The sequence below is a fragment of the Triticum urartu genome, chromosome 4A (genome assembly GCF_056163025.1).
Source record: "Triticum urartu cultivar PI428250 chromosome 4A, HENAU_Tu73, whole genome shotgun sequence".
NCBI classification, from domain to species: Eukaryota; Viridiplantae; Streptophyta; class Magnoliopsida; order Poales; family Poaceae; genus Triticum; species Triticum urartu.
In genome coordinates, this window is record NC_141876.1 from 569,904,334 (window position 1) to 569,976,422 (window position 72,089).

The window sequence follows — 72,089 nt, forward strand, 5'->3', positions numbered from 1 at the left end:
GGGTGATGTAGCAGAGCAGCGTAAGTATTTCCCTCAGTTTTTGAAAACCAATGTATCAATCCAGTAGGAGGCCACGCACGAGTCCCTCGCACCTACACAAACAAATAAACTCCTCGCAACCAACACGATAAAGGTGTTGTCAATCCCTTCACGGTCACCTACGAGAGTGAGATCTGATAGATATGATAAGATAACATTTTTGGTATTTTTATGATAAAGAGAAATAAAGATGCAAGTAAAAAATGGTAAAGGAAATAACAAAGTATTGGAAGATTAATATGATGGAAAATAGACCCGGGGGCCATAGGTTTCACTAGAGGCTTCTCTCGAGAGCATAAGTATTACGGTGGGTGAATAAATTACTGTTGAGCAATTGACAGAATTGAGCATAGTTATGAGAATATCTAGGTATGATCATGTATATAGGCATCACATCTGAGACAAGTAGACCGACTCCTGCCTGCATCTACTACTATTACTCCACACATGGACCGTTGTCCAACATGCATCTAGAGTATTAAGTTCAAGAGAACAGAGTAACGCTTTAAGCAAGATGACATGATGTAGAGGGATAAACTCATGCAATATGATATAAACCCCATCTTGTTATCCTCGATGGCAACAATACAATACGTGCCTTGCTTCCCCTGCTGTCACTAGGAAAGGACACCGCAAGATTGAACCCAAAGCTAAGCACTTCTCCCATTGCAAGAAAGATCAATCTAGTAGGCCAAACCAAACTGATAATTCGAAGAGACTTGCAAAGATAACCAATCATACATAAAAGAATTCAGAGAAGATTCAAATATTGTTCATAGATAAACTTGATCATAAACTCACAATTCATCGGTCTCAACAAACACACCGCAAAAGAAGATTACATCGAATAGATCTCCACAAGAGAGGGGGAGAACTTTGTATTGAGATCCAAAAAGAGAGAAGAAGCTATCTAGCTAATAACTATGGACCCATAGGTCTGAAGTAAACTACTCACACTTCATCGAAGAGGCTATGGTGTTGATGTAGAAGCCCTCCATGATTGATATCCCCTCCGGCGGAGCTCCGCAAAAGGCCCCAAGATGGGATCTTGTGGATATAGAAAGTTACGGCGGTGGAATTAGAGTTTTGGCTTCGTATCTGGTAGTTTGGGGGTACGTAGGTATATATAGGAGGAAGGAGTACGTCGGTGGAGCAACGTGGGCCCCATGAGGGTGGAGGGCGCGCCTAGGGGGGGGGGGGGTAGGCGCGCCCCCCTACCTCGTTCCTTCCTGGTTGATTGCTTGATGTAGGGTCCAAGTCATCTGGATCATGTTCGTTCCAAAAATCACGTTCCCGAAGGTTTCATTCCGTTTGGACTCCGTTTGATATTCTTTTTCTACGAAACTCTGAAATAGGCAAAAAACAGCAATTCTGGGTTGGGCCTCCGGTTAATAGGTTAGTCCCAAAAATAGTATAAAAGTGTATAATAAAGCCCAATAATGTCCAAAACAGGATATAATATAACATGGAACAATCAAAAATTATAGATACGTTGGAGACGTATCAAGCATCCCCAAGCTTAATTCCTGCTCGTCCTCGAGTAGGTAAATGATAAAAATAGAATTTTTGATGTGGAATGCTACTTGGCATAATTTCAATGTAATTCTCTTAATTGTGGTATGAATATTCAGATACGAAAGATTCAAGACAAAAGTTCAATATTGACATAGAAATAATAATACTTCAAGCATACTAACTAAGAAATTATGTCTCTTCAAAATTACGTGACCAAAGAAAGTTATCCCTACAAAATCATATACTCTGGCTATGCTCCATCTTCACCACACAAAGTATTTAAATCATGCACAACCCCGATGACAAGCCAAGCAACTGGTTCATACTTTTGGTGTTCTCAAACTTTTTCAATCTTCACGCAATACATGAGCGTGAGCCATGGACATAGCACTATAGGTGGAATAGAATGGTGGTTGTGGAGAAGACAAAAAGGGAAGATAGTCTGACATCAACTAGGCGTATCAACGGGCTATGGAGATGCCCATTAATAGATATCAATGTGAGTGAGTAGGGATTGCCATGCAACGGATGCACTAGAGCTATAAGTATATGAAAGCTCAACAAAAAGAACTAAGTGGGTGTGCATCCAACTCGCTTGCTCACGAAGACCTAGGGCATTTTAAGGAAGCCCATCATTGGAATATACAAGCCAAGTTCTATAATGAAAAATTCCCACTAGTATATGAAAGTGATAACATAGGAGACTCTCTATGAAGATCTTGGTGCTACTTTGAAGCACAAGTGTGGTAAAAGGATAGTAGCATTGTCCCTTCTCTCTTTTTCTCTCATTTTTTTATTTGGGCCTTTTCTCTCTTTTTTTATGGCCTATTTTTTGTTTATTTATTTAGTCCGGAGTCTCATCCCGACTTGTGGGGGAATCATAGTATCCATCATCCTTCCTCACTTGGGACAATGCTCTAAAAATGATGATCATCACACTTTTTTATTTACTTACAACTTCAACAATTACAACTCAATACTTAGAACAAAATATGACTCTATGTGGATGCCTCCGGCGGTGTACCGGGATATGCAATGAATCAAGAGTGACATGTATGAAAGAATTATGAACGGTGGCTTTGCCACGAATACAATGTCAACTACATGATCACGCAAAGCAATATGACAATGATGGACCGTGTCATGGTAAATGGAATGGTGGTAAGTTGCATGGCAATATATCTCGGAATGGCTATGGAAATGCCATGATAGGTAGGTATGGTGGCTATTTTGAGGAAGGTATATGGTGGGTGTATGATACCGGCGAAAGGTGCGCGGTATTAGAGAGGCTAGCAATGGTGGAAGGGTGAGAGTGCGTATGATCCATGGACTCAACATTAGTCCTAAAGAACTCATATACTTATTGCAAAAATCTACAAGTTATCAAAGCAAAGTATTACGCGCATGATCCTAGGGGGATGTATTGGTAGGAAAAGACCATCGCTCGTCCCTGACCGCCACTCATAAGGAAGACAATCAATAAATAAATCATGCTCCGACTTCATCATATAACGGTTCACCATACGTACATGCTACGGGAATCATAAACTTTAACACAAGTATTTCTAAAATTCACAACTACTCAACTAGCATGACTCTAATATCACCATCTCCATATCTTAAAACAATTATCAAGTTTCAAACTTCTCATAGTATTCAACACACTCATAAGAAAATTTTATTATTAATCTTGAATGCCTAACATAATTAAAGCAAATTACCATGCTGTTTTGTAGGACTCTCAAAATAATCTAAGTGAAGCATGAGAGAACAATGGTTTCTATAAAAGAAATCTACCAATGTGCTCTAAAAGATATAAGTGAAGCACTAGAGCAAAAACTATATAACTCAAAAGATATAAGTGAAGCACATAGAGTATTCTAACAATTTCCGAATCATGAGTGTCTCTCAAAAAGGTGTGTGCAGCAAAGATGATTGTGTAAAACTAACAAATAAAGACTCAAATAATACAAGACGCTCCAAGCAAAACACATATCATGTGGTAAATAAAAATATAGCTCCAAGCAAAGTTACCGATAGAAGTAGACGAAAGAGGGGATGCCTTCCGGGGCATCCCCAAGCTTTGGCTTTTAGGTGTCCTTAGATTATCTTGGGGTGCCATGGGCATCCCCAAGCTTAGGCTCTTTCCACTCCTTGTTCCATAATCCATCAAATCTTTACCCAAAACTTGAAAACTTCACAACACAAAACTTAAAGTAGAAAATCTCATGAGCTCCGTTAGCGAAAGAAAACAAAACACCATTTCAAGGTACTGTAATGAACTCATTCTTTATTTATATTGGTGTTAAACCTACTGTATTCCAACTTCTATATGGTTTGTAAACTATTTTACTAGCCATGGATTCATTAAAATAAGCAAATAACACAGGAAAAACAGAATCTGTCAAAAACAGAATAGTCTGTAGTAATCTGTAGCTAATGCAATATCTGGAACCCCAAAAATTCTAAAATAAATTGCTTGACGTGAGGAATTTATCTATTAATTATCTCCAAAAATAATTAACTAAATAGCACTTTCCAAATAAAAATGGCAGCAGTTCTCGTGAGCGCTAAAGTTTCTGTTTTTTCCAGCAAGATTAAAAAGACTTTCCCCAAGTCTTCCCAACGGTTCTACTTGGCACAAACACTAATTAAACACAAAAAACACAACCAAAACAGAAGCTAGATAAATTATTTATTACTAAACAGGAGCAAAAATCAAGGAATAAAAATAAAATTGGGTTGCCTCCCAACAAGCGCTATCGTTTAACGCCCTTAGCTAGGCATAAAAGGGAAGATAGATCTAGGTATTGCCATCTTTGGTAGGCAATCCATAAGTGGCTCTCATAATAGATTCGTATGGTAATTTAATTTTATTTCTAGGGAAGTGTTCCATGCCTTTCCTTAACGGAAATTGGAATCTAATATTCCCTTCCTTCATATCAATAATTGCACCAATCGTACTAAGGAAAGGTCTACCAAGAATAATAGGACATGAAGGATTGCAATCTATGTCAAGAACAATAAAATATACAGGCACATAATTCCTATTTGCAACAATAAGAACATCATTAATTCTTCCCATAGGCTTCTTAGTAGTGGAATCCGCAAGGTGCAAGTTTAAAGAGCAATCATCAAAATCACGGAAACCTAGCAAATCACACAAAGTCTTTGGAATCGTGGAAACACTAGCACCCAAATCACACAAAGCATAGCACTCATGATCTTTAGTTTTAATTTTAATAGTAGGTTCCCACTCATCATAAAGTTTTCTAGGGATAGAAACTTCCAACTCAAGTTTTTCTTCATAAGATTGCATCAAAGCATCAACGATATGTTTGGTAAAGGCTTTATTTTGACTATAAGCATGAGGAGAATTTAGCACCGATTGCAACAAGGAAATACAATCTATCAAAGAGCAATTATCATAATTAAATTCCTTGAAATCCAAAATAGTGGGTTCATCGATATTTAAAGTTTTGACTTCTTCAATCCCACTTTTAAAATTTTTAGCATCAAGATCTAAAGACTCCGAATTTTTGGAACGCCTTCTAGGTAAAGGTGGATCATATTCAGTCCCATCATTATCAAGATTCATATTGCAAAACAAAGATTTAATAGGGGACACATCAATAACTTTTAGATCTTCATCTTTATTATCATGGAAACTAGAAGAACACGCTTTTATAAAGCAATCTTTCTTAGCACGCATCCTAACGGTTCTTTCTTTGCACTCATCAATGGAAATTCTCATGGCTTTGAGAGACTCATTGATATCATGCTTAGGAGGAATAGATCTAAGTTTTAAAGAATCAACATCAAGAGAAATTCTATCAACGTTCCTAGCCAACTCATCAATCTTAAACAATTTTTCTTCAATCAAAGCATTGAAATTCTTTTGCGAGGTAATAAATTCTTTAATATTAGATTCAAAATCAGAGGGCATCTTATTAAAATTTTCATAAGAATTGTTGTAGGATTTACCATAATTATTAGAGAATTACTAGGATACGACCTAGGATTAAAGTTTCCTCTATACGCGTTGTTACCAAAATTATTCCTACCAACAAAATTCACATCCAAAGATTCATTATTATTCTCAATCAAAGTAGACAAAGGCATATCATTAGGATCAGAAGAAACACTTTTATTAGCAAATAATTTCATAAGTTCATCCATCTTACCACTCAAAACATTAATTTCTTCTATCGCATACACTTTCTTATTAGTGATCTTTCAGTGTGCCATTGAGAATAATTAACCATAATATTATCTAGGAGTTTAGTAGCTTCTCCTAAAGTGATTTACATAAAAGTGCCTCCCGCGGCCGAATCTAAAAGGTTTCTAGAAGCAAAATTCAATACGGCATAATTTTTTTGTATAATCACCCATAAATTCAAACCATGTGTAGGGCAATTATGTATCATTAATTTCATCCTCTCCCAAGCTTGTGCAACATGTTCATGATCAAGTTGCTTAAAATTCATAATATCGTTTCTAAGAGAGATGATCTTAGCGGGAGGAAAATACTTAGAGATAAAAGCATCTTTGCACTTATTCCAGGAATCAATACTATTTTTAGGCAAAAACGAAAACCAAGCTTTAGCACGATCTCTAAGAGAAAAAGGAAATAGCTTCAATTTAACAATATCATTGTCCACATATTTCTTCTTTTGCATATCACACAAATCAACAAAGTTGTTTAGATGGGTAGCGGCATCTTCACTAGGAAGGTCGGAAAACGGATCTTTCATGACAAGATTCAGCAAAGCAACATTAATTTCACAAGATTCAACATTGGTAAGAGGAGCAATCGGAGTGCTAATAAAATCATTGTTGTTGGTATTGGTAAAGTCACACAATTTGGTATTATCTTGAGCCATCGTGACAAGCAAGCAATCTGACACACAAGCAAACAAGAAACGAGCAAAAATAGGCGAATAGAAAAGAGAGGGAGGATGGAGAGAGAGAGAGAGGGGGGGCGAATAAAACAGCAAGGGTGAAGTGGGGGAGAGGAAAACGAGAGGCAAATGGTAAATAATGTAATGCGGGAGATAAGGGTTTGTGATGGGTACTTGGTATGTTGACTTTTGCGTAGACTCCCCAGCAATGGCGCCAGAAATCCTTCTTGCTACCTCTTGAGCACTGCGTTGGTTTTCCCTTGAAGAGGAAAGGGTGATGTAGTAGAGCAGCGTAAGTATTTCCCTCAGTTTTTGAGAACCAAGGTATCAATCCAGTAGGAGGCCACGCACGAGTCCCTCGCACCTACACAAACAAATAAACTCCTCGCAACCAACACGATAAAGGTGTTGTCAATCCCTTCACGGTCACCTACGAGAGTGAGATCTGATAGATATGATAAGATAACATTTTTGGTATTTTTATGATAAAGAGAAATAAAGATGCAAGTAAAAAATGGTAAAGGAAGAATACGAAGAAGGGGGGCTCTCTCTCCCCCTCTCTCCTGGTGGCGCCGGAACGCCGCCGGGGCCATCATCGCGACAACGATCTACACCAACAACTTCACCGTCGTCATCACCAACTCTTCCCCCCTCTATGCAGCGGTGTAACCCCTCTTTTACCCGCTGTAATCTCTACTTAAACATGGTGCTTAACGCTATATATTATTTCCCAATGATGTATGACTATCCTATGATGTTTGAGTAGATCCGTTTTGTCCTATGGGTTAATTGATGATCGTGATTGGTTTGAGTTGCATGTTTTATTATTGGTTTGAGTTGCTCTCCGTGTCGCGCAAGCGTGAGGGATCCCTGCTATAGGGTTTTCAATATGTTTATGATTTGCTTATGGTGGGTGGCGTGAGTGACAGAAGCACATACCCGAGTAAGTAGGTTGTTTGCGTATGGGAGTAAAAGAGGACTTGATGCCTTATAATGCTATGGTTGGGTTTTACCTTAATGATCTTTAGTAGTTGCGGATACTTGCTAGAGTTCCAATCATAAGTGCATATGATCCAAGAAGAGAAAGTATGTTAGTTTATGCCTCTCCCTCAAATACAATTGCAATAATGATTACCGGTCTAGTTATCGATTGTCTAGGGACAAATAACTTTCTCGTGACAAAAAGCTCTCTACCGAAACTAACTTAGTTGTGTCTTCATCTAAACAACCCCTAGATTTTATTTGCGTGCTCTTTATTATCTTGCAAACCTATCCAACAACACCTACAAAGTACTTCTAGTTTCATACTGGTTCTAGGTAAAGCAAACGTTAAGCGTGCGTAGTGTTGTATCGGTGGTCGATAAAACTTGATGGAATATTTGTTCTACCTTTAGCTCCTCGTTGGGTTCGACACTCCTACTTATCGAAAGAGGCTACAATTGATCCCCTATACTTGTGGGTTATCAGGTGTGAAAGGTGAGATACATGATTTTTTGTTGAGCAAATGTGAAGTGAAATGAAAGGGAACAAATGAATCATGTTGACTTCATTTAATCATGAGAAGAATGAGCGGAAGTTGCGGTAAATAAGTAACACAAGCTAGCATGAAAATAGGAGAGGCGAGAACGCGAGAGAAGATGCTAGGAATTGTCAAATAAGTAAGTTCATTTTATTTGGCAAGAAAACATGCTACAAATAAGCTAAATTTTATTTAACAAGAATGCATGCTAGGCGAGTTGGTTGTTGGGCCAAACTCGAGGCTTGGACCCGTTCCCTGTCGATGAGGGTCGATCCCTCGCAAATGCAAGTTATTTTTATACTTCACATGAATGCATAAGCCATCCACCAGTTCAGCCAACTCCCGTTTTCCCCGGTTTGCGCAAAAATGGCTTGTTCGCCTGGTATCTCTAGTCTATTGGCGGGGCAATCCCTAGATATCATGTATGTCGCCTATTCCCCTTTTTGTCCCATGGCGTAAAACTATGGGTGAGGTACAACTGGTAGCGTAGAGAGAACGCATACTCATAAGCTAGCACATTAAATGCTCAATAGATATCCCGCTTGGATGTGGTGATCCTAACATTACATAATAGTTTTTGTTGAGTATACATGTATTATTTGTTGCTTGAGTTGGGATTTGCATGCCACATATATTCATGGACTAAATAGTCATATGAACTTAAAAAAATTCAACATTCTTTTTCCAAACAAGAGAACCAACCATCACCTTTAATCCCCTAAGTGACTTACCAGGATTATCGACCAACAAATGTGCAAAAGAAGCGAAAGGGGGATAGCTAGGCACTCAATCTTCATCAAGAGATAGAAAACCGAAGTGAATAATCAATAAACAACAAAAGTGGGCTGGTAATATGGAGAGAGGAGGTGAAACGGGTAGGTAGCTATGAGCTGTAAACAGTGGGGTGACATAAACGAGAACGTCGCAACGTGGGCATAGGCAAATGCCAGTGCATTGAACGCTTAGAGCATGTTATATTGATTTGTCCGCCAAAAGTTGTTGTTGATGATGTTGTTGTTTGAACTAGATTTGCACATAGTTACACAAATATTGAAAGGGCTAATTTTTTATAAAAGGTCTAAATAGCCATCTGAATTTCAAAAACCAAAAAAAGTGTTTTCCCTTCCCTTTTTGGGGAAACATGATTGTGTTTTTTTTCACCAGACCAACCAACGCCTCTCCCAATTTTTATTCTGCCCCTCCCACTTCAATCGACTCCTATTTTTCTCCCAATTAGGGTAGAACTGTCCTACGCTCCCGGTTCTCTCGGGCCTGTTTGCGGGGTGGTCCATAGAAACTGTCTCACTGACGTCCAATTTGGCTTTTAAAACTAGGGTGAGGCACAACTGGTCGCGCAGAGAAGACGCGTACTCATAAGCTAGTATATTAAATGCTCAATAGATATCCCGCTTGGATGTGGTGATCTCCTAACATTACATAATAGTTTTTGTTGTTCATAAAATATTTGATTTGTTGCTTGAGTTGGGATTTGCAGCCACATATATTGATGGACTAAATAGTCATTTGAACTTTCAAATTTACAAAAATCTTTTCCAAACAAGAGAACCAATCATCACCTTATATATTTCTTTGTCTCCAAATTTATGTCCTCCTCTCTCTCCCTCTCATCTCCTCAGCCCTTCCTTTCCTTTTTACCCATCTTCTTTTTACCCCCTTAAAATTCCATGGTTACAAAGTGAACCCTCGCCCGCCGCATGCACTATTTTTCATGATCAGTTATTGCTTCGATTACATTGACTTTCATCTTATCTAAGCCTCCACGCAATGTCTCCTCTCGTATGGATTCATTTTAAAATGCATCATTGTGATGTAAAAAGAGACTTATCTGAATTTTTGTTCAACAAATGTGCAAAAGTAGCGAAAATGGGATATGTATGCAATCAATTCCTCATCAAGCGGTAGAAACCGAAGTGAATAATGATCAATAAACCACACAGTAGGCGGGAAATGCGGACAAGATGAGGTGAAACGGCTTGGTGGCTATGAGTTGTAAACAGCGAGGCTGACGCAACCGAGAACGTCGCGACGCGAGCATACGCAATCGCCAGTGCATTGAACGCTTAGAGCATCTTATCTTATCTTGATTGACCACCGAAAGTTTCTTATTTACAAAATAGTTTCCCCTTTTTTGTTAGAAAGAACTGTTTGAGAACATTTATATTTGTTGTTGGTGATGATGATGTTGTTTGGACTAGATTTGTAGCACGCAAACACTGAAAGGGCTAAAAGTTTCAAAAAATATGCACTGAAAGGGCTAAATAGTCATGTGAACTTCAATCAAAAACCACAAAATGGGGTTTCCCCTTCCTTTTGGGGGTGGGACATGAATGTGTTTTCTTCACCGGGACCAACCAACCCCTCCCTCCAATTTTTATTTTGTTTCCCTCCCACTTCTTTTTATTTCCTGTCCACCTCCGTCCCTGTCCGTCTCTCCCCCCCCCCCCCCCCCCCCCTCCCCTCCTTTTTATTTCCTTTTTCTTTTCATTTTCCCGTCGATTCCTATGGTCACCACAACACTAAAGTCTCGCCCGCCGCATGCCCTCTCCGCCATGACCACCCGCCGCCGCCGCCGCCGCCGCTCTTCGCCAGCGGCTCCATCCATTCCCCTCGCCCCCCTGCGCTCCGCTTCCTCCCCTGCTCGGTGAGTTCCCCGTTAACTCCGCTGCTCCGCCCTCCTTGCTTTCTTGCCTCCAGCCATCTTGAAGCGACCAAGAAACTGCTGCTCGCCTCTCGCTGGCCGGCGCTCTCGAGTTCTGGAGTGATCCATGCTTATGCTGCCGAAGATACCAAGTTTTTTTGGGGGTTCGCGTGACTATTTTCTTGGGGTTTCTGTTTGGGGGATGCTTTGGTGTTCGGTAGCGCTCTGCCTTTTTGACGAACAACCGCGGCCAGCCGGCGAGTTCTTGACCTCTTTTGTGGTGTTTTCGCCTTCTTGCAGGGCTTCCTTGGCTGCTCTGTGCTGCGTGTTCTTGGCCTTCGCGCTGTCCGTCTCGGCGGCGGCGGCGGCGGCGGATTCCGCGGAGGAGAGCCATGAGGACGGTCGCTGCCTCGGCTTCCGGGATGTGTGCGCGGACGGGGGTTCCTTCTGCTTCTCGTCCTCGGAGGTCCAGACGCTGCTCAACGAGCCTGATTTGGGGGTTTCAAGGGACTGGGGGCCATCCCGGTCAATGTGCTTCCCGATGTCCGGGGGAGGCATGGTAACTTGCTCCTCTGCCGATGCAATCGTCGCAGGGGCGCGCGATGCGTTGGGGAGAGAGGGCAAGGATGTTGCGAGGTATGATGCTGGGTCGTGCCAGGCGCCGCTTGTGCCTGACAATTGGATGCAGGCATCGCATGGGGTGCCACTGGAACTGGATGGCGCGACCTCAGATGTCAGCCCAAATGCCCTCTACAGTTCTTCCTCCATGAATGTGGAGATAAGTCCGCCAGTCTTGGATTGGGGCAGGAGTAACCTGTATGCAGCCTCTGTGGCCTCCCTGACTGTGGTGAACTTGAACAATGACAGTGTCTTGCGTGTCTATGAGCCATTCAGCACTGATCCACAGTTCTATGTGTATGGTTATGAGGACCTGGTTCTGCAGCCCGGCGAAAATGCGTCGGTCACCTTCATGTTCCTGCCAAAGTTGTTGGGCTCTTCTTCAGCACATTTGGTTTTGCAGACCAATTTTGGTGGGTTCATCATACAAGCTAAGGGCATGGCTGTCGGGTCGCCTTACCAGATACTTCCATTGACCAGGATGGATGTTGTAATAGGTGGACACCTGGAGAAGAATTTGTCCATATACAACCCTTTTGATGATTCTCTCTATGTCGAGGAAGTGGCCGTTTGGATGTCTGCTTCTGAAAGCACAAAACAATCTTCTCATGTAGTTTGTCAGTTAGGCCCTTTGGATGAGGCAGTGGAGTTAACTTCTTTGAGCAGCAACTGGCATACAGCAAGCAGTACTGAATTTGGATGGCCAGTGATCCATATTAGGCCTAGTGAGCAATGGGAGGTGCTTCCTTCAGAAAGCAGCACTGTCATAGAGTTGAAATTGCAACCTATTTCAGAAGGCAAGGTGTTTGGTGCTATCTACATGAAACTGCGCAATCACACAACTGATAAGGTGGACATTGTTGTTATACCTATTGAACTAGAGGTACACACGCGCACCTACTATGATTCCACAAACTTGGTTTCTGTCACGTTTGAGCGAATATCATCTTGTGCTGGAAATGGGTCAATATATTCCCTTTCTTTACGGAATGATGCAACAGAGTTACTGAAGGTTGTGAGTATAACTGGGGATAACAGGGATGGCCCGATGATCTTTCAGTTGAAGTACTTGAATGGCTTGATACTCTTCCCTGACACTGTAACAGATATAGCTTTGATAAGATATACTGCTTCAGTTCCAAAGGGTATTTCATTTGACAACTGCAATATAGTGGTCGAAACAAACAGTTCCCTTGGTAGTTCAATTGTGATACCCTGCCAAGATATAATGCGTGCACCTATTTCTCATACAACCAATGCCGTTGTTGGTGATTCTGATGAGCCATTTGCTGAATCACATTCTGAAGAGACCTCTGCTAACTCAAGGACAGGATCTTTGGGCAGCATCATAGAAACAGAAGGCCCGCATAACATGAAGGTAATATAAAACCTTGTGCTGTTTCAGTTGGTCTTACGTGTTGTTCTCCTAGCTGGACTAGGACCTGTTTTGAAGCATTCAATGCTTACAACATAATCTATGCTATGAACCCAGTAATGAATAATGATATCACTCTGTCATGTGTTACCCTGTTCATTAATTTCATCAGCCCAGCATATCATTTTCTCTTTAAACCGGTAAAGTTAATCTCATGCAGGCTGTAAATTCATATTGGTATGTTAACCTTACTGCTTTAATGTTTTCTGTAACACATGCCATTATCGCGTTAAAGAAAGTTTGTAAGGCCTTTATTGTGGTTGTCATTAGTCTTAACCATCTGTTTGGAAGAATAAGCGGGGGAATAGAGAAAAGCAGGCACATTATGCAATCTTGCTCTCGTTATATATTTTATGATAGTTTAGTATTGATCTCGTATTCGACTGTCATAGATATCAATAGTTGGTAACTCTTTGCAAACTGCTAAATTGTATCAAGTATTTTCCACCTGTATGCATTTAAATATTTTTGCTTTGTAATATTCTCATACAATTTTGTAATATAATTTGCAGCCAACAATCGGGGGAGCAATCAGAGCAGATGACATGGTACTTAGGAATTGGAGATCTCATGGAACAATGACTGGGATTTCTGTTCTCACAAATCATGAGTTGGTGTTTCCTGTCGTGCAAATTGGATCACAGTTTTCTGAATGGATAACTGTCCATAACCCAAGCCAGCAACATGTGTCCATGCAGCTGGTACTGAACTCTGAGGAAATCATTGGCCAGTGCAGAACTGTAAACGACGAATGTGAACACACTTTCTCAAGCAGATCTCCAGAAATTGACTCAACAGAGACCAGATTTGGCTTCTCATTAGGTAGCAAAGCAATTACTGAGACCTATCTTGGTCCTTTGACAAGCGCTGTACTTGGTCCCATTGTTTTCCGCCCTTCAAATCGGTGCATGTGGTCAAGCATGGCTTTGATTAGAAACAATCTGTCAGGCTTGGAATGGTTACCTCTTCTAGCACCTGGTGGCTGGCAATCTATTGCCCTTTTAGAGGGACCTGAGGCTGTTTGGAAGTTAGAGTTTAACCTTGGTTCTAATCTTGACGACAACTCAACACTGTCCAAATCCGAGATCCCCAGCCCTTCGTGCAGTCAGCAGTTGTCCAAGGAGATACATGTTAAAAATAGTGGTGACCTTCCTCTTCGAGTCACAAAGGTGAAAGTTTCTGGAGTTGATTGTGGTTTGGATGGATTTACGGTGAACAACTGCAAGGGGTTTAGCTTAGCGCCAAGTGAATCAATAAGAATGCTCATTTCTTTTAAAGCTGACTTCTCTTCAGTTAAGGTTCAGCGAGATCTTGAGCTAGCTATGACTACTGGCATCTTCGTAATCCCTATGACTGCAAATATTCCTGTCTGTATGCTTAAGCAGTGCAAAAGGTCTTACTTCAGATCAATCCATTGGAAAGCATTGATACTCTTTTTGGGAACTGTGTCCTTGTTTGTTGTGGTCATTGTTCGTGGTGCCCCGTATTCTTTGTCAGCGAACTCTCAAGACTACTATGCCAAGATTGCTGACAGGAAAGATACCATCAGTAAGACTGTTAAGCCCTCTTTTCCTCAGGGTAGTAACAAAACTTCCAGGTAAAAATTTGATCAATATCGTCCTTTTATCACATTTTTCCAGTATCAGATGATTTATGTTTGACCAATTATGCATTGTTGACAGGCCGATAAGGGAACACAGAAAAGCTGAAGAAGCTCCTCCTGAGAAATGCCCTCCTAGTACTCTTGATAGCCCCCGAAAGAAAGATGACAAGAGCAATGCAGATAAACAACAGAGTACAACTTCAGCTATATCTGTGTCCCCAACTAATCCTGTGGAAGACAAGGTATCAACGGAAGTTACAGAAACTAGCGGGAACCTTACTATCAGAGTTGCTAGAGAAAAAGGGAGGCGAAGGAAGCGAAAAGTTGGCGGCGCAGGACTGGCAGCAAAATTTGAGGTTTCTAGCAGCCACAGCGGGAATTCAACACCATCTTCACCGTTGTCACCGAGTTTGACCCCTAAACAAGGCTGGTCCTTTTCTGGAGCATCATCTGAACCGAAGCACAGAAACAAACTCGAGAGTAGACTTGATGTCGAAGCAAGGGCACCATTAACTGGGAATAACAAAGTGAAGAATGGCTGGTCCCAAACTGCCAAGCAGCAGCCACCCGCACCTCCAGCGACATCTGTAAACCCATTGGCTTCATCCACTGCACTGACCACAGCATGGCGCTCGCCATTGTTGGCCTCATCTTCCCCAATTGCCCCGCATGCTCGTGCTCCCGGCTCCAACCTGATGAAAGACAAGGCTGTGAAGAGAGATGAGGGTGTCACTGCACTGAAGAAAGAGTTCACTTATGACATATGGGGTGATCATTTCTCTGGACATCTGCTGGGGAAAGCAAGGGAGGTCGCACCGGGCAAGGTGTTTACTGCTTCTGAAGGGTCCTCCTACAGTTTCTTTGCAAGAGAGCCTCAGGCCCTCATGATGAAGCAGCCGTCTGCGCCACCTGACTCTCGTGGCCGCAGATCGCTGCCGTCTGATGTAGCTTCTGGTTATGCAATAAATTAAGAAGTTGAAAGTTGAACCATTTGGACTCTCGCGTCTCTCCTCTGCATCTTGCATTCCTGGGCTCTGCCTTTCTACTAACTGCACTAACTGCACTACCATTCCGGGGCTTTAGAGGCTTAATTACTCTAATTAGGGCAATATAAAATGGAGAGCAGACCAAAAAATGATTCATTTCTCACCACAAACAATATTTCTTAATTGTCAGCTAATGAAAATTAATCTGAACGAAAATCTACCCATAAACTTTTTAAAGTTCAGCTGTCCAATCTTCTTTTACTATGTTTGTCTGGGTATATTATGCAAGATCTAGCTGCAGTTTTGCTTGGTCGCAAATGCAATTCAGAGAATCAGGAACCATTCCAGTGCCACTGAACAAACTTGATCTGCCATTCTAACATTCTGATCTGAAGCTAATAAAGCTAGTTGATGTCTGATCTAAAGTTGAAGATACTAAAGCTGATATCTCACTTTACTGCCGCCGAATCAAAGACATTAGGTACTGGACATATATGCCTGTCTAAAGCAGGAGAGGTGATTGATGCTAACTAATCCTGTTTAACACGTGCAAAGGCAAAGGGCATACATTTTTTCTTGCAATCTCCACTTCTAATCATGTTCTATTTGTTCCCATTAGTCACTAGCACGGAAGTTCTCCCCCCCCAGAAAGGATGATCGACAGGTGCTTCTTGAAGAACATCATAACATACATTTTTTCCCCCTTCTTATGTTGAAATCAATATGCCACTGTGCCAGTGGCTGATTTACTTGCAAGGAGTGATTGAAGCAACTCAGAGTTCTGCTGGATACTCAGGGGTCTACTAAAGCTTTACAGCACAGGACAAGGACGGGGAAAAACAGCACTCGCAGGTAATATCAAAAGAACCTGTTCTCTTATTATGCCACACTATACTATATATAACAGAAGCCAGTCTTCTTTTAGATTACACACATCATCCAGCGCACTCAAACTGTTTATTCGATGCAGCGCGCGGTTCGATTCAGGAGCTTGTTGCGACCAACCATCACTTTGCTTCGGATAATTTCCAGCCAATCACTTCGAGTTGTAGAGTGGTAATCTGCAGCACACACAAGTCATATGATGAATGCAATTTTCTCAGCTCAATACCGAATTTTTACTCAGCAGTAATTCATATGGCATTTCAGACTGGACATGGCTTCTGGTACAGATGGCTGCCTTTGGCAATAACTCACCCGAGCCTGAGAGAGGTATCGGAGCTGTCCTCGGTGTCGAGGGGAGGGCGCGGATACGACGTGTTGGTGACGGACTCAGACGACTGTCCTTCCTCGTACACCACCGGTGAATCAGCGGCGACTTGCATCTCCATCTTGGACGCCTGCAGCTTCAGACCATTGCTCCATCACAAACGGAATGTCCAGAAATGGAAACAACACGCAGGAGAGGGGGGAATAATATTTGCAGGGACTCACTTGCTCCTTTAGCCTTGCGTTTTCCTCTATCAGCTGCACCCTCTGTTCAACAACACAGAGCGGCATGTTAGCGAAACAAACATCGAAAACCGGTGAGTTTGAGCTACAATTTCTCTGAAGTTCCACACACGAATATTCAGGTCCTGGAGGCACAAAGCTCTTACCTTTCTTTCTAGCTCGCTGATCTGGTCCATGATCTTTTGGCTCTGCATTACGGAAATCATCGTCAAGGTGTGGAAAACTAAGACCATAGCTAGATAGGTTGATGTTGTCACGCACGCCTACCTTGGTTTTCAGAACAGAGCCGAGCCCGGACTCGAGGCTCTTCTCTAGAGCCTGAAGCTGCTGGACGTTCAGGCTCTGGAGCTCCTCTCCTCTCATCTGCCTGCAGGAATGAGATAGCACATATCAAACGACTACAACAGCTGAACTAGTTGAGGATGCATAAGTCTTCACGTAAAGTTAGTGAACTATATAATTTATATTGGAGTAAAAATCCATCAAGGACACTCATATTGGAGCATATGTTATTCTGAGATTCCTATTCCTCCCTCGTGGCTACCCGCACGACAACCAACTAGGGGGGTACCCGAAAAAAAACTAACTCAGGGGAAGGGAGGGGGGGGGGGGGGGGGGGGGTTCACCCTTTGTCTCTTTTCCCATGCGGGCCCACACATGTGTGCCCTCTCTCTCGCTCTCTTTGTGTGGGGTCCATGTCGGTCTGGTTTTTTTTCTTTGTATGAAGATTCAAGAATTTTTGGAAGTTCAAAATCTCTGCGATTTAAATTCTAAAAGTTGAAAATTTTGGATCTTCATTTTGGAATTCATATTTTGAAAGGTCAAATTGAATGTTTCCCAAATTGGAAATATTTCTTAAATTTGCCAAAAAAGGAAACTTTCCTAAAAGGGAAGTGTGGGCGTGACTTTCCAAAATTGGGAAGTTTGTCATGTCCGATTTTTTCCTGCATAGGGTTGCTACACTTTGGATTGCCGATTTACAACCACTAAGGTGGTTTAAGTGACAACTAAGCTTTTCCTTCTTTGCGTAACGTGGCATGCGGTTGACTGGTTTGACCAAGTGTTGTCATGTCGATGCAAAGCATACACACCAGGAAACAAGATTCACGGTTCCACCATCTCCGTCCATTAGAGCGGAGAAGGCAAGGGGAATCAATAGACTCACCGACAGGGGTTGAGGGTGATTTTTTTTGTTGTGTGTGTGTGTGTGTTGGGGGGGGGGGGGGGGTCGAGGGGGGAGGAGATACGGTACGTTGCAATGGACTGGTGCAGCAATCGGTTGGTAGTCACCAAGAGGAAGAGGGTCACCTGCCCGTCGCGGCCCCGATGCACAACGTCCATGGATGAGGGTGTTTCCACATCCATGTTTCATATGGCATGGAGCCATGGACTACCCTGAGCCAACACAATTGCCTGTGATGTCATTGAGACATAAACATTGACTTGGCAAGGTCACATGGAGCACCATCATCGATGGATGCTGCAATGATGCCAACAACGAGAGAGGGAGGACAATGACATACAAGAAGTAGGGATCCTCTTCATGGCAGATGGATTAGGTGGGAGGGTTGCGGTAGGTGGAGGGGTTAGTGGTGCTTTTTTGGGAGGAGTTGGCACTTCAGCAATATAGTTATATTCTCACTCTTCTTCCTTTCATCTTGTAGCGCTCCCCATTTTGTGTTCCAATGCCATGTTAGCGTGCTCAATCCCCGATCAAGGCGGTCAACCTTATGCCACATTGGGCAAATTGGTTTGGCTGCATTTGAGTGGCTTCATTCTGAAGATTGACTTCTAGAAGGCCTATGAAAATTCATATGGCCTTTCTACATAGACCCTAACAATGAAGGACTTGCCGAATAAATTGTGTGCATAGGTGAATAACTTTGTGTGTGGAGGTAGTGGAGCCATATAAATCATGGCAATACTGGTCAGTACTTCAGACACAAAGGCTATCTGACAGGGGGATCCCCTATCCCAAATGTTATGTAAGATCATGGCATGGACCTTGAAAAGAATGCAAGGCAGATGGTCAAGGTGCCACCACTAGTGGAAGGTGGACTTCTCATCTTACAATACATTGATGGTACAATTCTCTTAATGGAACACACTCTTCAAGGATAAAAAAAATCCCAAGCTTGTGTTTTGTGATTTCGAGCAAACTTTCGGTTGTTAAATTCAGTTTTCATAATAGTTTGTTGTTCTGCTTCGGGGAAGCCCAAGATTGCACATCTTAGTACACCAAATTTTTTAGACGTGAGCGTGCTCAGTTTCCCATCAAGTATTTGGGAATCCCGATTCATTACCAGAAATTCTCAAATACAGACTTGAGACATGTGGATGAATGAATTTTAACTCGACTCAACAATTGGAAAAAAGCTTTTGTCATCCGGAGACGGCTCACCATTAGCAACATGGTACTTTACATGATGCCATTCTTACAAATTCTAAAAGGGATGTAGCATATAATAGACTATTTCCGGTCGGGTTTTCCTTGCAGAGTGATGATGAAAAAATAGATATTTCTCGGACAAAGATCATGGTGGTTTAGGAATCCAAGATCTTTAAGCAAAAACTCAACGCTTCTCAGTAAATGGCTCTTCAAGCTTCTTACGAGGATGGTGCATGTCAAGATCTTGAGGAAAAAATACGTTGCTCAAAAGAAATCTCCTGATTTCAATGGACACTGAGAGGCTCTTAGGCTTGGCCTGATGAAACTCAAGTGTTACTACTTATGGTTTGGTGCATTTAACATGAGTGATGTTCAAATAATTATATTCTTGGAGGATAAGTGGTCGGAAAATGCACCACTAAGCGGTTTGACAACCCACCACTCTGAGACCAGTATCCAACATATGTGCAATTTGTGCATACAAATGTGACATAATCGAACAAGTTTTGAATTCCTTGTCTCTTAACATAGCTTTTTGGAGGGACTTGCTTGGCCCTACACTTTGTGGCATGGAATACACATCTGGGTAGATGGTGGATGTCTAATTTCACAAGGCCACACCGAGTTCTACTATGATTTGCACCAAAGTAGACAGTTCCACTACTAGGAAAAACATGCATTAGAAGTGGGCCCTACAAGCGGCTATGTCCGTTAGTTACAAAGCGGTTGTAACAATCCAGAGGTGGTGGTTATTTCTGTTTTTGAACCACCTGCAGTAAGTGTCGAAGGAAATTTGAAACCACTTATAGCTGGTACGTACTCGAGGCGGTTTCATAGGTAGAAGTGTCTGTGGGATTTCAACACCTATGTATTCAGCCTTGCCCTGTTCCTCAGCCCATAGTCTCACACCACAGGATGTTAGATCCGGCACCGCCAAGCCTCTCAATCACCGACGTGTGGCCTTGGTGTAGCTTGCGACCCCGCGGATCGCCATGGTGCGTCACCACGCCTCATGCCTCCACCTTGCCCTGAAGGAACAAGGATAGGGCATCTCAAAAGTATCCTCCATTTTTGTTTCTCATTTGCAAACGAGGCAGTGAGGGGCTACAACATTGGGAAGTGGAGGGGGTCCAGGGTGGGCTAAGGGTGCGGGAAGAAACCAACCACATTGGGTTGCAGGGGAGTCTGTGCGACCGGAGCATAGTTCGGTTTTATGGGCATGCAACACTTCAGTTTCTCCATTCCTCCCATAACTCGCTCATTTCCCTCTATTCTCCTCGCGTTTTCTACTCCTCACATATTCTTCTCTATTTCTTTCTTTCTGTCTTCCATGTTGATAGTCGTTTGCGAGAGCGTTTCCGAGGTAGGATTCTTTGTTGTTTAATTGAGCCTATCATTGTGCATTCCTACAAGTGGGAATCAATTTCTCCATGCGATTTCTGTTCATTTCCTTATTGCTTTTATTTTTCACTTGAAGTAAATGTGTCCATCAACGACTTATACTGTACAACCTAGTTCATGCCTCACCGGCTCTTCTCGTCACGAAGAAAGAAGGTTCGAAGTGCCTGTGGATTATAGCAACAGTTCTTGTAGACCATTCCTGTAATAGCATATCTCTAAACCTTTCTTGCGGATCCTAACCAGTTGTTTCTTCCTGAGCTGTTGGTATTGAATCCGCTTTCTTTTGTATCATGGTAGCGAGCCCTAGCCTTTTGGAAAGAAGGGAGGAGTAACATTTCAACTGTGTGAGGATGGACTCTAGACCCAATCGTTCTGATTCGTGGACTTGAGACGAAGTTGAGTCGTCAGGAAAGAACAAAAGATAACCGGTATCACTGCCTTTGCTCGAGGTCTGTGATTCACATTCCGGAAGCATGAATCCTAGCAAGACCCTTGGTGACACTGAAATTGATAAGGTAATTTTGTTCACATCTTCTGTGCTAGTTTGTACTCTACAGGGCCTTTTTGATTCAATGGAAAAGTAGAGAAAAATCATAGTATTAGGAAATTTTCCTATGGCAACATTATTCACCCGTTTGATTCAAAGGAAAAGACCACAACAAAATTAGATGATCTTTTCCTCAGGATTGAGTTTTTCTCTCTCGAATAAATTTGTTTTCATTCATGAGATTACTTGTCAATTTTACTTCAAGGTGAAAGACTTCAAATTAACTATTTCTTAAAGACAAAGTCCAAGTACCTTTTAGAGCATTTCATTCAAATTCCGCACCACTATGTTTGCATATTTATGAAATTGTAATCCTTAAGATCCAGACATATAGTGTTACTTACATGATGTTGGAGAACAATGCAGCTATGATTTTGTTTTTACAATTAGTTCCACTATCATCGATTTTGCATATGTCAATCAAGGAAAAAGGCCTAGAGGGATGAGTGACGATGGATCATCTCGAAGCAAGCACTGTCAGAATATGGACAATATTGGATAATGAGGTAAATTTATGTTTTGCTCCTGCTTGTGTTTGTGTTTTCTCTGGAACATATCTGATAGTTCTCATGTGGATATGATAGTTGGTAATTGGTTATTTAATTACTAGTATTGTGTACTGTGTTGAGTTTTATTTGGTGCCCTCAAACGCGCATAGTCTTCTATAGTAGATTTTCTTGGTATTTACAAATATTTGATGCCCTTATATGAGTAAATGGCTCAAAACACCTGCTCTTAGAGTTGGTAATGCCGCAAAATTACCATTGACGCGATTGATGTGGGCATTCATCTATTTTAAACTGCTATTTATTTGCCTTTTTAGTTGTAAGATTGTCCTCCTTAGATCGTTAATATAATGTATGCCTGCTTCAGCTAGATGTGCAATATGATATTGTCGACAATGTTTCCATATTGAAGGCCAGGAGCACCATTTTTCACCTACCTGCGTTGTTGCCTATGCTCTCCATCAACTTTTAGGTCATTTTGACTTCAAGGTTGCTAATCGTTATATCAAACATGTTGTCATTCTGAAACTCAAGAGCGCATTCTATGTTTTTCATGTTCAAGGCCCCAACTTGAATCAAGCACCCTCACGCAAAAAGCCAAGAATTATGATGGCAACCAAGGTCTGAAAGCTCAGGTAATGTGTTTCAGAGTGTATGGCCTAACGCTGACTGAGATCATGCCTCCTCCTTCTAACAAAGAAGGTGATAATTCTGCCGCTGGAGGAGGTGCTAGAGCCGATCGTGCTGCATGGTGAAGGTCCTAGAGACGGTGGTGGCATTGTTGCTGTTTGAACACTAGGACTATATTCAAGTGTTGGAATTTGTGTGGTGTTTAAGACTATGCTTAACTTTGTTTCGTGTCCTATGAAACTTATTTCATGTTTTAAGTGGTACTATATGTGAACTCATGTGATGTTTTATGGAATAGTATGCTAAGTGTGAAACAGTAGTTTTTATGTAAACTCAGTACCAAGGCTGGGTACAAAATGAAACGAAATAGATATCCTTGAAGATAAAAAATGGAGGCGGGTCTTAGGGGAAACCGCCTCCGTGGCTGAGAGCATTAGAAGCAGTTAGTCATTCCAAACCGCTAGCGGTACTCCATGCGTTCGAGGCGGTTCTAGAAACTGCCTCCGGTGGAAGGAGCATTAGCGACATAGGCTTGGAGGCAGTACAAGGAACCGCATGCAGCCCATTTAACGAAACTGCCTTCCAAAGCCCATTTTTGTAGTGGTGTTCTCAGTGAACCAAATGTACCGGCCCTGGTCCATTGTGTTGCACCAATTAATAGTAAAGAACGTGGAACTTAATGTTCCTCTAGAACTTACACTATTTCTTTGGTACCTTCGCAAAGGAATCACTTTAACGCAACCTCAAGAAATACAATTGTCAAAGAAGTAGGCAATGTTATTTCTATCACAAGATGAAAGAATAAAACACCTTCACTTTAATGCCACATTGCATGAGTAGACATGCTAAATTGAAAAATATTCTCTCTAGACCTTCGAACTGGCATTCAAAGCTAGAAGGATATGATGGTACTCTACCTTGTACTAGGGAAGAAGAAATGACTTAAGACCAGAACTCGTTGATCTTATTTTCTATGCCTCATAGAGAGAGGGGGCGAGGGGGGAGGGAGAGATTTCATGGCCCTCTACAATTTTGAACAAGGATTTTTAAGGGAATCAATTGGAGAAAGGTTAATTATTCTTCCTGGTGTATATCATTTAGGTGGTGCCTAAATTGTATCCATCTCGCAATATCACCTTTTTTTTGTAATTGGCTATGCACTACAGAAATCACCTACTATGCCGTGTGCCCAAGACACTCGACGAAGGCCCGAAAAATCTCGGCAACGCCTTTGCTGAGAACTGCTCTCGGCAAAAGGCCTACGGCGCACACCCCTCAGGCAAAGGAAACTTTGCCAAGAACTGTCTGTCAAACACTCGGCATAAACTTTGCCGAGAAGAAAAGGGAGGTCATCGATAAAATAAAGTGACTTGACGACTTCAAGATGGAGATGGCGGTTGCCACATGGTAGATCTTTGCCATGAGTGTTGTTAGACTAATATGTCACGTACTGTGACATATCTCCTAATCCCATAAATTGAGAAGAATTGTTATTATTGTGATTCTCATTTATAGTTAGGATTGTAATATTTATTTATATATTAACATGCAATGCAAAAGCCCAAGTGTGACCAATCTTTCAAAACGCTTTCATGGTATCAGAGCGCAACAATCCATAAAAAATACGCAAAATCATCAAGATTGATTAGAAAATATTTATTTTCCGAGGCACTCAAAATAGGTGAAGTCCAAAGATCACAATGTACTAACTCCACTCTCTCGCCGCCACGCACGGTATTCATATTCGTTTCTCTTGCCCATACATATACCAACGAAATGGTAAAGCTGAACACATTATTCGCACAGTCAATAACATCGTGTGCTCTCTCTTATTTCAGGCTAGCTTACCACCACATTTTTGGGTCGAAGCACTCCACACCGCTACTCATGTCCTAAACAGTCTTCCCACAAAAACCATCAGCTCCTCCTCTCCCTAATTTTCCCTACACTATACCCATCCCGATTACTCGTCGCTTCGCGTCTTCGGATGCCTTTGCTATCCTAACACTGCTTCTACTATGCCACACGAACTGTCGCCGCGTTTGAGTGCCTGTGTCTTCTTGACTATTCCTCTCACCATAAGGGACATCGGTGCATGAATATTACCACCCATTGCATCATCATTTCTCCTCACGTTATTTTCAATGAGATGACTTTTCTCTTTGCCTCCCCACAACCTCCATCACTGACACACATGTTTTCCTCGACAACGACGACACCTTGTCCGTTGTCGCCCCTTTTCCCAAGTGACCACGGCTGCACCTCCATCACCACATGCCCCACCCTCGCTGCGCAATAATAACGATTCTCCTCAATTTAGGGGATTAGGAGATATGTCATGATAGGTGACATATTAGTCTAACAAGTGTAACACTCAGCTCTTGGCAAACTCCAACAAGTAGGAGGCTGCCACGTCAATGTTTGTCTAACAGCCGACCGACTGCCTTATGCCGAGTTCTGCCTTTTGTCAAAGAGGTGCTCTCAGAAAAGTCAGCATGTAGGAGGCCACCATGTGTTCACCCGGAGCCGACCTCTTGGCAAACATACCCCAGACGTCATGGAGCCGTCAAGCGCAAGCGGACATGCCACATGTGATCTTATTGCCGTGACCATACTGTTTAGTTCTCTGCGTATTTAACATTTGCCGAGTCTTTTCCGTTCGCCTAGCTACATTTAGCGGTATCTCGGCAACGACATGTCTTTGTCGTGTTCTGCACTTTGCCGAGCAGGGCACTCAACATAGAACGCCTCTCCCGAGGGCCTGCTCGGTGTATAATTTTTTTTCCAGTAGTGATGTGACATTGGGGCAAAGCTTAGCTCTTGCATCCTGGTCTACGCGGCGACAATGTGGTGGTCACTTTGGCTATGTAGTAATGATATTGTGTCGACAAAAGAAAAAACCTCTCCTCTATAAGTTATCTACCAATGTACGCAATTTCTCCATTCGCGCACAGTCTACTCATGGACCGGAGCAATGTGATTTACTTATGCGCTACATGTGCATACAAAGCAAACGGTCAAGGAAGCCTTTACCCAACATGGATTGCAGTATAGTTTATGGATCAATCCTCCATCACGTTAGGCAGATTTTTGTCTAATCTTTTTGTTACTGTGTTGCTTCTTTTGGGCTGTACACATCCTACCTATGTAGAGTCTGGGCGTGAATTATTTGCGCTTGTATTGCCTTATGCAACGTTTTGAGACAATGAAAACTCCCTGTCTAAAATATGGTCCCAGCTTAGTGACTGTAGATATATTTTATTCAATTTATCACTAATGTTTTATGAAAAAAGGGTATAAACTTACTGGAGCCAGAGGCTTGCTTCTGCAAGCTCGTCCCTTAGTCTTGCACAATTGCTGTCCTCCTACCATATAACAGAAATTAAATGAGTTACATATATGCATATGTAAATCTATTTGGATGTGTTTGAGCTTACATGCAAGTCCAGCTGAGATGGCTCATCTGCTTTCTTAAGTATCTTGGAATGAGAGTTATACCGATCAATAATCTGGTTCATGCTTCAGTAGAGTAGAAAAATCAAATTAATCAGTGTAAAAATGTAAAGGCCGGTTTTCTGCCCAACCTTTCTTTTGTGAAGATGCTACTACCAGAAATTTAGAGAATCCACAAAAGCAAGCATAATATTCGATGTGATCTAGTAGTGTGTCTCAACTCTCATTTCTCTCCTTTTGTACTATTCGACCAATATTATTCTTTGATGTATTCTTAATAGATGTTTCTAAATTTAATGTGATGGCAATATGCTGATGACAAATCTAGTAGGAACATTAGTAGAATCTCTTTTTGGGTGCATATCAAACATTCTAAAATGACTTGAAAAATAAAAGAAAAACATGGAACATCAGATACGTTTTTCACAAAAAGACCAGAGAACTGAAAGAGAGATCTAATTGTTCTCATTTCTTGTGGACTGTTAGAAGAGTGTTTTTTCCCCAAAGTAATACACAGATTTTTGAAGTGGGCAGTGAAGGAGAGAGAACATGGGTTGCACAAATAATCCATTTCAATTCGAAATTACCCATAGCCTTCTGTTTATCAATTTCATACTGTTCTGTTAATTTTCATGCTAGTTCAAACGTTCTGCATGCATTTGACAAATGTATGAAATTGTTTTGAAGTAAATAATGATAATGCCACTAATGCCCTTGATACCGGTGGCTTGAAAGTTGAAATACGCAGTTAGTGATATAGATAATAATCACTAGGAGAGGTCAATGCGTTGGGCACGTGCACAACCACATGGAAACTTGGTGGCATTACGACAACAGAGTTGTAACTATCTGTGCATCGGGTCTCTGAGGATAGAGACGTTTGGTTCCTGGGTGTTCTCTATGAAAAATAAATAAATAGTAATTACCAAAAAAGTCAAAAATTTCTGAAAATGTTTTTCAAATAAAGTTGACCTTCTATTGCACCTGTGGAAAAAAGTTGCAAAGACAGAACCCCCAATCTGTTTGTGGGGGGGTTCTTTCGTGAAAATTTAAACGCTAGTGCAAACTTTTTGGACTTCTTCGTTTTTTCCCTATATAGGGTGCATATACACCCAAGAACCAAAGTGCATTTCCCGGCCTTTGGACCTTGTTTTAATAAAGAGTACTTTTATTAACTTAAAATGTATCCCTTCGTAAAGAAATATAAGAGCATTTAGATCACTAAAGTAGTTATCTAAACACTCTTATATATCTTTACAAAGGGGGTAGCATCAAGCGGATACAGGCAGATTGAGCGACACCCGGCCTCTGCATGACATCAATGCTATAGTTGAGACAGCTGGAGTAAAATGGAAAAAAAAACATGGTGCAATATTCAATATACTGAACTCAAGGTTTAGTGCATGTCGTTTTAGTTGATGAACATTTTCTAGGATAAATTTTCTTCAGTATATTCACATAATGCTAATAATATTATCCATTCAACCGATGATTTACTTTCTCTTTACATATCCTATATATAACTAAATAGGTGATCCTATTTTCTAATACATGCAATACCGCCACATCATCATCATCATCACCATCAATTTTTATTTTTTTATTCTCTTCAGCAACAAATCATTCTACGAAAGCTAGAAGGTCACAAGACACTGCAAGCCACCCTCCATTTACTGCTAGGTTTTCTACCGTTCACATATGGCGAGAATGTGAAGGATATATGAATGGTTATTATTCTCATATATTCTATTTTATTCTTGGCAAATTTATTGCTTTAAATTCTCATAGCAGTGCGGCAAATATTATCTAGTTATTAAGGTCGATTTTTTCTACAAAATAAAGAGTCAGAGCTCCTATGCGTTGCTTAAAAAAACTCGTAAAAATATGTCAGCATATACTTTAAGACAAATCTAATAATGACATCTTAACAAAAATATATCTGTGTAATTTATTAAGGATGGGTATCTTGTCCAAACTCATCTTAACAACAGAATACAAAATAGTGGAGATTGGCTGTGTTCTTCATTAGATATTCGGGCCGATATAGCAAAGTGGTTTTTTTTTGTGTCTGGGGAAAGGTGATATCTCGATTAATTCAAAACAGGAACGTTAATACAATCTACATCGCTTCTCTTCATTAGTTGGTCAGGCGTGTACATATAGCTAGTGAAACATCTGCATCTGATATGCTTCTCAAATGGACGTTATATACACTGTAGTTTTCTATGCTTACATCAAACTGAAAAAGGTCCTATGAGATGGTTAATTATTACTACCTCTGTTCCTAAACACAGGAAAATTTTGCAGTTTAAATTGAACCGACAAAACGTTTTATATTTGATTCTTAAATATGATTGTACACATTAGCCTAACGTGAAAAGATGGAAAAACTTTGGACTGATACTGGGATGAATTCCGATGCGCAATGCTGCCTTCTGAGCACAGTACGGAATCTGTTCAGGGGTCATATATTTGATTGGACCGGTCAATCTTTTTAACCATTTTTGTCCAAGAGTCCTGGCCATTAATTCTACACGAATACAGATGTAGCTTTAAACAAACCATGCATGCATGCGTCCTGACAAATCATGTCATGCACAGGCCAACTCGAGTCAGTGATATACAGAACTGGAGTACGTGCCATGAAAAGACAAGAAAAATCATACAAACACCTCATGAGCATTTATTTGTAAAAATATACACACAAGAAAACCATTCACTTTTTATGTCATGCACAAGCATTTTCCCTGGAACTAACAATGATATTATTCCTCCCGCAAAAAAAATGATATCATTCCATTAAGTTGGAACGATTGTAACTTTTGCATCTATTGAATAAATTTTGCTGAAACGCCATATTTGTTCCCAACATGTTCATCATGCCGCAGCACATCTCTGACCAGTCATAACTACTCTTACTACTTTACCATATGTGCGCATCTTTGATCAGTCATGACTAGTAGTTTACTATATATATGCATTTTGCTTCTATTCATTTATGCATTGGATTAATTTACAACACAACTAATAGCCTTCATGCTATGCAAGTATGCATAGTTAAGGAGACATGCATTAGTTAACAATATTTCCCATATTTCCCACACACAAAAAACAGTATTTCCCATATACTCCATTTAAGCTTACCAATTTGATCTTAGCACAAACGCATGTTTCCAACCTCTTCCACGATAACATTTGTTTAGCATTTGTAGGCCCAAAATTACATATCATAATCACTAACTGCTCTGCCTTGTATAACGTTGTATTAGTTCAGCATTTGTAATATCTCAAATTACATATCCTAGCTCTTATTGTTCCCTTTTACTAGATAAATTATTATTGAATAGTTGTGACTGGAACATGGCCAGCGATCTTCAATTACTAACTTATATGTTCCTGTCATTTCGAATAAAAAAGTCCGCTTAGTTTGGACATAAAGTCCTGGTTAAACTACAAACTTTGATCTTTTACAAAAACGGTATTGGGTGTTTTGAAAGGGCATTTGTAAATTTTCCTTCAAAATTATTATTTTATTTATTTTGTTAGATACTATGTTGTCCCAAATGACAGCTTTTAAGACTGTGAAAGAGTCGTACATGCTAATAGGCTGTATAGTACATGTGGTCCGAGTTTGGAGTAGTTCTGATCCAGGAAAGATATGAAGTGGACATTAATTCTTTTTTTATCTGAATATATTAATCCTAGAACAACAGCAAGCATAACGAAAAAAAGGTAGAAACGAGACTTGTAGGTCCAAATACAATGCATAATAAACAGTTGAGCATGAACAAACAATGCATTTTTAAAAGCTGAGAAGACACATTGTTAATTTTACTGGTTAGGTTCACTACCAAAAGAAAATCCTCCCTCTCTTTTGTGATCTCTCTCACATGTCATAATAGAAGAACAGTGGCGAAACTTATATATTATAAACAGCAAATCAAAGCAAATATTTTATTAAGCATTAGAGAATCTACACATGCTTTGACTGCTTTGACTTTACGAGTCATTGTTATAGGCACTGAGAAAAAGAGTCGAACATGCGAAAAGAACCTCGAAATGAGTATATGTTTACCAAAACACCTCTGTTATAACTAATTTGTAACAGGAAAACCATGAGTAGTACTAGTAGCCCAGCACATCAAATATCAATCCGTGAACAAAAACTGTTAGATAGTGAAAAACGCTCGATCTCAAAAAGTGAAGAATCAAAACTTGGGACAAATGATTCCTGAAAAGAAAAGAAAAACTCAGGACTAATAAATGTAGATGTAATCGGTTAAGACACCAGATAAAACAAGAAGCGAGTCAGATTGAAAGTGCATCCAAAAACTGGCTGATCGATGAGAGATCAATTGATAGCTATGCACACATGAAGGATGTACCTGGAGCTGGCGAACTGGAAGAGCTTGCCGGTGGCGGAGAAGACGGCGAGGCCGACCTCGGCGTCGCAGAGGATGGAGAGCTCCTCGGCCTTCTTGAAGAGGCCCCGCCGGCGCTTGGAGAAGGTGACCTGCCTCGCCGCCAGATTCTCGATCCTCCGTATCGCAATCCTCTCCCTCCTCCCCGCCATCCTATCTTCCCCCCTTGTTCCCCTCCTCCCCTCCCCACAGTCGCTGCTGCAGCAACAGTAAGAACCGAGGTAGGATGGAGGAAGAGGAAGCTAGCTAGCTAGCTAGGTAGAGGGAAACCCTAGCTAGCCGAGCCGAAGGGAGAGAAACTCAGGAGGCGGAGAAGCTTACAGGTGTTGCAATAGATCTGCGGCGGGCGGCGTCGGTCGGGGGGTGGGAGGAGCTCCCTTTTTCCTCTTTGCGCAAAGGACTACGGGCGGGGGCGAGCAACTTGGCTACTACTTATGGAAGAAATGCAGAGACGGAGCACCCCCGTACAGGAGCCGGGAGCAGCAGTAGGACTAGGAGCGCAGCCGAGCTGAGCTAGCTAGCTGTCACTGGCGGCCGTGGTAGGGTAGGGCTGCACCGCACACAGCCGTAGGGGGAGCAGTGGCTACTTTTTTCCGTGGCAAGGCTCGTGGGGGTGTCACAGGAATGGAGCCAGGTGTCTGCCACGAGCTGGTCAGGAAGTGACCGGCCCCCACCCCACACGCCATTGGTCCGCGGGTCACGTCGTCAGGTCAGGTCAGGTCCGGTCCGGTCCTCTCTCCCTCCCTCGATCCTCGCCTTTGCTCGCTCCTTGCTTCCCCGGCGCGCAGTGCCCTCGCCGTGAACCAAAGGCCATTCTACTGTTCTTTCCGACTCCGAGCATTTTTTTTGGAAAAGGGATGATTCCCCGGCCTTTGCATCAGAAAGATGCATACGGCCCTTTTATTAAAAAAAAATAGTGTCAACATGGTTCCAAAGGTCTTCAAATAATAATAAAGCACAAACAGCTCACACAGAGCCAAAAAGGGGCTAGAAACACTAACTAGCCGAGAAAAGACGCCACAACTGGCTGGCTAAAAAATAGATAGGAAATCTAAGTGCCTATCCTATTACATGACCGCTATCCAAACCGGTTGAAAATATCCCGAGCTACCATCTCCCATCGGAAAGACCCAGTAACCAAATGCTCCCTGGCCTCCGTCTGGGTGAGTGGCGACCACGAACGGATCAGTGCCGTAGTTCGGAATATGACCTGCAAAAAATGTATACATGATAGTCTGTTAAAAACCAAATCATTTCTGCAAGTCCAGATAGTCCACAGCAAAGCACAAACTCCAACCCGAATATGTCTCGCTAAGTTAGGCTCAATCCCATTAAGCCATGCCCCAAATAACGCATAAACAGAATTCGGTGGATTGATACTAAAAGCAATGTGGATCGTCTGCCAAAGTACCTTGGCTAACGGGCAATCAAAAAAGAGATGTTTGATAGTCTCATCCCGATCACAGAAACTACACCTAATAGGTCATGTCCAATTACGCTTTATGAGGTTGTCCTTAGTTAAAATAACTTGTTTATGGACAAACCACATAAACACTTTTATTTTCAAAGGAATTTTGACATCCCAAACATGCTTGGAGCGTAGGGATGGAGTTTGAGTTAATAACATCAACATACATTGATTTAACCGTAAATACTCCAGATTTAGTCAGTTTCCAGCGTAATTCATCGGGTTGTTATGAAAGCTGGACTTCCATCAGTCTCCTAACTAGATGGAGCCATTGTTCCCAACGATTGCCCGCTAGCGTTCGTCGGAACTGAATATTAAGGGGATCGATTGAAAGACCGGTGCAACGAACACCTCACGTCGTTGCGCAATACGGTATAACGACGGATATTGGATGGCCAAGGGTGTCTCGCCGAGCCAAGTATCCTCCCAGAAACGTGTACTTGTGCCGTTTCCAATAACAAACTTCGTCCTATTAAACAACGACTGTTTGACTTTCATCAAGCCTTTCCAGAAAGGTGAATCGGTCGGCCTGACAGTGACCTGGGACAAAGTTTTTGTCTGGAGGTACTTGCTGCGAAGGATTTGAGCCCACATAGCGTCATTCTCCAATGAGAGCTTCCACAACCACTTGCTAAGAAGGCATTTATTCTTAACTTCTAGATTCTCAATACCTAGGCCCCCTTGGTCTTTCGGTCTACAGATGATGTCCCATTTAGCAAGCCGATATTTTCTTTTAAGCTCATCACCCTGCCAAAAGAAGCGCGATCGATAGAAGTCCAGTCTCTTTCTAACCCCAACTGGGACCTCAAAGAACGATAGGAGAAACATTGGCATACTCGTGAGCACCGAGTTAATCAGGATTAATCGGCCTCCGTATGACATGAGCTTACCCTTCCAACAACTCATTTTTTCTCAAACCGATCCTCGATGCACTTCCACTCTATGTTAGTCAGCCTACGATGGTGGATTGGAATCCCCAGGTAAGAGAAGGGTAACTCGCCCAACTCACACCCAAACAATTGCCTATAAGCCTCCTGTTCATCTTTGGCCCTACCAAAGCAGAACAGCTCGCTCTTATGAAAGTTAATCTTTAACCCGGTCAATTATTCAAATAGGCATAGCACCAGCTTCATATTTCTCGCCTTGGCCAAGTCATGCTCCATAAAGATGATTGTATCATCAATGTACTGAAGGATGGATACACCTCCATCAATTAGATGAGGTACCAATCCACCTACTTGACCATTTTCCTTAGCCCTTCCTATCAAAATTGCTAACATGTCCACCACAATGTTGAACAAGATAGGGGACATCGGATCTCCTTGTCTTAGGCCTTTATGTGTTTGGAAGTAATGACCTATGTCATCATTAACTTTAATTCCCACACTACCTTTTTGCGTAAATGATTCAACCTGTCGGCGCCAGGCTTCATCAAAACCTTTCATACGCAATGACTGTTGGAAGAATGGCCATTTGACCTTATCGTACACTTTCTCGAAATCCACCTTAAAAATTACTCCATCTAATTTTTTGGAATGGATTTCATGGAGTGTTTCATGCAGGACGACCACCCCTTCAAGGATATTTCTGTCCGGCATGAAGGCAGTTTGAGACTGCCGCACCACAGAATGCGCAACCTGTGTGAGTCTATTTGTCCTGACCTTGGTGAAAATTTTGAAACTAACATTGAGGAGACAGATCGGCCTGAATTGCTCAATCCTCACCGCGTCCGTCTTCTTGGGAAGCAGTGTGATAGTCCCAAAATTCAAGTGAAATAATTGAAGCTGGCCACAAAACAGATCATTGAACATAGGTAGTAAATCCCCCTTAATAATGTGCCAGCACTTTTTATAGAACTCTGCCGGGAATCCATCAGGTCCGGGAGCCTTATTGTTTTTCATCTGTGCAATAGCATCAAACACCTCCTTCTCCGAGAACGGGGCAACCAGAATATCATTATCGGCAGCCGATAGCTGAGGCACATCCTCAGACTCATCAAGGGACACACAATTATCCTTCGGAGGTCCAAACAACTGCTTATAATAGTCGGTAATATATGTTTTTAGGTTGTCCTGGCCTAAAATGGTACCCTCGTCTTGCTCAAGCTGAAAGATACGTTTCTTTCTGTGCTTGCCATTGGCTATCAAGTGGAAGAACTGAGTATTCGCGTCCCCTTGGACTACTTTGCAGACTTTAGCATGCAAAGCCCACTTCAATTCTTCTTCGCGGAGCAGTTCTTTCAACCTCGCCTCCGCTTCATTTTTAGCCTGAAGCTCAGTTGGCGTTAGGATATTGGATTCGGCCTATATGTCCAGGGCCTGTATAAGAGCAAGGAGCCTATCCTTTTCCATATTATACACACCACTGAGGTTCTTAGCCCAGCCCCGTAAGAAACTCCTTAAATGCCTAATTTTATTCTGCCAACGCTCTAACACAGTCTTGCCTCCAAGAGCTCTATCCCACTCCCGGGCAATCAAATCCAAGAACCCCTCACGTTCAAACCATGACATCTCGAAGGATAAGGTGTTCTTGTTACCCACATGGTTCAGCTCACCTGAGTCCACGAACAATGGGGTATGATCAGATATGCCCCTTGAAAGAGCTTGCACCGTCACCAGAGGGAACTTTTGTTCCCACTCCACGCTCGCAAGCACTCGATCAAGTTTTTTCATAGGTTGGGTGTGGCAGAGCATTAGCCCAGGTGAACTTTCTACCCGAAAGCTCTATCTCTCTCAGATCCAAGCTTTCAATAATGGTATTGAACATGAACGACCATCTGCCGTCAAAATTATCATTGTTCTTCTCCTCTCTCCTCCTGATGACATTGAAATCATCCCCAACTAAAATTGGAAGCTGTTCTGACCCACAGATACGAACCAGGTCCGCCAGAAACTCCGCTTTAAGCTCGGACTGTGCGGCACCATACACTGCCACCAAAGCCCAGTTAAAACCATCTATCCTAGGCCTGACTCGAAACTTCACCGCGAAGTCGCCCATCACTACACTTCGGACTTCAAGCGAATCGCATCTCACACCTAGTAAGATACCACCCGACCTTCCTCGCGGAGGGAGGCAATGCCAATCAAAATCAATACCACCCACCAAAGAAGAGAGAAACTGGGGTGCAAAGTTATCTCTACCCGTCTCCGATAAAGCAACAAAATCTAACCTCTGCTCTAAAGCTGCCTCAGCAAGGAATCTTCTTTTAGCCAAGTCCTTCAGACCTCTGCTATTCCAAAATATTCCTCTCATAATTCATCATGGAATTTTTTAGTGGTACGAATCCTAGCACTCCTACGAACTGCGGAATCAGGATAGATCTTCCGATTCCACTTACGCTTAGGTTTACTAGGTACTGTCGCCCGGTCCTCATAACCGGGTTCATAAATATTACCATCATCAATCTCTAGGGGTACATCATCTTCGTCAGAGTCATGATTGGGTGGTGCTAAATCCGCACATAGATTATCTAGCACTCTGACCCCTAACACATCAATCTCATCATCCTTCATTGGATTAACGGCTGCAAGGTTACGAATAGTCTCTAAGGCACGTTCCGCCTCCAAATCTAATAAATCATTCACCGAATTGGAAATCTCACTATCCGTAGCCCCTAGTGAAACTCCTAATTGGTTTGAATTATTTATAATCTCCTCATTAGAAAAATGCAATAAGGAATTAGATAGGTTGACGGACATACCGGAAGACAAAGCAGCCTCCTGAAGCTTGGCCGCCCTCATAGCGCACCGCTGCTGCATATCATCTACCTCGGGTATGTCGAGGATGCGAGCACTCATCCGTCTCCCCTCGGCGATAGGGTCCGGGATCCCGCCAAACGCGACAACCTCCTCCCTAGTAACACCTGGCACAGAGTCCCTCAAAGGCTCTACCGGGGTTACCAGAGAAGGCGTCTGTGGGCTCCCGATCCCCTTAGATGGGAGTCCCACACTAGGGACCCTGGTCATGGGTAGGAGCGAAGAGGAGATGACGGGGGCCGCCTGCCCGCGCCCTCCTTCGACCTCAGCCGCCGGCTCAGACGTATGAGCCATCGGCGAGGGAGAGACGGTCCTCCTGATCGTCGAGGGCGAAGGGGGAGCCAAGGCCTCCTGCCCCAGCACCCCCCCAGCGCCGCTGCTGCCGCGGTGGTTACCGCCACCGTCGGGGAAGCAGGAGCCGAGCCGCCTGCCTCGGGCTCCCACTCCTCGTACCGGCCGACCCACACGGGGCTGGCGTGACCGACGCCGCCAAGAGTGTGGTGGGGTGGGGAGAAGGCGAGGCCACCTGCCCCGAAGCTCCTCCCCCACGACCCACCTTGCCCGTATACGCCGACACCGGAGTCGCGTCCACATTGACCTGGCCAAGAGAAGCTCCCTCCGGACTCCTCTCCGTAGCTCCGACCATTGACCTGGCCGGCCGTCCGGCAAACAAACCAGCATCCCCCTCGAACTCCAACGGGGGGAGCGTGTGCTCAAGACAATCATCAGAATCTACCCGGTCACTCCATAGTCCGGGAGGTGCCGAGGTTGGCTCAAAGGACCCAAAACACAGAGTAGTCATGGGCACCGCTGGGGAAGCTGCAGGCTCAACCCCGGTCCCATCCCCGGGCAACTGAGAAGAACCATTAGACCCCTCGCGCGTGGGCTCATCAGATGGTGCCCCCTTGGCCCCGGCATTGCCATCACTGTCTTGCATGTCAACACCGTGAACATTGACCGAATCATCAAATAAATCCGTGTCCTCAAACTCGATGTCTAGCGGGAACACCACTCCCCTGTAAGTCCAGTTGACCTTATCGGGCACGAACTCAATATCCAGAACACTCACTAATATCCGGGCCACCCCATGGGCACGTGTGAAAGCCATATCCACTTTTTCTGTCTTCCCCACCATGATGCCCATACTAGCCACCACTCGAGCGTCCTGCAGAGGCTTAGAAGGAGCCCCTGTAAACCGCAACCAGACCTGCGTAAGCGGCTTCCCCTTAGGCTCAACCTGCTTCCACTCATGGAACTCCAGGATACACGTAGTACCGGGAACTCGACACAAGCCAAAGCTCAACAATCGCTGCAAATCATCCACAGTTGGGAACTCAACCTTAAAAGACCTGTCCTCGATAAGCACCAATTCCCATCGAAAATCCCCGGGAGCCAACTCCTGAAGCCTCCTCACAATCTGTGCCTCAGTCACCTCGCCCTGGGTTGCTTTCACAATCCTGGAAGTCAAGCTCAGGGTATCCTCCGGGACCTCTCTCGCCGCCGGGGACTCAAAAAACATGAGCTCAGCACAATAGACTCCATAAATATTCAGCATCGGAGGCAGGTCACGCAACAACGGGCACTCCCCCGAGTCATGTACAGGCTTTCCACACGTCTCGCACAGCTGGGCCACACATTCAGCAATGAAGTGACCCTTCTCACCGCAGCGGTAACAAAGCATCCGTTCCTTCTTTCGAGCATATTTGGACGCCCTTTCAGTAGCCTCGTCTACCGTCCCAGCCTCAGGAACCTCGACCCTAACCACGGCGTTCGTCACCTCCATCGCCTGGGACTCGGTGGGAGTATGGTCATCCTCCGCTGTGGACGCCACGGGATCAACTGCCTTGGGCGGGGGCGGTCGGCGGAATCTCCCACGGCCCCCACCCCGACCACCACGATGGCCACGAAAGCCTCCTCTCTGACGGTGATCCGGGCCGGAAGCCCCCTCGACGAAACCACCTGTCGGGCCGAGAAACGGTCTCTCAGCAGACCCGTCACTCTGCCAGGCATAGCCACGGCGGCCACCCGTGGATGAAGACCCACGATGCTGTCCATCTCCATACGCGTCAGAACCATCATCCCCCCACTGACCTCGGGGCGGATCATAGGACTCTGTAGTGTTGGAACTCTGTCTCGTTTGCACCGATCCCGAACGATCCTGAGCGGGCCGCGCGACATAGTGCGGCGGAGGCTTGGCACGAGGCTGGTTGCCGATAGTTGGCGTAGCTCCTGTGACCGCACCACCCCGACCCGGTGCCGCCGCGCCCGGCGCCGAGGGCCGAGTCCCGCCCCGACCCGCGGCCGGCTGCACAACGGGCGCCACGCCCGGTGCCGGGGGCCGAGTCCCGCCCCGACCCGCAGCCGTCTGCACGGCAACCACGCTTGGTGCCGGAGGACGCTGCCCGCCCCGACCGGCCGAAGGCAGCTGCTGCAAATGCCCTGGCCGCTGGGTACCCAGGTTGCCAGCGCCGCGACCAGGGAAGCCTGGCGCCGCGCCATCACCCGGCGCCGGCTGCCTCTGGCCTGTTGGCACCAGTGCCCCACGTCCGGCAGCCGCAGCCGTCGGCGGCGCAGCCCCATCCCGACCTGAGGGAGCCGCCGCGGTGGTCTTTTTGGCCGGCGGCGCTGCCGCCCCGCGGCCAGCCATAACCTTGAGAGGTGAGATCCTCTTCGCCCGACCCGAACCGCACGCTGGGAAGCCCGGAGTCCCGCGCCTAGGAACCCTAGCGATAGCAGCCGACGGCGCGGTAGCGGAAGAAAGAGAGATCGCTGCGTACGTGCATGGGGGATCGCTACGTGAGGGACTCAGGTCCGGTCCAGCCTGGGCCACATACCCAGCCATCCCAGGCCCATCTCCTCGCATCCCCGACCGACACAAAGTCGGCCCATCGCAGCCCACCAAGTGATTCAAACGAGCCGATCGCATCTCAGCGATCTGGGAGGGCACTGCGGACGCCATGGCCGCCGCCGGCGCCGGACGCACGCCCCTCAGCTTCCCGTTCTTTCGTTTCTTAACAGTAATCCACGAATCCGGCCTAATCTTGTCGAAAAGAGTAAGATTTGGAAGGCGAACCTTAGGTAAAGGGCCCTTCCATGGCCTGACCGCCGATGCCGCATTTCTCCGATGAACGACACGTCGCACCAATTCCTTCATATTGTCCGGATGAAGCCCCACCCGCGCCGGATCCTCCACCGGCACTACCGTGTCTACGGTCTTGGCCACATCATCTTCATCATAGCCTGCATGAAATAGATCGCATATCAAATCCGAAGGCGTAGGCGAGTGCGGCGAACCTTCCGAGTCCTCGTTGTTTCCGGCGTCATCCTCGTCGTCCGCATCCAACAAAGCCCAAAAACGGCCGCCGATGCCCGCCCGAGCAGCCGCCGCGGGAAGGCACGGCGCGGCGGCGGCCTCCGCGGTCCCCCGGGGAATCGCCCTGGGAGTCGCCCGGGGAGTCAGCATGCCCTTGGGCCACTTCAAATATTTCTTACAAGAAATAAACTAACAGATGCAAGAGGCGGGGAAGAGAATAAGGAAAACGTGCGAGTTACGGCCGACTCCGAGCATGATGATCCTTATCCGTCCGGCGGCTTTGCTTGCTTGCTTTTTTAACCCTCGGCCGGGGATACTGTTTTTGGGTTGTTTTCCTGGGTGGGGAGGGGGGAACAGGAGTGTAGGACGGTCCGGCGGGCGGACGGGTGGTGTCAACAACTGTTAGGGAGGACGACGATAGGCTGGACTGGAGTGTGGTGCCTGCAACGGTACAACGTACCTGCGCCTACCACCTGTCCAGGGGGGCCGGGGGCCGCAGGAGGGTACTGGTGCCGTGTTCCTTCGCATGAGCCATGGGGACGCCTTGCGTTGCTTTCGCCGGGTTGCTCATACGTCCACAACACAAAGTACATCAACGGATAGCAACGTTGGATGTCTGCGTGTGTAAAACAGCATCTTATTGACGATGTAAAAGCTACTGGTTTTAGGAGAGAGAAGGTTTTTGGCACAGATTTTTGTTGTTGTTGTTGATGCCCTAAAAATTCAGCTTGCCTGCTCTCATAAGGATCTAACGGCCGTCAGGGCACCGAGCTCAATTCTGGCCGTCATAACTCATCGGGGCCGATGACCCAACTAGGGATGGCGTCGGGAGGGACAAGTGGCCGGAGGGGAGTCAGGGTGCGGCCAACTCCGACGGCGCATCGCCATCTGAGCGTCGAACGGAGCCACAACACACTATTGGCATACCGGTCAATTTGAGGTTTCTCAGCCTCTAATTGGCCTCGGCGGCCCGCGGTGGTGGGACGGTGACGATTTTCAACTGACGAATGGGTAGGGGAATGACCAGAATCGGCGACGGCATTTCAAGCTTCTAGAACGGCGGAGAGGGTCGTGGCAGACCTGTTGGTCAGCTGGAATGGCCAGCAGGGTGACGGCGGGGCTAGGGGTAGCCGATGGAGTGGTGGTGTCGGTCGTGGTTGTGTGTGTGTGGGAAAGTATCTAGTGCTCCCAGGCTTGGGGTGCTCCCGGTGCTTCAAATGTCCGAAAAACATCTTTAAAATGTTCAAAAAATTCTTAAAAAAAATGCAGCACATCGACGGAACATCGATGTCTCTTGTCACAAAATTTCAAATCAAAATTCAAAACATTGCTTGAGATACAAAAATGACAAATTTTTGTACATAACATAAGCTGGGCTTTAGTTTTGGCCCATTATCACATTGATGTCAAATTTGTCATTTTTGTATCTCGAGCAATGTTTCGAATTTTGATTTGAAATTTTGTGACAAGAGACATCGATGTTCTGTCGATGTGCTGCATTTTTTTTTCAGAATTTTTTGAACATTTTTTTAAAAAAAGTTTTTCGCATTGCGCTGCCTTTTCGGTTTTCTCGCGGCAACTACAAGTGCCACAAATATGCAACACTTGTAGCAAAAAAATTGGGCAGCTGTAAATTTCTTTTGACGCAAAATAGAGATAGGACATTTGCTAGAGCTGTTTTTGTTCGTCTCAAAGTGCCTTAAATGATACCTCCTCCGATCCAAAACAAGTGTCGTGGTTTTAGTTTAAATTTAAACTCAAACCACGACACTTATGTCATGGTTTCGTGGTTTTAGTTCAAATTTGAACTAAAACCACGATATTTATTTTGGATAGAGGTAGTACTTTTTTGGGCACCACCACTATTTTGGGGCATCTGTTGGTGATGCTCTAAACACACTAGTAGTATAGGGCATGTTTGGTTCACTACTGCAAAAATGATTAGCAGTGTCGGACACAAAAGTTCAATACACCCTAGAAACTGATACAAAAAAGACATCCTAGAAAACAATAATATCTCACTTTCTAAGTGGGATGTTTCGATTAGGATTCATTTTTGCACCAGCTTTTCAAAGAATTCGGGAGTAGGATTACTAAGATTTGAAGTCTCACAAGTAGCTATCGAACTATTCCATTGGAGCGAAACCGCTACGTGTTAGGGATGGAGAATGTTGCTCTTCGGACAAATGTCGGTCATCCGACTTCGATTGTCTTGTCCATATTCTTAGAAAATCAAACATAGATATACATATACAATGTTTGACTTACAATCCTTGAGTCGGGATGAGCGACATTTGTTGATGCGAACCCAAATAATAATAATTAGTCCCTTTAAGGTTCATCAAGTTTACGGAGGATCATCAATGTTGATGTAACCGTACAACGATAAATACCACATAAATTAATAAGAGTAGCTCCAATAAATTAAACAGTACAAGCTACTATCATAGTTTCGACATCTCTACTAGCTACACTGCGACTCGAAGTGCAATTGCCACTCAATTACGATTTTGGTGTTAATCACAATACGATTTGCGAGAACTAATGTCGGTTGTCAAGTTTATCTCATGACATTGTCTTCTCTGTTGTGCCTACGAACATCAGTAGCCCCGTCGGTACAAAAAGGAAAAAAAGACGGTGTTCTTCGGCGTCTCGGAAATTTTTTCAGTTTCTTTTTGAGTCCTAGGAACATCCGCACTATTAAGAGGACTTGCTGCGATTTCAGAGCTGTGGAACCCAAAACTTTCCAGTACACTTTTCTCCCATCCGGTTTGTTTTTGTCTGAAGAGGAAGTCATCGAAAACGTGCACCCATCCAGTGGACCGGGTTCGTGGAGGCACCAAAGAGGGTGGTGGACACTTCGACCTTGTCCGGTCCTGTGGGGCCCCAGGGTCACCCGAGAGGCGGTGGCCGGCCTTGGCCTAGACCGGGTGCCTGAGGCCCAAGGGCCCAAGTGTTCGGGGTCACCCGCACCACTCTGCCCCCCGGGTGTCTGGCCCTCCCTGCGCTGCTGCTCCTGTTTTGTCCAGGCGCCCGTGGGGTACGAGTGCCTGGGGTTGCAGCTGTGCAACTGTCACTTTTCCCATGGGGGTATAAATACCCCCTTCTTACTCCTAACCCTAATCTATGCCTAAGCTTTGCTCTACCATTCCCAAACATAAAAATCTTGAGAACTCCTTGCCCAACCACCCAAACTCCACAATACCTTGGGGATAGGAGGAGATTCACCCAATCTACACTTCCACCAAACCGTTTTGCTTCCCGGGCTTCTACATCAACATCAACTTGTTACTCTTGGGTGTCCAACGGAATAGGTCACCGCGGAGCCATGCTACTTGTGAGCTGCGTTGGGATTTCCCCGAAGAGGAAATGATGATGCAATACAGTATAGATAATTATTTCCCTTAGTTAAGAACCAAGATTATCAATCCAGTAGGAGAACCACGCAACACCTCATTAGCAGTACCTACACACAAAATAACAAATACTTGTACCCAACACAAACAAGGGGTTGTCAATCCTTGGCGGTTAATTGCAAGGATCAAATCTCGTAGTGATAGATAGATAAAAAAACACAAAATAAAATAAAGTAAATAAAATTGTAGCAAAGTATTTTTGGATTTTAATATATGATAAAAATAGATCTGAGGGCCATAGTTTTGACTAGAGGCTTCTCTCTTGAAAATAGCATACGGTGGGTAAATAAATTATTGTTGGGCAATTGATAGAAAAGCGAATAAACATGACGATATCCAAGGAAATGATCATGTATATAGGCATCACATCCGAGACAAGTAGACCATCTCCTACCTGCATCTACTACAATTACTCAACACATCGACCGCTATCCAGGATGCATCTAGAGTATTAAGTTCATAAAGAACGGTGCAACGCCTTAAGCAAGATGACATGATGTAGACAAAGTAAACTCAAGCAACATGAATAAACCCCATCGTTTTACCCTTAATGGCAACAATACAAATGCATGCCTTGTCCCCTCCTATCATTGGGATATAGATCACCGCAAGATTGAACCCATCACAAAGCATCTCTCCCATTACAAGATAAATCAATCTAGTTGGCCAAACCAAATCGATATATCGGAGAGAACTACAACGTTATAATAATCATGCATAAAATAGTTCGGAGAAGACTCAAATAATATTCATGGATAATATGATCATAAACTCATAATTCATCTGATCCCAACAAACACACTGCACAAAGATTACATCGAATAGATCTCCAAGAACATCAAGGAGAACATTGTATTGAAGATCAAGGAGAGAGAAGAAGCCGTCTAGCTACTAGCTATGGACTCGTAGGTCAGTGGTAAACTACTCACAAATCATCGGAGGGGCAACAAGGTTGATGTAGAAGCCCTCCGTGATCAATTCCCTCTCCGGCAGAGTGCCGAAAAAGACCTCCAGATGGGATCTCGCGAGAACAGAAACTTGCGGTGGCAGAAAAAGTGTTTTGGGTGGCTCTTTGTTGGTTCCCGATTTTATAGAATTTATAGAGGCGGAATTAGGTCAAACGTAGCAAAGGTGGGCCCATGAGGCACTAGGGCGCGCCTACCCCCCTTGGCGCGCCCGGGTGGCTCATGGCCACTTCCTTCGGCTTCTGACTTCCTCCCAAAGCTTCTAGCGTCTCTTATGTCCAGAAAAAAATCATCAAAATGTTTCGTGCCATTTAGACTTCCTTTGGTACTGATTTACTGGAAAACCAAAAATAGTCAAAAAACACCAATTGGCACTTGGCACTAAGTTAATAGGTTAGTCCCAAAAAATGATATATAATTGCATATAGAGCATCCAAGATTGATATTATAATATCATGGAACAGTAAAAAAAATAGATACGTTGGAGACGTATCAAGCCACATTCCATTGTGGTGAATCTTTGTGGTGGTGTTGGAGCCTCAAATTAAGTTGTGGAGAGAACCCCAACCTTGTTTGTAAAGGTCCCAATTGTCGTGTTCAATGGCACGACTAGTGGATTCACGACACCTTGCATTGTGCGAGGGTGTAGAATAAGGTGGTCCGAGGGACACTTGGGGAGCATTGTTCCTCCACAACTCTCCAATGAAGACGTACCTCCCCCAAAGGAGGGAACTTCGGCAACACACCCTCGTCTCCGTCGAGTTCACTTGTGACTATTTCAGTCATTTACTTTGTGCTTGTTATTACCTTGTCATATAGGTTGTCCACCTAGTTGCATATCTAGACAATCTTATTAAATTTTTAGCCTAAATTTGTCAAAAGAGTTAAAATTTTGTTAGTCGCCTATTCACCCCCTTTAGTCGACCATACCGATCCATTCAGTGACAAAACTAATTTGTCGGGACCCAAGATCTAAGGCACATAGATTTAGCGGAACAAACCATATAAGTACACGAGTCCTCATGCACAGTACACACCGGATGCCACCTTTACCTTAGTCAGGACCGTTTGCGTCTTGTGGCTCGAACTTATATAGTTTGTAAGGTACATTTCATATAGACACCGAGTCCTCGCGCACAGTTCACACCGCCACCACCTTACCTTTGCTAGACCGTTTGCGCCTTTTGGCTCACTTATATGAATCTATCGCTAGCAACTATATGACAATGAACCCGACTTGACATAAAAAGTTATAAACCAAGGTGGCTCAGTGATACGTCTCCAACGTATCTATAATTTTTATTGTTCAATGCTGTTATATTATCATTCTTGGATGTTTTACAGTCATTATAGCAACTTTATATCATTTTTTGGACTAACCTATTGACATAGTGCGCAGTGCCAGTTGCTGTGTTTTGCTTGTTTTTAGTTTGCAGAAAATCAATACCAAACAGAGTCCAAACGCAGCGAAACTTTTTGGAGATTCCTTCTAGAGCAGAAGACACAAGATGGGCCAAAGAAATACCAGAGGGGTGCCCCGAGGGAGGCACAACCCACCTGGGCGCGTGTGGGGGCCCAGGCGTGTCCTGGTGGGTTGTGCCCACCTCGGTGGCCTCCCGCACCGCCTCTTTGCTCTATAAATACCCCAAAAATCCAAAACCCTAGGGGAGTCGACAAAACACAATTCCAGCCGCCGCAAGTTCCAGAAACCACAAATCCAATCTAGACACCATCACAGATGGGTTCATCATCCTCATTAGTGCCTCTCCGATGATGCGTGGGTAGTTCATTGTAGATCTTCGGGTCCGTAGTTAGTAGCTAGATGGCTTCCTCTCTCTCTCTCTTTTGATTCTCAATACAATGGTCTATTGTAGATCGATTTGATGTAAATCTTTTCGCGATGTGTTTATTGGGATCCGATGAACTTTGAGTTTATGATCAGATCTATTTTATCCATGAAAGTTATTTGAGTTTTGATCTCTTATATGCATGATTGCTTATAGCCTCGTACTTCTTCTTCGAATCTTTGGTTTAGTTAGGCCAACTAGATCGATTGTTCTTGCCATGGGAGGAGGGTGCTTTGTGATGGGTTCGATCCTACGGTGCTCAATTCAGTGACAAAAGGCACTACTAGGGAAAAGCCTAGCAGTAGCGTTGGTTTTGGGCATAGCAGTAGCGCGGGGGACCGCGCTACTGCTATGATGCTACATCTAAAGGTTAGCAGTAGCATTGGTTTAACCGCGCTACTTCTATAGCTACTTAGTAGTAGCGCGTCTTGCAGCAAGCGCTACTGGTAATTTCTAGTAGCGCGCCTCTCTTCCCGCACTACTACTATTATTCCGTATTCTATTTCTTTTTTATTTTATGTCGTATTCATACACAATTATGCAAGTTTTCATACAGTAGCACTTTAGAGATTGTTTTTACATCATAATGAGTTATTAAATCATTGGGTGAAAGAACCATGGATTAGTTTCAAGTGGATGGATCCTAAGTGACCAAGTCTAGGATTATCACGATAATCCATGACTTGGTCACTTAGGATCCATCCACTTGAAACTAATCCGCAGTTCCTTCACCCAATGATATAATAGGATGATAGTATTCGGACACCATTGGTTCGAAACACATAATCGATCCTAAGTGACCAATGGCCGAGAGGTAAAGATTCATATATAGGATGATAGTATTCGGACACCGGAAGTGTTCCGGGGGTACCGGGTACGTATGTGGTCACCGGAAGGGGTTCTGGGAAACCCCCGACAAACCATATGGGCCTAATGGGCCAAGAGAGGGACATAACAGCCCCTGAGGGGCTGGTGCGCCCCCTATAGGCCGACTAGGAGGAGAAGGAAAGGAAGGGAAGGGAGAAGGAAAGGGGAGGATTCAGCCTCCCCCTTTCCTTCCCCTCCCCCCTCTCTTTCCTTCCCCCTTCCGACACTTATGGAAGGGGGGAGGCCGACTTGTGGGAGGTGCCCAAGTAGGATTACTCCTACTTGGGGCGCCCCTTGCTGCCCCTCTCCCTCTCCCACCTATATATATGTGGGGAGGGCACTGCTAGAATACACAACATTGATTCCTAGCCATGTGCGGCGCCCCCCTTCACGGATTATGCCTCCGGTCATATTCACATAGTGCTTAGGCGAAGCCCTGCGCGGATTACTTCACCATCACCATCACCACGGCGCCGTGCTGACGTAACTCTCCCTCGACACTTTGCTGGATCAAGAGTTCGAGGGACGTCATCGAGCTGAACGTGTGCAGAACTCGGAAGTGTCGTACGTTCGGTGCTTGATCGGTCGTAACGAGAAGAAGTTCAACTACATCAACCACATTATCAAATGTTTCCACTTTCGGTGGACACACTCTCCCCCTCTCGTTGCTATGCATCTCCTAGATAGATCTTGTGTGAGCGTAGGAATTTTTTTGAAATTGCCTGCTACGTTCCCCAACAGTGGCACTCGAGCCAGGTCTATGCGTAGATGATATGCACGAGTAAAACACAAAGAGTTGTGGGCGGTGATCATCATACTGCTTACCACCAATGTCTTATTTTGATTCGGCGGTATTGTTGGATGAAGCGGCCCAAACCAACCTTATATGACCACGTTCATGAGACCGGTTCCATCGACAGACATGCAACTAGTTTTGCATAAAGGTGGCTAGCAGGTGTCTGTTTCTCCAACTTTACTTGAATCAAATTTGACTGTGGCCGGTCCTTGTTGAAGGTTAAAACAGCAAACTTGATATATCACCATTGTGGTTTTGATGCGTAGGTAAGAACGGTTCTTGCTAGAAGCCCGTAGCAGCCACGTAAAACTTGTAACAACAAAGTAGAGGACGTCTAACGTGTTTTTGCAGGGCATGTTGTGATGTGATATGGTGAAGACATGATGTGATACACGTTATTGTATGAGATGATCATGTTTTGTAAAAGTCACTGGCAACCGGCAGGAGCCTTATGGTTGTCTCTTTACTGTATTAAATGCAAACGCCATGTAATTGCTTTACTTTATCACTATGCATTAGCGATAGTTGTAGAAGCAATAGTTGGCAAGACGACCACGACGCTACGATGGAGATCAAGGCGTCAAGCCGGTGATGATGGAGATCATGACGGTGCTTTGGAGATGGAGATCAAAGGCACAATATGATGATGGCCATATCATGTCACATATTTTGATTGCATGTGATGTTTATCTTTTATGCATCTTATTTTGCTTAGTACGGCGGTAGCATTATAAGATGATCCCTCACTAAAATTTCAAGGTATAAGTGTTCTCCCTGAGTATGCACCGTTGTGACAGTTCGTCATGCTAAGACACCACGTGATGATCGTGTGTGATTGGCTCTACGTTCACATACAATGGGTGCAAGATAGTTTTGCACATGCGGAATACTTGGATTAAACTTGACGAGCCTAGCATGTACACACATGGCCTAGAACACTAGAGACCGAAAGGTCGAACGTGAATCATATAGTAGATATGATCAACATAGAGATGCTCACCATTGATGACTACTCCATCTCACATGATGATCGGACATGGTTTAATTGATTTGGATCACGTAATCATTTAGATGACTCGAGGGATGTCTATCCAAGTGGGAGTTCTTAAGTAATATGATTAATTGAACTTAATTTATCATGAACTTAGTCCTGATAGTATTTGCATATCTATATTGTAGATCAATAGCTCACATTGTAGCACCCCTATGTTTTTTGATATGTTCCTAGAGAAAACTAAGTTGAAAGATGATAGTAGCAATGATACAGACTGGGTCCGTGATCTGAGGATTATCCTCGTTGCTGCACAGAAGAATTATGTCCTTGATGCACCGCTAGGTGATGGACCTATTGCAGGAGCAAATGCAAACGTTATGAACGTTTGACAAGCTCGGTATGATGCCTACTTGATAGTTTAGTGCACCATGCTTTACGGCTTAGAACCTGGACTTCAAAAACATTTTGAACACCACGAGCATATAAGATGCTTCAAGAGTTGAAACTGGTATTTCAGACTCATGCCCATGTTGAGAGGTATGAGACCTCTGACAAGTACTTTGCCTATAAGATGGAGGAGAATGGCTCAGCCAGTGAGCATGTACTCAGAATGTCTGAGTAGTACAATCGCTTGAATCAAGTGGGAGTTAATTGCTACCTCGTGAGCACTGCGTTGGTTTTTCCTTGAAGAGGAAAGGGTGATGCAGTAAAGTAGCGTAAGTATTTTCCTCAGTTTTTGAGAACCAAGGTATCAATCCAGTAGGAGATCACACTCAAGTCCCACGCACCTACACAAAAATAAGAACCTCGCAACCAACGCGATAAAAGGGGTTGTCAAGCCCTTCTCGGTCACTTACGAGAGTGAGATCTGATAGATATGATAAGATAATATTTTTGGTATTTTTATGATAAAGAGAAATAAAGATGCAAAGTAAAATAAATGGCAAAGGAAATAACTAAGTATTGGAGGATTAATATGATGAAAGATAGACCCGGGGGCCATAGGTTTCACTAGTGGCTTCTCTCAAGAGCATAAGTATTACGGTGGGTAAACGAATTACTGTCGAGTAATTGATAGAATTGAGCATAGTTATGAGAATATCTAGGTATGATCATGTATATAGGCATCACGCCCGAGACAAGTAGACCGACTCCTGCCTGCATCTACTACTATTACTCCACACATCGACTGCTATCCAACATGCATCTAGAGTATTAAGTTCAAGAGAACGGAGTAATGCTTTAAGGAAGATGACATGATGTAGAGGGATAAACTCATGCAATATGATATAAACCCCATCTTTTTAATCTCGATGGCAACAATACAATACGTATCGGTTCCCTTTCTGTTACTGGGATCGAACACCGCAAGATTGAACCCAAAGCTAAGCACTTCTCCCATTGCAAGAAAGATCAATCTAGTAGGCCAAACCAAACTGATAATTCAAAGAGACTTGCAAAGATAAACCAATCATACATAAAAGAATTCAGAGGATAATCAAATATTGTTCATAGATAATCTAGATCATAAACCCACAATTCATCGGATCTTGACAAACACACCTCAAAAGAAGATTACATCGAATAGATCTCCAAGAAAATCGAGGAGAACTTTGTATTGAGATCCAAAGAGAGAGAAGAAGCCATCTAGCTAATAACTATGGACCTGTAGGTCTGAAGTAAACTACTCACACATCATCGGAGAGGCCATGGAGTTGATGTAGAGGCCCTCCATGATCAATGCCCCCTCCAGTGGAGCTCCGGAAAAGGCCCCGATATGGGATCTCTCGAGTACAGAAGGTTGCGGCGGTGGAATTAGGTTTTCGTGGCGCTCTTGGATGTTTGGGGGCACGTGGATATATATAGGAGGAAGAAGTACGTCGGTGGAGCAACGGAGGGCCCATGAGGGTGGAGGGCGCGCCCAGGGGGGGTAGGCGCGCTCCTTGCCTCGTGCCTTCCTCCCTTGTTTCTTGATGGCCACTCCAAGTCTCCTGGATCACGTTGGTTGAGAAAATCATGTTCCCGAAGGTTTCATTCCGTTTGGACTCCGTTTGATATTCCTTTTCTTCGAAACCCTAAAATAGGCAAAAAAACAGCAATTTGGGCTGGGCCTCCGATTAGTAGGTTAGTCCCAAAAATGATATAAAAGTGTAAAATAAAGCCCATTAACATCCAAAATAGATAATATAATAGCATGGCGCAATCAAAAATTATAGATACGTTGGAGACGTATCAAGCATCCCCAAGCTTAATTCCTGCTCGTCCTCGAGTAGGTAAATGATAAAAGAAGAATTTTTGATGTGGAATGCTTTCTAACATATTTCTCAATGTAATTTTTCTTTATTGTGGCATGAATGTTCAGATCCATAAGATTCAAGATAAAAGTTTAATATTGACTTAAAATAATAATACTTCAAGCATACTAACTAAGCAATTATGTCTTCTCAAAATAACATGGCCAAAGAAAGTTATCCCTACAAAATCATATAGTCTGGCTATGCTCTATCTTCACCACACAAAATATTAAAATCATGCACAACCCCGATGACAAGCCAAGCAATTGTTTCATACTTTTGATGTTCTCAAACTTTTTCAATCTTCACGCAATATATGAGCACTATGGTGGAATAGAATGGTGGTTGTGGAGAAGACAAAAAGGGGAAGATAGTCTCACATCAGCTAGGCGTATCAATGGGCTATGGATATGCCCATCAATAGATATCAATGTGAGTGAGTAGGGATTGCCATGCAACGGATGCACTAGAGCTATAAGTGTATGAAAGATCAACAAAAGAAACTAAGTGGGTATGCATCCAACTTGCTTGCTCATGAAGACCTAGGGCAATTTTGAGGAAGCCCATCATTGGAATATACAAGCCAAGTTCTATAATGAAAAATTCCCACTAGTATATGAAAGTGATATCATATGAGACTCTCTATATGAAGAACATGGTGCTACTTTGAAGCACAAGTGTGGAAAAAGGATAGTAACATTGTCCCTTCTCTCTTTTTCTATCATTTTTTATTTGGGCCTTCTTTCTTTTTTTGGCCTCTTTCTCTCTTTTTTTGTCAGGAGTCTCATCCCGACTTGTGGGGGAATCATAGTCTCCATCATCCTTTCCTCACTTGGGACAATGCTCTAACAATGATGATCATCACACTTTATTTACTTACAACTCAATACTTAGAACAAAATATGACTCTATGTGAATGCCTCCGGCAGTGTACCTGGGTGTGCAATGATGCATGAGTGACATGTATGAAAGAATTATGAATGGTGGCTTTGCCACAAATACGATGTCAACTACATGATCATGCAAGCAATATGACAATGATGAAGCATGTCATAATAACGGAATGATGGAAAGTTGCATGACAATATATCTCGGAATGGCTATGGAAATGCCATAATAGGTAGGTATGGTGGCTGTTTTGAGGAAGGTATATGGTGGGTTTATGGTACCGGCGAAAGTTGCGCGATACTAGAGAGGCTAGCAATGGTGGAAGGGTGAGAGTGCGTATAATCCATGGACTCAACATTAGTCATAAAGAACTCACATACTTATTGCAAAAATCTATTAGTTATCAAAGCAAAGTATTACGCGCATGCTCCTATGGGGGTAGATTGGTAGGAAAGGACCATCGCTCGTCCCCGACCGCCACTCATAAGGAAGACAATCAATAAATAAATCATGCTCCGACTTCATCACATAATGGTTCACCATACGTGCATGCTACTGGAATCACAAACTTCAACACAAGTATTTCTCAAATTCACAAATACTCAACTAGCATGACTCTAATATCACCATCTCCATATCTCAAAACAATTATCAACTATCAAACTTCTCATAGTATTCAATGCACTTATATAAAAGTTTTTATTATTGCCATGTTGTTCTAAAGGACTCCAAAAATAATATAAGTGAAGCATGAGAGAACAATAGTTTCTATAAAACAAATCCACCACCGTGCTCTAAAAGATATAAGTGAAGGACTACAACAAAAACTATATAGCTCAAAAGATATAAGTGAAGCACATAGAGTATCCTAATAAATTTCAAATTGTGTGAGTCTCTCTCAAAAGGTGTGTACAGCAAGGATGATTGTGGTAAACTGAAAAGCAAAGACTCAAATCATACAAGACGCTCCAAGCAAAACACATATCATGCGGTGAATAAAAATATAGCTCCAAGTAAAGTTACCGATAGACGAAGACGAAAGAGGGGATGCCTTCCGGGGCATTCCCAAGCTTAGGCTTTTTGGTGTCCTTGAATTTTACCTTGGGGTGCCATGGTCATACCCAAGCTTAGGCTCTTGCCACTCTTTGTTCCATAATCCATCGAATCTTTACCCAAAACTTGAAAACTTCACAACGCAAAACCCAAAATAGAAAATCTCGTGAGCTCCATTAGTGAAAGAAAACAAAACACCACTTCAAGGTACTGTAATGAACTCATTCTTTATTTATATTGGTGTTAAACCTACTGTATTCCAACTTCTCTATGGTTTATAAACTCTTTTACTAGCCATAGATTCATCAAAATAAGCAAACAACACAAGAAAAACAGAATCTGTCAAACAGAACAGTCTGTAGTAATCTGTAGCTAACACAAGTTATGGAACCCCAAAAATTCTAAAATAAATTGCTGAACGTGAGGAATTTATATATTAATCATCTGCAAAAATAATTAACTAAATATCACTTTCCAAATAAAAATGGCAGCAGTTCTCGTGAGAGCTAAAGTTTTTGTTTTCTACAGCAAGATCAAAAAGACTTTCCCCAAGTCTTCCCAACGGTTCTACTTGGCACAAACACTAATTAAACACAAAAAACATAACCAAAACATAGGCTAGATAAATTATTTATTTATTACTAAACAGGATCAAAAATCATGGGATAAAAATAAAATTGGGTTGCCTCCCAACAAGCGGTATCGTTTAATGCCCCTAGATAGGCATAAAAGCGAAGATAGATCTAGGTATTGCCATCTTTGGTAGGCAATCCATAAGTGGCTCTCATAATAGATTCATAAGGTAATTTAATTTTCTTCCTAGGGAAGTGTTCCATGCCTTTCCTTAACAAAAATTGGAATATAATATTCCATTCCTTCATATCAATAATTGCACCAATCGTTCTAAGGAAAGGTCTACCAAGAATAATAGGACATGAAGGATTGCAATCTATATCAAGAACAATGAAATCTATGGGCACATAGTTCCTATTTGCAACAATACGAACATCATTAACTCTTCCCATATGTTTCTTAATAGTGGAATCCGCAAGGTGCAAGTTTAAAGAACAATCATCAAAATCATGGAAACCTAGCAAATGACATAAAGTTTTCGGAATCGTGGAAACACTAGCACCCAAATCACACAAAGCATAACACTCATGATCTTTAATTTTAATTTTTATTGTAGGTTCCCACTCATCATAAAGTTTTCTAGGGATAGAAACTTCCAACTCAAGTTTTTCTTCATAAGATTGCATCAAAGCATCAACGATATGCTTAGTAAAAGCTTTATTTTGACTATAAGCATGAGGAGAATTTAGCACGGATTGCAACAAGGAAATACAATCTATCAAAGAGCAATTATCATAATTAAATTCCTTGAAATCCAAAATAGTGGGTTCATTGATATTTAAGGTTTTGACCTCTTCAATCCCACTTTTAACAGTTTTAGCATCAAGATCTACAAACTCCGAATTTTTAGAACAGCTTCTAGGTAAAGGTGGATCATCTTCAATCTCATCATAATCAAGATTCATATTGCAAAACAAAGATTTAATAGGATACACATCAATAACTTTTAGATCTTCATCCTTATTATCATGAAAACTAGAAGAACACGCTTTCACAAAGCAATCTTTCTTAGCACGCATCCTAGCGGTTCTTTCTTTGCACTCGTCAATGGAAATTCTCATGGCTTTCAGAGACTCATTGATATCATGCTTAGGAGGAATAGATCTAAGTTTCAAAGAATCAACATCAAGAGAAATTCTATCAACGTTCCTAGCCAACTCATCAATCTTAAGCAATTTTTCTTCAATCAAAGCATTGAAACTCTTTTGCGAAGTAATAAATTCTGTAATATTAGATTCAAAATCAGAGGGCATCTTATTATAATTTCCACAGGAATTGTTGTAGCAATTACCATAATTATTAGAGGAATTACTAGGAAACGGCCTAGAATTAAAATTACCTCTATACGCGTTATTACCAAAATTGTTCCTACCAACAAAATTCACATCCATAGATTCATTATTATTCTCAATCAAGGTAGACAAAGGAACATCATTAGGATCATAGGAAATACTCTTATTAGCAAACAATTTCATAAGTTCGTCCATCTTTCCATTCAAAATATTAATCTCTTCAATTGCATGCACTTTTTTATTAGTAGATCTTTTGGTGTGCCATTGAGAATAATTAACCATAAGATTATCTAGGAGTTTGGTAGCTTCTCCTAAAGTGATTTCCATAAAAGTGCCTCCCGCGGCCGAATCTAAAAGATATCTAGAAGCAAAATTCAATCTGGCATAAAAGTTTTGTATAATCATCCAAAGATTCAAACCATGTGATGGGCAATTACGTATCATTGATTTCATCCTCTCCCAAGATTGTGCAACATGTTCATGATCAAGTTGCTTAAAATTCATAATATCGTTTCTAAGAGAGATGATCTTAGCGAGAGGAAAATACTTAGAGATAAAAGCATCTTTGCACTTATTCCATGAATCAATACTATTTTTAGGCAAACACGAAAACCAAGCTTTAGCACGATCTCTAAGCGAAAACGGAAATAGCTTCAATTTAACAATATCATTATCCACATCTTTCTTCTTTTGCATATCACACAAATCAACAAAGTTGTTTAGATGGGTAGCGACATCTTCACTAGGAAGGCTAGAAAACGGATCTTTCATGACAAGATTCAGCAAGCAGTATTAATTTCACAAGATTCAACATCGATAAGAGGAGCAATCGGGGTGCTAATAAAATCGTTATTGTTGGTATTGGCAAAGTCACATAATTTAATATTATCTTGAGCCATCGTGACAAGCTAGCAATCCAACACACAAGCAAACAAGAAACGGGCAAAAAGAGGCAAATAGGGAAAGAGAAGGGGAACGGAGAGAGAGAGGGAGAGAGGAAAAGAGGGCGAATAAAATGGCAAGGGTGAAGTGGGGGAGAGGAAAACGAGAGGCAAATGTCAAATAATGTAATGCGAGGGATAAGAGTTTGTGATGGGTACTTGGTATATTTTGACTTGGTAATGGCACCAGAAATGACTCGTTGTGGGAGTCAAATCTTGACTTGACTCGGCACAAATCTCCCCGGCAACGGCGCCAGAAATCCTTCTTGCTACCTCTTGAGCACTGCATTGGTTTTCCCTTGAAGAGGAAAGGGTGATGCAGTAAAGCAGCGTAAGTATTTCCCTCAGTTTTTGAGAACCAAGGTATCAATCCAGTAGGAGATCACGCTCAAGTCCCACGCATCTTGATGACCCACAAGTATAGGGGATCTATCATAGTCCTCTCGATAAGTAAGTGTCGAACCCAACGAGGAGCAGAAGGAAATGATAAGCGGTTTTCAGCAAGGTATTCTCTGCAAGCACTGAAATTATAGGTAACAGATAGTTTTGTGATAAGATAATTTGTAACGAGCAACAAGTAACAAAAGTAAATAAAGTGCATCAAGGTGGCCCAATCCTTTTTGTAGCAAAGGACAATCCTGGACAAACTCTTATATAGAAGAAAGTGCTCCCGAGGACACATGGGAATTATCATCAAGCTAGTTTTCATCACATTCATATGATTCGCGTTTGGTACTTTGATAATTTGATATGTGGGTGGACCGGTGCTTGGGTGCTGTCCTTACTTGGACAAGCATCCCACTTATGATTAACCCCCATTGCAAGCATCCGCAACTACAACAGAAGTATTAAGGTAAACCTAACCATAGCATGGAACATATGGATCCAAATCAGCCCCTTACGAAGCAACGCATAAACTAGGGTTTAAGCTTCTATCACTCTAGCAACCCATCATCTACTTATTACTTCCCAATGCCTTCCTCTAGGCCCAAATAATGGTGAAGTGTCATGTAGTCGACGTTCACATAACACCAATAGAGGAGAGACAACATACATCTCATCAAAATATCGAACGAATACCAAATTCACATGACTACTAATAGCAAGACTTCTCCCATGTCCTCAGGAACTAACGTAACTACTCACAAAGCATATTCATGTTCATAATCAGAGGGGTATTAACATGCATATAGGATCTGAACAGATAATCTTCCACCAAATAAATCGGTTAGCATCAACTACAAGGAGTAATCAACACTACTAGCAACCTACAGGTACCAATCCCAGACTTAGAGACAAGAATTGGATACAAGAGATGAACTAGGGTTTGAGAGGAGATGGTGCTGGTGAAGATGTTGATGGAGATTGGCCCCCTCCCGATGAGAGGAGCGTTGGTGATGACGATGGCGATGATTTCCCCCTCCCGGAGGGAAGTGTCCCTGGCAGAACAGCTCCGCCGGAGCCCTAGATTGGTTCCGCCAAGGTTTCGCCTCGTGGCGGCGGAGTCTCGTCCCGAAAGCTTGCTTATGATTTTTTCCTCAACGAAAGACTCCATATAGCAGAAGATGGGCATCAGAGGGCCACCAGGGGGCCCATGAGGCAGGGGCGCGCCGAGGGGGGTAGGGCGTGCCCCCACCCTCGTGGCCAGGGTGTGGGCGCCCTCTGGAACTTCTTGCGCTCAGTATTTTATATATATTCTGAAAATAGCTTCCGTGAAGTTTTAGGACTTTTGGAGCTGTGCAGAATAGGTCTCTAATATTTGCTTCTTTTCCAGCCCAGAATCCCAGCTGCCGGCATTCTCCCTCTTTATGTAAACCTTGTAAAATAAGAGAGAATATGCATAAGTATTGTGACATAATGTGTAATAACAGCCCATAATGCAATAAATATCGATATAAAAGCATGATGCAAAATGGACGTATCAACTCCCCCAAGCTTAGAACTTGCTTGTCCTCAAGCGAAAGCCGAAATCGAAAAATATGTCCACATGTTTAGAGATAGAGGCGTCGATAAAAATAAAATACGGACATGAGGGCATCATGATCATTCTTAGAACAACAACTTATATAATTATTGTCAAATGATCTCTTATGCTAGAGTAACAATTCAATCACAATTTCAAGTATGAATCATAAACTTCATTGAAAACTAAAAAACTATAATCTCATTCATTGAAGCAATTGCAATTTATCATAACATAGAAAAGAGTCAATATAAGAGCTTTTCAGCAAGTCCACATACTCAACTATCATATAGTCTTTCACAATTGCTAACACTCACGCAATACTTATGTGTATGGAGTTTTAATCGAACACAGAGAAAGATAGGAGCTTATAGTTTTGCCTCCCAACGTTTTACCTCGAGGGTATAATGTCAACAATAATAGTTCATTTAAACTCACATCCAATTAGCCATATATACCAAGATCTTTCCAACATATTGTGCTCGCCAAAAGATAAAATGTAGAAAGGGAAGGTGAAGATCACCATGACTCTTATGTAAGGTAGGAGATAAAAGTAAAAGATAGACCCTTCGCAGAGGGAAGCAGAGGTTGTCATGCGCTTTTATGGTTGGATGCACAAAATGTTAATGCGAAAGAACGTCACTTTATATTGCCACTTGTGATATGGACCTTTATTATGCAGTCCGTCGCTTTTATTTCTTCCACATCACAAGATCATATAAAGTTTATTTTCTCCCACACTAATAAGTCATACATATTTAGAGAGCAATTTTTATTGCTTGCACCGATGACAACTTACTTGAAGGATCTTACTCAATCCATAGGTAGATATGGTGGACTCTCATGGCAAAACTGGGTTTAATGGTATTTGGAAGCACAAGTAGTATTTCTACTTGGTGCAAAGAATTTGGCTAGCATGAGGGGGAAAGGCAAGCTCAATCATGTTGGATGATCCATGACAATATAATTTATCTCAGATGTAAGAAAACATAACCCATTACGTGTCTTCCTTGTCCAACGTCAACTCTTTAGCATTTCATATTTTAATGAGTGCTCGCAATCATAAAAGATGTCCAAGATAGTGTATTTATATGTGAAGACCTCTCTTTCTTTATTACTTCCTATTAATTACAACGATGATCAAAACTATGTTTGTCAACTCTCAACACCTTTTATTCATCATACTCTTTATATGTGAGCTCATTACTCTCCATAAGATCCATATGATCTCTTTTATTTCTTTTTATTCTTTCCCTTTTCTTTTATTCACTCAAGATCATAGCAAGATAATCAAGCCCTTGACTCAACACTAATCTTTATTATATAGCTCACGGACTCGATTACATAGGGGGATCATAAAACAAAACTCAAAACTAGATCATACCAAAAACTTTATTCTACTAGATCAAGATATTACTAAAAGGATCGAACTAAGGAAAACGATAAAGACAGAGATGTGATGGTGATACGATACCGGGGCACCTCCCCCAAGCTTGGCAGTTGCCAAGAGGAGTGCCCATACCCATGTGATTATGTCTCCTTCTTCAGAGGTGGTGATGATGGAGTTGTTGATGATATAAATTGTGCTTTCAGCTTCTTCATATTGTAATTGAGGAGAGCAATTTCCTCCTTTGAATCATCGACCTCCGACTCTAGCTTGATGATCTTGTCACATAAATCTCCTTTGCTTTTCTACCGAAAACGAGAATGAATAGATCGGTTGTGTGACGCCCGGATAATTAAGCTACAGTAATTCCCTACTAATGATGCCATGTCACCTCTGTCACTAGAGTTAATCTCGGGTTAGTTGAAAAAAACGATTCTAATTCAAAATTTAATTAAAGGCAAACAACAAAACTTTTCAAACTTTAAAAGTAAAATGTTCGGTTTGTGACAAATAACTCGCAAGTAATTGTGGTGAAGAAACCCCATTTTATAAAATGTTTAAATACTCTAAGGTGAACAAAACCGTAGCAAAAACCAATATTTAAAGGCTTTTATAACTAATAAAATACTAAACTAAATGGGTTTGGGGTAAAACCTTTTGGTTGCAGAGGGTTTTGTGTTATTGCTAATTTAGGGGTCATGATAGACATTAAGTAAAAACTAAACAAAAAAAGAAAGTAAAATAAAAACAAACCAAAGAATAAATAAAAGGAAAATAACAAAACAAAACCAAAAAAAAATAAAATTCCCCCACTGGGCTAACTGGCCCAGCCGGACAGCCCACTGGCCAGCTCGGCCCATCCCCACTCCCCTTAACCCCCCACCGATCGAAACCCTAACCGTAACCCCCACTCCCCCACTCGCTCACTCCCTCTCCCTCCACCACTCTCGATCCTGTCTGGATTGGGGTGGGGGACAGACCACGCGGTCGCCGCCGATTCCTGCCGCCGGAGCAACCCCGACGCCGTGCCACCTCCCCACCGGCCTGCCTCCTCCACAACGCCGTCATCCTCGTCCCCCTCCACGACCCCCGCTGCCCGTGCCCTATGCCCCCCACGTGAGCCCCCTCCTCTCCTTCTCCGCGTCCACGATGCGTGCTCATCGGCGTCCCCATTGCCCGGAACACCACGGCCGTCCACTCCTGCTCCCGCGCTCCGGTGCCCCGCTGCCCGCTCCGGTCTGCCGCCTCTTCCTGCTCGTGCGTGCTCACCGTGCCCGCCATTCCTGCGCGCGGCCGAAGCCCATCGCGCGCCTGCTGCTACTGCTCGCGCTCAACCACACCGCTTGTCGCGCCCGGCCACCGCGCGCACGCGCACCACCTCGGTGCCCCTGGACGCGCCCACGGCCGTGCCCCTCTTGTCCGCCCCCCGCGCTCACCGCGCACGCGCACTCGGCTCCAGCCCGGCCTTAGTGGCCCGCGCCGACTGCACGCGTGCCCGACCACGCCCGCGCCTGCCCGTCCGCTGCCGCCGCTTTCCCGTGTCGTTGTTGCCGCTGGCTGCTGCTGCCTTGCTTGCTCTGCGCCGTTGCCTCGCCTCGACCTCGCCACGGCCCCGCGAGGCTTGCGCCCGTAGCCGCCGCGCTGACCACCTCCACCTTCGCGCCCGTGCCATGGCGCTGCTTGGCTGCCCCGCCGCCTGCTGTGGTGCTGGTGCCCCAGCCCTGCTCGGGCCGCCGCCCGCGCAGCTCCTGGCCGTCGGCGCTCGCGCCCGCGAGCCCTGTGGCTCTGCTCCGCTCCATCCCCGTTAACCCGCGCCCGATAAGCCCCCTGGGCCTATGACGAACGGGGCCCATGCCCAAAACGATTAAAAAATAATAAAAAAAGAATTAAAAATAAATAAAGAAATATTTAATAATTAAATTAATTCACTAATTAATTAATTAAGTTAATTAATCATGTTTAATTAATCTAATTAACTAGTTAGCTTAATTAAACCTTAATTAGATTAAACAGTCGATGACGAACGGGACCCACCTGTCAGGTTGACCAAGTCAACTGCTGACGTCATGCTGACGTCACGATGACGTCAACAAACACTATTCTGGATAATGTTGAATTAAAATAATTAATTAAATCCTAAAATGATTTAATTCTTTTAAAATTAATTTAAAATAAACCGTAGCTCGGATGAAAAAACTTTGTACATGAAAGTTGCTCAAAACGACGAGACGAATCCGGATACGCAGCTCGTTCGTCCGCCACGCATCCCTAGCATAGCGAACACGCAACTTTCCCCCTCCGATTCATTTGTTCGAAAACGCGAAACACCGGGGATATTTTCCTGGATGTTTCCCCCTTTCGCCGGTACCACCTACTGCCGCATTAGGGCACACCTAGCACCGCGTATTGCCATGTTACGCTTTGTGATGCTTTGATTGCTCTGTTATTTATTGTGTTCCCCCTCCGTTACTTCTTTCCGATAGACCCTGAGACTGCCGGCGACCCCCAATTCGACTACGGTGTTGACGACCCCTCTCTTTTGCCAGAGCAACCAGGCAAGCCCCCCCCCTTGATCACCAGATATCGCCTATTCTTCTCTACTGCTTGCATTAGAGTAGTGTAGCATGTTACTGCTTTCCGTTAATCCTATTCTGATGCATAGCCTGTCATTGTTGCTCCAGCTGTTGATACCTTACCTGCAATCCTAAATGCTTAGTATAGGATGCTAGATTATCATCAGTGGCCCTACACTCTTGTCCGTCTTCCATGCTATACTATTGGGCCGTGATCACTTCGGGAGGTGATCACGGGTATTTGATATATACTTATACTGTTACAGTACTTATGATACTGTTCGGACATGGGGGCTGAAGGGGCAGGTGGCTCCATCCCGGTAGAGGTGGGCCTGGGTTCCCGACGGCCCTTGACTGTTACTTTGTGGCGGAGCGACAGGGTAGGTTGAGACCACCTAGGAGAGAGGTGGGCCTGGCCCTGGTCGGCGTTCGCGGATACTTAACACGCTTAACGAGATCTTGGTATTTGATCTGAGTCTGGCTACTGGCCTATAAGCACTAACCATCTACGCGGGGACAGTTATGGGCACTCGACGTCGTGGTATCAGCCGAAGCGTTCGTGACGTCAGCGACTGAGCGGCGCGCGCCGAGTTGGACCGCGTAACGCAACTTCCTTTGTAATGGATGTTGCTAGGTTTGCTCTCCGGCCGCGTTCGCAACGTGCAGGTGTGCAAAGGGCGATGGGCCCAGACCCCTGCGCCATAGGATTTAGACCGGCGTGCTGACCTCTCTGTTGTGCCTAGGTAGGGCTATGACGTGTTGATCTTCCGAGGCCGGGCATGACCCAGAAAAGTGTGTCCGGACAAAGGGGATCGAGCGTGTTGGGAAATGTGGTGCACCCCTGCAGGGAAGTTAATCTATTCAAATAGCTGTGATCTTCGGTAACAGGACGACTTGGAGTTGTACCTTGACCTTATGACAACTAGAACCGGATACTTAATAAAACACACCCTTCCAAGTGCTAGATACAACCGGTGATCGCTCTCTCACAGGGCGACGAGGGGAGGATCATCGGTTAGGTTTATACTACACGATGCTACTTGGTGAACTTACCATCTACTCTCTTCTCCTGCTGCAAGATGGAGGTGACCAGAAGCGTAGTCTTCGATAGGACTAGCTATCCCCCTCTTATTCCGGCATTCTACAGTTCAGTCCACATATGATAGCCTTTTCCATTTGATACCAATGCATACATATGTAGTGTAGCTCCTTTCTTGCGAGTACTTTGGATGAGTACTCACGGTTGCCTTGCTCCCTCTTTTCCCCTTTTCTATACCCGATTGCTGCGACCAGACGTTGGAGCCCAGGAGACAGACGCCACCGTCGATGACGACTACTACTACTCGGGAGCTGCCTACTACTACGTGCAGCCCGCTGACGACGACCAGGAGTAGTTTAGGAGGATCCCAGGCAGGAGGCCCGCGTCTCTTTCGATCTGTATCCCAGTTTGTGCTAGCCTTCTTAAGGCAAACTTGTTTAACTTATGTCTGTACTCAGATATTGTTGCTTCCACTGACTCGTCTATGATCGAGCTCTTGTATTCGAGCCCTCAAAGCCCCTGGCTTGTAATATGATGCTTGTATGACTTATTTTATTTGTAGAGTTGTGTTGTGATATCTTCCCGTGAGTCCCTGATCTTGATCGTACACGTTTGCATGTATGATTAGTGTACGATTGAATCGGGGACGTCACAAGTTGGTATCAGAGCTAACTGCCTGTAGGAATCCCCCTTCCACACTCCTTGGCCGAAGTTGAGTCTAGTCATTGAAAAACTTTTACTAACATGGTTGTGCGGCTTACGGGCCCACGTCGCCATTGGGTGGTAGTAGGATCTTTTATTCCTTGACCTTTACTCTGGGACTCTGATCTCTCTTCTATTCGGATTAAATGATTTGCTAAAATCTAACTCTAGGTTCTCGTTACCACTTCCTGTCGGAGATCCCCTTCATTACAGATGATCGACTGCTTCAACAGAAGATTCTGACAATGCTCTCCGATGTTCTCCTGAAACTTTGTGCCATTGCTTTTGCAATTCCCTACCACCAAAATATCCCTATGGATAAGTATTTAGACCTATCGTGCTTACTTTTATTCCCAGTCGATCTTGTTATTATAAGATACCCCGAGAATACTTTGTGCCTACTGCCTTGCAGTTCTTTGCCACATGAATACCCATACAGATAATTTCTCGCATTTATCGAGTATCCGCTCATCCCCAGATGATTCATGTATTTCACAAAATTCTTCGAAATACCATTCGGTCTTCCGAAAATCGTGAGCAACCTATTGCTCCTGAAATTCTTGCTTGCTTGCATTATGGTTAATCCCATAAGTATACTAATATTATTGGCAACCTTTGTCAATATCATTTTGAGTCCATTGATTCAATATGTTGCGAATGCTCGCAATCCTCACTCAGATCATAGAATTCATCCTTCCGGCTCAGATGTCATTTAAAATGTGAGCTGGTTCTCGACCAATCAAATTGCCGTTGATTGTACCCCTAAGTCTGTTCAACTTATCCATTCTTAATCAGAGCGTCTGTGTCTGATCCTTCATTTTGGAAATCATAATTCCTTTGTTATCTAAGCATCGAATTATTCAGATGTTCTATAATCAGATGCCTTTGCATTGTTTCTTTATCTGATTGGGTGTCGATGCTCACCTCAGCTCTACTATGGACCCTCAAATCCTTTGTGGGATTATTATTCGACATTCATATTTTACCGCCTTGTGAATCCTCCCTGATACATAATGCCTTTGGTAATTTGTATCCTCTCCTTTGGTCAAACATGCTCTGCTTCCGAGCTTGAGTTAATTACCCATAAGGTTTGTGGTATATGTTTCTAAGAAGCCCTGACGGGTTGAGCCTATGCCTTCCTTAATATGTGTGAACTCGATAGTTGTCATGAGTCATACTCTTCTGGTATTTTGCTAGATACAATTTCAACATTACAACTTCTTCGAAAATGAGAAGTGAATGAAAGGTTATGCATTGGAGAAGTGGGAGTCGACCCTAAACTTGGTGTTCATGCCCATGGACACGATGTAGATCTTTTAATGGGAGCTTCTTGTGATAATAATATTCCCCTTGTTATAGGTTCATCTTGTATCTATGTTTGGTCCTTTGCAGTCATTGTTCCGACCGTGATTGATTCTCCTTTGATGCTATTTCTCGGGCAGGTTAAAGTACTTGCCTTCTGCAGATCAATACACCTGCCCAACCTCTATTTTGATCTACCTTCGAGTATTACCCCCTGGTATCTCGAGGATATCGACCGATTGCACTACATCTTATGCATTTCCAATGATGTAGTGCCTTTCCCCATCATAGTCACTCCATGGGTTCTGGGTTGTCGTCAACCGAGAACACCGATTAGTGAATAGAATCACCCCTGTGATTCAGTACTCCTAATAATTTGTGGTTGAGAAGTTTAATACTCTATCACATCATTCCTAGCCCGATTGTCTATATCATATTGTGCTAAAACTTTAACCGTGCTACCTGGTTCGTCTTCCCGTAGCAAAATTTTTGACGATGAGCTAAGCTTACGTCCATCTTCCTCGTCATATCATTTCGCCTTGAACAACTAACTTGGATTTGAGTTTGTGTCGTATCCGTGGTTTCAATAACCTTTTGCTTCATCATTCCTTTGACTTGATGTCATCGCCGATCTATTACATCTTCGGGGAGCCTCTCGACAAAATTCGTCGTGATCATCATCACCATCTGGACTCCTTCCTGGATATCAATTGAATTCATGATGAGAAATACCATCCTTGCCCTTGATGATTTGTGTTGTCATCGACCACTTTAATGCCTCTCCTCCAACACAAACTTGTTCGTGTTCTGTGTTATACCTTGAGTTCCTTGCTACCCAGCATTTGTTCTTAATTACCTTGGAATATTACCATCTTTTATGTCAAGAATGTGTGAGAATTTCACAACCTCTTAAAAATTCTTGGTACAGTGATGCTTCTCGCCATCACCATTCTTTTCTTAGTCCCCGTGTTGAGTGGACTCTGTTGTGTGAATTTATTATTTCTAGCGACCCTATTGCTTTGAAGTTAATGGTCGATATTTCATTCTTAGACCACTGGTTATCGAATCACCATTCTAACATTGATCATGCTACCTAAGCCCATATTTCGGGGTACACTTTTCAACCAATGTTTAAACGATGTATGTTTTCCTTAAGCATACCTCATTATATCATTTGATCTGACAAATGCTATCTCCTTGTTGTGTAAATCCATCTTTGAAAGTCTCATTGAATTGTCATTAAGTTCATCAGCCACCTCCTCGTCCTCTCCTTGGTTTAATGATGAACTCTTGTTTTGGAACTCGTTTCCATAGTTCATTTCCCGAGAATCTTACATTGTCATCTCGTCAATTTGTGTTGCACCTCTTCTTCTCAGGCATCCCGAGTCTGAGATATCCTGACACCAATCAGATCTCAAACTCGGCCAGATATGATGGCTTGAACATATTTCCAAGAGTTATAACGTTGGTCTTTATATGACCCGGTAAGGTGATATCATGCCTAACACACCTGGCCGGAGGACCTATTGTTATAGTTTTCTTTTCTGCAAGGTTATCCATTCTTCCATGAGGAAATTGTAAGACTTATTCTGCAAATTATTCCTGATGGATCCTTTGTGTTTCCAAAATCTGACCTTTGCTTGAAGACCGTGTCAATGCTATCTTGAAGCATGTCTATGTTATTCTGATTTTCAACAAGGGCATTTGAAGCTCAATGCTAAATGTTTCCCGCTCAATTATCCAAACAACGTTGTATGGGTAATGTCGTGAAAATTCTCTCCCCTACCTAAAGAGTTTTCTACATCATATCCCGCCATGGATATCATGCTCTGCTTGTCCTTGGGAAGGATATACCCTTGAAATATGTGTTTAAACACATTTTCCTTTCCATTGTTCTGTTTAACCTGGTAATCATATTTTCCTTTCCATTGTTTGGTTTAACCTTCCTTGTGATCCATATGATCTAAGCAGTAATAAGTCACTGCTTTTGTAAGCACCTCGGTGTACAACTCTGTTAGTAAGAACCCGTTACTATTGTTGATGACATTCCGGTATCCACCGATGGATGAGAACTTTACCTAATGGTCCGCCTTGTTCAACGAGCAGGAAAATGGTTCTCTTCGTCCCTCGCCCTTAGAACCGACGTTGTTGCCGAGAAAACTGACCGGTTATTCTCTGACATGCCTTGCTTACATGATCATGCAAAACGTCACCCCCTTCCTACTATTAGCCCACATGGTGGGCCCATAACCCACAGTTCCACAGGATCAAAACCTGACTCTCCTATACACCCCCTGTTCATAAGGTTATTCCTCACGTGTGGCCTCGTACGTAATTCATGAGCCACCTTCCGAAATATCACCAATTCTGGTATCAGACACAATACTTATTCCCATTGCTATGAACCCTATCACGTTTTATTTCAGGCAATGAATGATTGCCTATCCTCTCGAAACTTCTTATTGCACCGTCTTACTTGCTCTCGGTGTTTTCTTAAGTTCCAATTCGAGGGTTACTTTCTGCCACCTCCCCCGATGTTATCAACCAGATAGTCAACCTTGTGGAGGTCCATTCTCCTGGAATACCCACCCCTTTATTCTTTCGTAAGTACGATGGAGTTCCCGAAGAAAGGATGCCGACTTCATCATGATGACCTGAAGCAGAGAAATGAAGACATCAACGTAATGGACCGACCTCTTCGAGAAGACCAACCAAGACCGAGGTCACTCGTCAAAATTTCGTAACCAAATCCATTCCCCCTTACTCCCGCTCCTAAATCTCGGGACGAGATTTCTTGTAGTGCAGGAGAATTGTGACGCCTGGATAATTAAGCTACAGTAATTCCCTACTAATGATGCCACGTCACCTCTATCACTAGAGTTAATCTCGGGTTAGTTCAAAAAAATGATTCTAATTCAAAATTTAACTAAAGGCAAACAACAAAACTTTTCAAACTTTAAAAGTAAAATGTTCGGTTTGTGACAAATAACTCGCAAGTAATTGTGGTGAAGAAACCCCATTTTATAAAATGTTTAAATACTCTAAGGTGAATAAAACCATAGCAAAAACCAATATTTAAAGGATTTTATAACTAATAAAATACTAAACTAAATGGGTTTGGGGTAAAACCTTTTGGTTGCAGAGGGTTTTGTGTTATTGCTAATTTAGGGGTCATGGTAGACATTAAGTAAAAACTAAACAAAAAAAGAAAGTAAAATAAAAACAAACCAAAGAATAAATAAAAGGAAAAGAACAAAACAAAACCAAAAAAAGAAAATTCCCCCACTGGGCTAACTGGCCCAGCCGGACAGCCCACTGGCCAGCTCGGCCCATCCCCACTCCCCTTAAACCCCCACCGATCGAAACCCTAACCGTAACCCCCCACTCCCCCACTCGCTCACTCCCTCTCCCCCCACCACTCTCGATCCCATCTGGATCGGGGTGGGGGACATACCACGCGGTCGTCGCCGATTCCTGTCGCCGGAGCAACCCCTACGCCGTGTCGCCTCCCCATCGGCCTGCCTCCTCCACAACGCCGTCGTCCCCGCCCCCCTCCACGACCCCCGCTGCCCGTGCCCTACGTCCCCCACGTGAGCCCCCTCCTCTCCTCCTCCGCGTCCACGATGCGCGCTCATCGTCGTCCCCATCGCCCGGAACACCACGACCGTCCACTCCTGCTCCCACGCTCCGGCGCCCCGCTGCCCGCTCCGGTCTGCCGCCTCTCCCTGCTCGTGCGCGCTCACCGTGCCCGCCATTCCCGCGCGCGGCCGAAGCCCATCGCGCGCCCGCTGCTCCTGCTCGCGCTCAACCACACCGCTTGTCGCGCTCGGCCACCGCGCGCACGCGCACCACCTCGGTGCCCCTGGACGCGCCCACGGCCGTGCCCCTCTTGTCCGCCCCCCGCGCTCGGCTCCAGCCCGGCCTTAGTGGCCCGCGCGGACCGCACGCGTGCCCGAGCACGCCCGCACCTGCCCATCCGCTGCCGCCGCTTTCCCGTGCCGTTGTTGCCGCTGGCTGCTGCTGCCTTGCTTGCTCTGCGCCGTCGCCTCGCCTCGACCTCGCCATGGCCCCGCGAGGCCTGCGCCCGTAGCCACCGCGCTCACCACCTCCACCTCCGTGCCCGTGCCATGGCGCTGCTTGGCCGCCCCGCCGCCTGCTGTGGTGCTAGTGCCCCAGCCCTACTCGGGTCGCCGCCCGCGCAGCCCCTGGCCGCTGGCGCTCGCGCCCGCGAGCCCCGTGGCTCTGCTCCGCTCCATCCCCGTTAACCCGCGCCCGATAGGCCCCCCTGGGCCCATGACGAACGGGGCCCCGCCCAAAACGATTAAAAAATAATAAAAAATAATTAAAAATAGATAAATAAATAAATAATAATTAAATTAATTAATTAATTAATTAAGCTAATTAATCATGTTTAATTAATCTAATTAACTAGTTAGCTTAATTAAACCCTAATTAGATTAAACAGTCAATGACGAACGGGACCCACCTGTCAGGTTGACCAAGTCAACTGCTGACGTCATCATGACGTCAGCAAACACTATTCTGGATAATGTTGAATTAAAATAATTAATTAAATCCTAAAAATGATTTAATTCTTTTAAAATTAATATAAAATAAACCGTAGCTCGGATGAAAAAACTTTGTACATGAAAGTTGCTCAGAACAACGAGACGAATCCGGATATGCAGCCCGTTCGTCCGCCACACATCCCTAGCATAGCGAACATGCAACTTTCCCCCTCCGATTCATCTGTCCGAAAACGCGAAACACCGGGGATATTTTCCCGGATGTTTTCCCCTTTCGCCGGTACCACCTACTGCCGCGTTAGGGCACACCTAGCACCTTGTATTGCCATGTTACGCGTTGTGATGCTTTGATTGCTCTGTTATTTATTGTGTTCCCCCTCCGTTACTTCTTTCTGGTAGACCCCGAGACTGTCGGCGACCCCCAGTTCGACTACGGTGTTGACGACCCCTCTCTTTTGCCAGAGCAACCAGGCAAGCCCCCCCTTGATCACCAGATATCGCCTATTCTTCTCTACTGCTTGCATTAGAGTAGTGTAGCATGTTACTGCTTTCCGTTAATCCTATTCTGATGCATAGCCTGTCATTGTTGCTCGAGCTGTTGATACCTTACCTGCAATCCTAAATGCTTAGTATAGGATGCTAAATTATCATCAGTGGCCCTACACTCTTGTCCGTCTACCATGCTATACTACTGGGCCGTGATCACTTCGGGATGTGATCATGGGCATTTGATATATACTTATACTGTTACATTACTTATGATACTGTTCAGAGATGGGGGCTGAAGGGGCAGGTGGCTCCATCCCGGTAGAGGTTGGCCTGGGTTCCCGACGGCCCCCGACTGTTACTTTGTAGCGGAGCGACAGGGCAGGTTGAGACCACCTAGGAGAGAGGTGGGCCTGGCCTTGGTCGGTGTTCACGGATACTTAACACACTTAATGAGATCTTGGTATTTGATCTGAGTCTGGCTACTGGCCTATACGCACTAACCATCTACGCGGGGACAGTTATGGGCACTCGACGTCGTGGTATCAGCCGAAGCCTTCGTGACGTCAGCGACTGAGCGGCGCGCGCCGGGTTGGACCGCGTAACGCAACTTCCTTTGTAATGGAGGTTGCTAGGTCTGCTTTCCGGCCGCATTCGCAACATGCAGGTGTGCAAAGGGCGATGGGCCCAGACCCCTGCGCCATAGGATTTAGACCGGCGTGCTGACCTCTCTATTGTGCCTAGGTAGGGCTGCGACGTGTTGATCTTCCGAGGCCGGGCATGACCCAGAAAAGTGTGTCCGGACAAAGGGGATCGAGCGTGTTGGGAAATGTGGTGCACCCCTGCAGGGAAGTTAATCTATTCGAATAGCCGTGATATTCGGTAACAGGACGACTTGGAGTTGTACCTTGACCTTATGACAACTAGAACCAGATACTTAATAAAACACACCCTTCCAAGTCCCAGATACAACCGGTGATCGCTCTCTCACAGGGCTACGAGGGGAGGATCATCGGTTAGGTTTATGCTACACGATGCTACTTGGTGAACTTACCATCTACTCTCTTCTCCTGCTGCAAGATGGAGGTTACTAGAAGCGTAGTCTTCGATAGGACGAGCTACCCCCCTCTTATTCCGGCATTCTGCAGTTCAGTCCACATATGATAGCCTTTTCAATTTGATACCAATGCATACATATGTAGTGTAGCTCCTTGCTTGCGAGTACTTTGGATGAGTACTCACGGTTGCCTTGCTCCCTCTTTTCCCCTTTTCTATACCCGATTGCTGCGACTAGATGTTGGAGCCCAGGAGACAGACGCCACCGTTAATGACGACTACTACTACTCGGGAGGTGCCTACTACTATGTGCAGCCCGCTGACGACGACCAGGAGTAGTTTAAGAGGATCCCAGGCAGGAGGCCTGCGTCTCTTTCGATCTGTATCCCAGTTTGTGCTAGCCTTCTTAAGGCAAACTTGTTTAACTTATGTCTGTACTCAGATATTGTTGCTTGCACTGACTCGTCTATGATCGAGCTCTTGTATTCGAGCCCTCAAAGCCCCTGGCTTGTAATATGATGCTTGTATGACTTATTTTATTTGTAGAGTTGTGTTGTGATATCTTCCCATGAGTCCCTGATCTTGATTGTACACGTTTGCGTGTATGATTAGTGTACGATTGAATCGGGGACGTCACAGGTTGTTAGCTAGTTTAGCCCTCTTAGGGAGACTAGATTTCTTGAACTTCACGTGCATATCCCCAGGTTGAGGTAGAGGGACATCCTCCTCCTCCAAACTTGAATCATTGATCCTCATCGGATGAGCATCCTCCTCCTCATCCGTAGTTCGACCACAGGGAGATAGATCCCCATAGGTCTTTGGGTCAGCAATGAGGTGTGAGACATAGCTCTCTCCATCGGAATCCTGAGATGTCTTCTTGCTCCAAATCTGCTATAGAAACAACTCGAAACAAAAATAGAGGATATTTGTGTGTTACGGTGGTCAAAACCTTCGAGGGATTATATAATGAATTTTTACCGACCAAAATACGCATCGTACAAGAAAACGGAGTCCGGAGAGCACACGAGGTGCCCACGAGGTAGGGGCGCGCCCAGGGGGGTAGGGCGCGCCCTCCACCCTCGTGGAGCCCTCGTGTCCTTCCCGGACTGCTTCTTATTTTTCTATTTTGCTAAATATTCCATAACGGAGAAAAATTGCCATTAGAACTGTTTTGGAGTTGGTTTACTTACCGTACCACATACCTCTTCCTTTTAGGAGTCTGAAATGTTCTGGAAAATGTCCCTTATGTATTCCTCCGGGGTTATGATTTCAATAACATTGGTTTCAACATTTATAGGATTACCTGAGATATAATGTTTGATTCTTTGACCGTTCACCACCTTCGGATTTGTGCCTTCGAAGTTGTTGATTTTTATGGCGCCGGAACGATAGACCTCCTCGATAACGTAAGGACCTTCCCATTTAGAGAGAAGTTTTCCTGCAAAAAATCTTAAGCAAGAGTTGTATAACAATACATAATCACCTACATTAAACTCACGCTTTTGTATCCTTTTTTCATGCCATCTTTTAACTTTTTATTTAAACAACTTGGCATTCTCATAGGCTTGGGTTCTCCATTCATCAAGTGAGCTAATGTCAAATAACCTCTCCTCACCGGCAAGTTTGAAATCATAGTTGAGCTCTTTAATAGCCCAATATGCCTTATGTTCTAGTTCGAGAGGTAAGTGACATGCTTTTCCATAGACCATTTTATACGGAGACATACCCATAGGATTTTTATATGCAGTTCTATAGGCCCATAATGCATCATCAAGTTTCTTGGACCAATTCTTTCTAGATCTATTAACAGTCTTTTGCAAAATTAATTTGAGTTCTCTATTACTCAGTTCTACTTGACCACTAGACTGTGGGTGATAAGGAGATGCAATTCTATGATTAACATCATACTTAGCAAGCATTTTACGGAAAGCACCATGAATAAAATGTGAACCACCATCAGTCATTAAATAACTAGGGACTGCAAACCTCGGAAAAATAACTTCTTTAAGCATCTTAATATAGGTGTTATGATCAGCACTACTAGTTGGAATAGCTTCTACCCACTTAGTAACGTAATCAACAACAACTAAAATATGTGTGCTACCTCTTGAGCACTGCGTTGGATTTCCCCGAAGAGGAGAGGATGATGCAGCAAAGTAGCGTAAGTATTTCCCTCAGTTTTTGAGAACCAAGGTATCAATCCAGTAGGAGGCTACGCTCGAGTCCCTCGTACCTACACAAAAAACAATAGCTCAACGCAACCAATGCGCTTAGGGGTTGTCAATCGCTTCACGGTCACTTACGAAAGTGAGATCTGATAGAGATGATAAATAATATTTTTGGTATTTTTGGTATAGAGATGCAAAGTAAAAGGTAAAAGCAAAGTAAAAGCAAAGCAATAATAAAGTGATGGAGATTAATATGATGATAAAGAGACCCGGGGGCCATAGGTTTCACTA

The 72,089-nt window shown here is 43.7% G+C and overlaps 2 protein-coding genes and 1 long non-coding RNA gene across 5 annotated transcripts; 2 read left to right on the forward strand and 1 right to left on the reverse strand.

Annotated features, from left to right (window-relative positions):
- Positions 1-10,453: 10,453 nt before the first annotated feature.
- LOC125552865 (uncharacterized) lies at positions 10,454-15,281 on the forward strand. Its single transcript, XM_048716565.2, has 4 exons — positions 10,454-10,636; positions 10,934-12,629; positions 13,199-14,283; positions 14,369-15,281. The coding sequence occupies exons 1-4, from the start codon at positions 10,497-10,499 to the stop codon at positions 15,258-15,260; spliced, it is 3,813 nt and encodes a 1,270-aa protein (XP_048572522.2). The 5' UTR covers positions 10,454-10,496; the 3' UTR covers positions 15,261-15,281.
- A 757-nt stretch (positions 15,282-16,038) lies between these two features.
- On the reverse strand, positions 16,039-30,549 carry LOC125552866 (MADS-box transcription factor 47). Of its 3 annotated transcripts, XM_087518991.1 has the most exons (9): positions 30,396-30,549; positions 30,039-30,272; positions 25,638-25,719; positions 25,507-25,565; positions 16,995-17,094; positions 16,874-16,915; positions 16,710-16,751; positions 16,473-16,621; positions 16,039-16,336 (listed from the first exon to the last, which is right to left on the reverse strand). In XM_087518991.1, the coding sequence occupies exons 2-9, from the start codon at positions 30,224-30,226 to the stop codon at positions 16,312-16,314; spliced, it is 687 nt and encodes a 228-aa protein (XP_087375117.1). In that variant the 5' UTR covers positions 30,227-30,272; positions 30,396-30,549; the 3' UTR covers positions 16,039-16,311. The 3 variants fall into 3 exon arrangements, with proteins under 3 accessions (XP_087375117.1, XP_048572523.1, XP_048572524.1); XM_048716566.2 differs by having other exon boundaries at positions 30,039-30,537; XM_048716567.2 differs by having other exon boundaries at positions 16,473-16,615; positions 30,039-30,525.
- On the forward strand, positions 17,936-22,457 carry LOC147976714 (uncharacterized). Its single transcript, XR_015601643.1, has 2 exons — positions 17,936-21,570; positions 22,133-22,457. It is a non-coding gene; the product is annotated as an uncharacterized LOC147976714 (long non-coding RNA).
- Positions 30,550-72,089: the final 41,540 nt, after the last annotated feature.

What these genes read in the sequence shown, in the direction of transcription:
- LOC125552865 (XM_048716565.2), top strand. Translation starts at nt 10,497, where the DNA reads ATGGTCACCACAACACTAAAGTCTCGCCCGCCGCATGCCCTCTCCGCC. An exon ending in AAGGCCCGCATAACATGAAG is followed by an intron (nt 12,630 to 13,198) that starts GTAATATAAAAC and finishes TATAATTTGCAG; the next exon opens with CCAACAATCGGGGGAGCAAT. An exon ending in GGTAGTAACAAAACTTCCAG is followed by an intron (nt 14,284 to 14,368) that starts GTAAAAATTTGA and finishes CATTGTTGACAG; the next exon opens with GCCGATAAGGGAACACAGAA.
- LOC125552866 (XM_087518991.1), bottom strand. Translation starts at nt 30,226, where the DNA reads ATGGCGGGGAGGAGGGAGAGGATTGCGATACGGAGGATCGAGAATCTG. An exon ending in CATCTCAGCTGGACTTGCAT is followed by an intron (nt 25,566 to 25,637) that starts GTAAGCTCAAAC and finishes GTTATATGGTAG; the next exon opens with GAGGACAGCAATTGTGCAAG. An exon ending in GATACCTCTCTCAGGCTCGG is followed by an intron (nt 16,337 to 16,472) that starts GTGAGTTATTGC and finishes TGTGTGCTGCAG; the next exon opens with ATTACCACTCTACAACTCGA.